Source organism: Pistacia vera, unplaced genomic scaffold, assembly GCF_008641045.1.
Source record: "Pistacia vera cultivar Batoury unplaced genomic scaffold, PisVer_v2 Contig829, whole genome shotgun sequence".
In the NCBI taxonomy this organism is placed as follows: Eukaryota; Viridiplantae; Streptophyta; class Magnoliopsida; order Sapindales; family Anacardiaceae; genus Pistacia; species Pistacia vera.
This window is the reverse complement of record NW_022196700.1, coordinates 104,294-176,382: the sequence shown is the minus strand read 5'-3', so window position 1 is coordinate 176,382 and position 72,089 is coordinate 104,294. Positions and strand designations below refer to the sequence as shown.

General features: G+C 36.0%; 4 protein-coding genes across 8 annotated transcripts in view; 2 read left to right on the top strand and 2 right to left on the bottom strand.

Annotated features, from left to right (window-relative positions):
• The window catches only part of LOC116118001 (tRNA threonylcarbamoyladenosine dehydratase), a 21,847-nt gene extending 15,663 nt beyond the window's left edge, over positions 1 to 6,184 (top strand). For both annotated transcript variants that reach the window (XM_031403987.1, XM_031403986.1), the window contains exons 5-11: positions 46 to 258; positions 908 to 1,042; positions 2,700 to 2,834; positions 3,072 to 3,287; positions 4,297 to 4,421; positions 5,150 to 5,207; positions 6,034 to 6,184. In XM_031403987.1, coding sequence (XP_031259847.1) covers positions 46 to 258; positions 908 to 1,042; positions 2,700 to 2,834; positions 3,072 to 3,287; positions 4,297 to 4,421; positions 5,150 to 5,207; positions 6,034 to 6,144 — 993 coding nt within the window. In that variant the 3' untranslated portion in view covers positions 6,145 to 6,184. The remainder of the gene's footprint in view (positions 1 to 45; positions 259 to 907; positions 1,043 to 2,699; positions 2,835 to 3,071; positions 3,288 to 4,296; positions 4,422 to 5,149; positions 5,208 to 6,033) is intronic.
• A 36,168-nt stretch (positions 6,185 to 42,352) lies between these two features.
• Positions 42,353 to 46,887, top strand: LOC116118018 (zinc finger protein 4-like). 3 transcript variants are annotated; one of them, XM_031404007.1, is made up of 3 exons: positions 42,397 to 42,414; positions 45,583 to 45,671; positions 45,761 to 46,887. In XM_031404007.1, exon 3 carries the CDS (start codon positions 45,866 to 45,868, stop codon positions 46,640 to 46,642), a length of 777 nt encoding a protein of 258 aa, XP_031259867.1. In that variant the 5' UTR covers positions 42,397 to 42,414; positions 45,583 to 45,671; positions 45,761 to 45,865; the 3' UTR covers positions 46,643 to 46,887. The 3 variants fall into 3 exon arrangements, with proteins under 3 accessions (XP_031259866.1, XP_031259867.1, XP_031259868.1); XM_031404006.1 differs by lacking the exon at positions 45,583 to 45,671 and having other exon boundaries at positions 42,353 to 42,414; XM_031404008.1 differs by lacking the exon at positions 42,397 to 42,414 and having other exon boundaries at positions 45,595 to 45,644.
• A 712-nt stretch (positions 46,888 to 47,599) lies between these two features.
• LOC116117997 (ribose-phosphate pyrophosphokinase 1-like) lies at positions 47,600 to 52,546 on the bottom strand. Of its 2 annotated transcripts, XM_031403981.1 has the most exons (9): positions 52,330 to 52,546; positions 52,067 to 52,234; positions 51,731 to 51,979; positions 51,448 to 51,591; positions 50,828 to 50,995; positions 50,254 to 50,323; positions 50,005 to 50,086; positions 48,385 to 48,544; positions 47,600 to 47,885 (listed from the first exon to the last, which is right to left on the bottom strand). In XM_031403981.1, the coding sequence occupies exons 1-9, from the start codon at positions 52,420 to 52,422 to the stop codon at positions 47,847 to 47,849; spliced, it is 1,173 nt and encodes a 390-aa protein (XP_031259841.1). In that variant the 5' UTR covers positions 52,423 to 52,546; the 3' UTR covers positions 47,600 to 47,846. The 2 variants fall into 2 exon arrangements, with proteins under 2 accessions (XP_031259841.1, XP_031259842.1); XM_031403982.1 differs by lacking the exons at positions 47,600 to 47,885; positions 48,385 to 48,544 and adding an exon at positions 49,756 to 49,890.
• Positions 52,547 to 69,384: 16,838 nt separating this feature from the next.
• Positions 69,385 to 72,089, bottom strand: part of LOC116117974 (homeobox-leucine zipper protein ROC8-like) — a 5,271-nt gene continuing 2,566 nt past the window's right edge. Inside the window, exons 7-10 of the mRNA XM_031403953.1 lie at positions 70,607 to 70,787; positions 70,242 to 70,510; positions 69,876 to 69,965; positions 69,385 to 69,774 (exon numbers count right to left, since the gene is read on the bottom strand). Of these exons, the coding sequence (XP_031259813.1) occupies positions 69,385 to 69,774; positions 69,876 to 69,965; positions 70,242 to 70,510; positions 70,607 to 70,787 (930 nt within the window). The remainder of the gene's footprint in view (positions 69,775 to 69,875; positions 69,966 to 70,241; positions 70,511 to 70,606; positions 70,788 to 72,089) is intronic.

Sequence of the window (72,089 nt, the reverse complement as noted above, 5' to 3'; positions counted from 1 at the left end):
TTTTTATTTGCAATAGTTATGTATAATTTTTTATCATGTGAGAAGGTATCAGTTTCATCATTAAATCGACATGCTGTTGCAACCCGAGTGGACGTTGGTACTCCAAAAGCCCAGTGCCTCAAAAAGTATTTCTCATTGATCTTCCCAGAATGCCATGTAGAGGCAAAAGTGCTACTATATGATGCATCATCCGAAGAAGAAATTCTTTCAGGCCACCCTGATTTTGTTCTGGATTGCATTGATAACATTGATACAAAGGTACCTTTTCTTGCTTATGAGTATGGTTCACTTGGAAACTAACTTTGATTAGCAGTGAAATTATTTCTTTAATATGGGGAAAAGTCAATACTAGTTATCTACTGTACTTTTTATATATGAATTACATTTGAAGATTGTGATATAGGGTAAAAGAAAATCCTTAAATATGCTTATTTAGCATCTTATACATGACTAGATAAGGCCACATGATCATCTAAAGTTGCCATACTTAATGAGTTTTGTCTTGTTATGATTTAGATACTATCTTTTGGCCTTTCATACATATTTAAGTTTTTTAAATTATGGTTTTTAAACATTGTACCTGAGCTTATTCAATTTAGAAGTCTTTTGTTGGAATCTGGAAAAACCTTCCGTTTTATTAATTAAACTATGTCATAGTGTTTGATGGGTTTGTCTTTCTATTTTTTGGGCAAGCTTGTTGAATAAATTAGGCCACACTTTGAATGGCACGTAAGGTATAAGCTTAAACTTCTGAAATTATAGTTTTTCAACAAGGCTAAAATAAAAAGTATTGACAGGGCAATAGTATTTCATTTCAGGCACTCCATAGTCCTTTTAAATATCGTTTTTATATATGATTTTGATATTGGATAGATGATATAACATACTCAATTTTCATATATCATAGGTGGCACTTCTTGCTGCATGTGTACGTAGGGGTTTGAAGGTTCTATCTGCAACAGGAGCTGGTGCTAGAGCTGACCCAACAAGAATTCGCGTGGCTGATTTGAAAGAGTCAACAAATGATCCACTATCTCGATCTGTAATGCTTCTGGCTTTTTTTAATGCTGTCTCTTCAACTGCTAACTGATTTATAAATGCCTATCTTCTTTATCATCTGTTAAGTAGAGCTGCGTTGCATAGACAATTCATTTTATGAATAGTGGATGCTAATTCTTATATATTTGGCTCTCAAATGTAAGTATTTTGTGTTTCAGATGGGAAAAAATCAGTAACGCCCACCTCCTCTGGAATTTTAGAAAGTGCTGGGCGAATGAATAGTATATGTTATTTTAAACCAAGTTACACCCTAGATGACTATAATGCCGTCCAATTCATCATTAACTGCTGACCCTGGAATCAGTAAAGGATTATTATACCCCTGATCTGTTCTTATTCAATATTTAGAATTTTTAGAATTTTTCCTTAAACTCCTTAAGATTTGCCTTAAATACAATTTAAACTCTAGTTTTTTATAATTAATAATAATTAATGAAATATAAAAAAATAATACCCAAAGCCCACCCAAAAATACGCACCAACTTCGCACCCTCCCCTCTAAACACTCTTTTTGTTTGCTGCATTTTCCCCCTAAAATGCTGTACAGGACCAAGGAGAATAGCCTTTTCTGATTAAACATTTCTTTAAGAGTTCTTGAATTTCCTTATGCATAGCTCCAATTGTCCATCATTCATTTGGACTGGCCTTGCCTTCTTAGATACTTGTCTTTCAGTAGACTCCTCATAGGGAAGCTCCACCGCCTGCATTTTTTTTCCTATTCTAGAATGTTTTTGAGATCTCAAAACACACTTCCTTTTTTATTATTTCTTGAACGTTTTTGATTTTTTCTATAATTTCCTGATTGACTTTGTGTAAATGAAAGAGAAATCTTTTTTTTTTTTTTTATTTATTTATTTTCAGTTTGCTTCTTTAGGCATTTAATTTCTTGCTTTTTTGGCTCTTCTAGAAAATCAATGGGAATTTTGTGTCCGCGATTTTGGATTCTTAACCTGTCTCATCTATCTGATTAAGATACAACATGTTCAGAAGAGGGGATCCCAAAATAACTTGGGTGAGATTTTTTACTGATATCAATGGAGTTTCTAGATGGTCCCTTGAGAACAGACCATTGCCCCCTGAAAGCTTATAGTCTGCTAAAAGCTTACTACCATCTGCTCTGTTTAAAATTTGAGTTGTTTTTGAATTGTATTTCAGAAATCTGCTCCTGAATTAACTAATGCCACTGCTTCCAGAGATCCTCTGCTACATGGGTTGACCTGTTGGATGACTTAATACTATGTTGGAAGGCATGGTTTAAATTTTTGGGTCTAATGATTTTTAACAACTTCAAGCTCTGGATATTAAGCCTGTATCTGCTACTGCAATTCAGCGTTGCCACTATTTAAATCTTACAGTTTTATGCATCAGTTGCCTATGTGTCGATCACTTCGAATGTTGTCTATGAAAAGGAAAAAAAAGTAGAAAAACCTTGGAGGTGAATCATAAATACATGAGTCATAGTTTCTGACTGATAAATGCATGTATCTTGGAAATAATTTTGTCTTATGTTGGTGCACAGTTTTAATGATGGTGTATTTTATTTTCCATTTGTTTAAGTTATTGTAGCAAGTAAATATGCAGTAGTAGTTATTCCTCCTTGTGTTAATATTAGGGTCCTCATGGTATTTGCTTTTTTTCAGGTAAGGCACCGTTTGAAGAAAGATTATGGCATCGAAGGTGGTATTCCTGTTGTTTTTTCCTTGGAGAAACCTAAGGTAAAGCTGCTTCCGTTTAAGGGGCCAAGTGGAGCTGAGGAAAATCCTTTAGATTATCAAGTAAGGGTTTTATACTATTAGTTTGAATTAGTTGTTAACTTTTTTTTTATAATAATATGGATTGTTTAACCTTCTGATAATGGAGCTGATGTATCTAATATATTAAGGATGAATGATCAAAATCTTCTTGTTGCTTTGCATCAATTTCGAGTTATCTTAATCTTAGCTTGCAATTACCAGATTTTAACATAAATTCTCTTTGTGATTTAACATTTAAACCTCTTACTGCATTATCAGATGGTACCTGGGTTCAGGGTTCGCATCATACCTGTTCTAGGTAGCATCCCTGCAATTTTTGGACAGGTCATGGCCTCCTATGTTGTGACACAGCTTTCTGGGTTGAACGTTCAAACAGAGCCCATAGTAAACTTAGATAGTGACCATTATCAGGTGCTTCACCAACGCCTTATTGAGCATGAGGAATCATTGTATGGCACAGCCGCGGAAGTCCAGGTTAGAAAATTTTCTTTTAATCTATCTTTACTGAAAGATGTACTTCTGATATTAGTTTTATGTTTATTGTTTGAGCCAAATGTTTAGCACTTTGAGTTTCTTTTAAGAGCTTTTTTAACCAAATATGATAAGTTGATTTGTTCATTTATGCTTTGCATGTACTGGTTTACTGGGCATTTGGTGGATTTTAATAATCTTCTTCATGAGAAAGGCTGCACTTGTTCTCAGGATGAACATTAAAATTGAAAGCTCTAGAATTGAGAGCAGAAATTGAAAAAGTTTTTCCTTTATATGAATGGGAAAGTCTTGCTACCATGTGCTATCTTATGAAACTTGTAATTAGAAGATTTGAGAAGTTTATGTCACTTTCTTATATATATATATATATATAGGTAACTGACAAGCCTGGATTGTTGCAACCCTTACTTTTATCATCCCAGGAGAACCATTTAGTTTCTTGAGATGCTCAATGGAATTTAAACATCAGATCCCTCAATGTAAATACTATTAGTGTCCATTGACTCTGGAATTGGTGATTGTGGTTTTGTATGCCAGAAGACTTATAAAAGTTTTTTGACGGGTCATATTACTCTTATTTTCAAACTGAAAGCATTCAGCAAATTTTTCGTAATAACTGACCATATTATTTTTCTAGTTTATACCTAATTGCTTTGCTTTGAATGGGTGATCTCATTGCAGTATAGTGTGACTTTACACAGTTTTCTTGCACTTGTTAATTACTATAGCAGTTAACAGGTTAAGTATTCTTATATTGTTCTTCTTTGGATAGTGTGATTGTTTGATGTTTCCATTTGTAATTAATTTATGTGTTGCTATATGTTTAATTTGTTAGGGAAGAGAAGAATTTTCAGTATGCTGATATGTTAAATTCATTTGTGTTATACCAGAGCTTTTAGCTTTTGGCTCATTGATGGTTCATATTTTCTCAAATTACTGTCCTAGCTTTCTGATATAACATGCTTTCTGTTACTCCTACCATCTGTTACAGGTAGATCTTGAGGAAGTTATGTATGTTGCAAAGGAGCTGTGGCATGGACGAAGTGCAAGGGAGCAGTCTGCAAAAGATGTAGGGCGTGGAATGTGGCGATCAGTTAATGAGTTAATGCTTGTGAGGTGTGGTTTGTGTATACTGAATTTAGCATTGTTTTCCTTGGGCAAAAACTCATAATTAACAATATCTGTTGCTGACGTTTTAGTACTGTAGTTTAATATGTTTGATCTTCTCTTTTTTAACGAAGGACAGATGTATAGTTTAAAAGTGTGCATTATGTGTAATGTTTTATAAGAAGGAACGTCCTTTCCTTGTTGATCTCTGTTTACATGGAATAACCTAATTTAGTTGGTTGTTAGACTGTGAAATACAGTATCAAGCACCAAATAAAACATTTTTTTATATTTGTTTTTATGATAAATTGTTACTGAAATTTTATTCTTTTGCATAACTGAGCTTGGATAGTTGCATCTGTCCTTTTGCTGTTTGGTATTTTCCAGGGTTTTATCTGTTACATCATTGCTGATCATTCCATTCATCGATAGCTCGAGCAACAAGTTCCTTGTGTTGCTTGAATTTGACTTAAACAGCAGCTTTTACTCATCATTTTGCTTTATTAAAAGTTTAAGCAATATTTTGCTGTGGCATTACTGCAGATCTATGCATTTCAGAATTCGATTAGACTTGTATTAATCTATGACGTCATTTGACAAGTTTTGTGATTACTATGGCTATATGTAACAGTTAGTCACACAATTATTTGTACCTGTTATTGGATTATAGTTGTCTTCTTAAATTGTATAGTTGATTCATTCTCATTTTTGTGCTGTTATCCATCATTGCTTTTCAGGTGGGACAGAATGAAGCCAGCATGCGTATCAAACTTGATTCTTTTGAAATTTAAAGAGGTATATTTGTCGGATTTAATTATTTAACAAACAAATGGAGCTTCAAGCACTACAAAGCAATAATAAAATTATAAAAGACATCATTAACTTGTTCTTTTAAATTTTTCCAAAAGCCTTTTAATTAATGCATCCGAATCAATTTTAGTATCAGATGTTTGATTCTACGTTTGTCACTAATGTTTAACTGAATTGCCATAATACTGTCCTTGTAGTGCCAAAATTATTTTTGAAGGCTGCTAAAATCCCTAGTGGGAAGGAGGTAAAAGCAATCAAAATGTTTGACTGATACTAGCATATGCCCATATAGGAGTGGATTTATTATTTTTGGAGACTTTCTTAAAAATCCATTGCTACATAACCATTCAAACTTTTTTCTATAGCCATAGCTTCATGGTTTTTTTGTCATTTTTGTTCGTTCCATTCTCTCATTTAGCAAGTATTCCTGCATAAGAAAAATTGTTGATGCTGTGTTTAAGTTTTTGGAAGAGCTTGGCCTATCTTTTTTCTGTATAACCAATGTCAAGGAGACCCAGTGTATACACAATTATGCATAAATCATCTAGTCTTTTATTTTTGGTCATTTATTGGAATCTCTGAATTGCATTTCAATTTGGAGAGCAAGGGAATAATATAGTTGATGGAAGAGATTTATCTTTATTATTGACTTGCCAAAACCCTAATGCAGTTTGTTATAGCTATGATTAGAGTGTCATCCAATTAGGTGTCAGGTGAACTACTGGATGAAATCATTTCATGCTGTTGAAGATCTGATTGCATTTCTTTTTCGTTTTAATTACAAATAACATTTTTTCATCATTCTTTATAGGCAGATGAACATGAATCAAGGACTCTTGACGATATCAAGGAAAAGGAACCTGAATTTTTTAAGAGGGTGACATCTTTGCTGAAGCGAGCTGAACTGGACTTTGGCTTGTAATTGTTGTGGACTTTGTATGCACACAGATTCTTTATGACAGGTCTGTTTCTCACTCCCTTTCTTTGATGTCGTTTGGTTGAACTTTGTCAAATCACTAAACTCGTGCGTGGTACCAGAAAATATAATCCGTCTAGTTGGTTTTCCCTTTTTTTTTTCTTTGTGTGCGTGTTTGAGTTAGTATTTGTTATTCTATTGAGTCTCTTCGACGTGTACATTATCCATAATGGATAGTCAAAAGCTTTAACTACTTAATGGTTACTTCGTACATATTTAATTAAGTCTGAAGCATTTCTTGCTGCAGAAAATATGATTACATATTTCTTCAAGCTAATATAGCATGCTTTTTGTCCTTTAGAAAAATGAATCAGACTTTAGTAACCTCACAATTATGAGGAAAAGAACCAGAAATCTTTTCGAGGGGTATTCGTGATGATGTGAGCCGAGCTGGATTTTGATAATTATCACGGAATGGACCTGCGTTCACACTTAAGAAGAGTGTCAGGCTTGTACACGCTTTTGCTGCGATGTTCTATAGTGAAGATATTCTTGTCTGTAGCTGCGTTTTTTGGACCCTTGTATATCTGGCAATTGGCCCAGAAAAATAATGGATTCAATGTAATGCCTTCGGCTTTCTTTATCATCCCAACCACCTTTCGGTGAATTTTGACAAAAGCAGGGATGCTATTGTGAAACCCACAGATACCTTGGAAGGTGTTGCTGTGCAGAGATTTTATGTATGGTAGAAATATAGAAGTTTTCAGTTTATAATTATGGTAGATTCCAACAAATATATATAGAGTAATACTAACCTTACAAATAGGCATACAAAAAGACAAATCCAACCCTTTAAGAGAGAGAGAAAGAGATAATCATGAATTTCAAGGGTTGGATTTATCTCTTTGTATGGCTAGTATTACTCGTGTGTATATATATATATATTTTTTTTTTGTTTTGTTTTGTTTGTGGGAATAGAGTATCCAATTGCTCCAGTAACATCTCTTTCATCACTCTGATAACATGGCTGGGATAAGTTCAACATTTATCAAATATGTTTGTTGTTTCAAATGGTGACAAATTTTGCCTGGCCTTAGCCTAGTTGTGTATATTGAAGAAAAAGTGTTTCTGCTAGATGAGAAGAACTTCTCCACATTGAGGCAACCAAACTTGGAGGACGTGCAGATTCTAATGTAATTATATAATTGGTTGAGTGTAGATATGTCTCGTTTACATAAGGAAATTCCCGGGTAAGGTGTAATGAATAAACTTTTGAGCTATTTTGGATGTAGGATTCTTGCTAGGCAAGTAGGAGAATTGTTTAATTAACAAATATAGGAGTGGAAGATGCCAATCATATAAAAAATAAGAAAGTTGAGTGGTGGAGGACCAATTGTTGAATAAAGTCGATCGGCGTCTGGGGAAGTGCGTTCAGCGGCGGAACTCTTAAGCTGTCTCCAATTAACCATCTGAAACAGTTAAATAAACCATTCAAATATAATATAACGTAAATTTCCTTAACAAAATGAATTCTTTAGTAAGTCGATATAAATTAATGTCATTAACTCTGATTTGAAACTAATATCTCTATTTTTCCTATTATTTGAGTTTATTTTATTTCAAATAAAAAATTTGAGTTGCCATCATTAATTTGAGAAATATAATCTTGCGAATCATTCACTTGCTTTTTGTAAGGGGCAAATTAAATAAGACAAAGCTAAAGGTGGTGTGGATTGGAATTGAATGTCAAAATTGTATTGGTTTAAAGTGTATATATGACTCCTTGCATGCCAGCTTGATTCTTATTATATTATATCAATGGCCTAACTCCTACATGGTAGGCATCACATGAGGCTACCTATAGTTATTCAATATTAACTACTTATAAGTGCCTATACTTTATACTTTAATAATCAAATATATTCATCATCATCCTCCTCCACTTAGTTTTATTCTTATAATATGTATGATTTATATTTTAATTAAATTAATTAACTATACCATTGGTGCTTCTTTATTATGTGTACAATAACCAACATTTTCAGGTATTAGGGCACTAAGAGTGAAGACAATTTTTTTATTGGAGCTCCCAATTATGTGGTTTCATTGTCACCAATGAAATGATACATGTCACTGCCCATGAAAATGCTGCCAAATAGGATATTGACTCTTCATCGAGAGCTTTAAGATCACAAAAACTTCTTGTGCGGGACAAGTATGTGAGCACACAAAAGGGCGACAACTAAGGGGACTATTATCTCCAACCCCCTCTCCATAATCAATGAAACCTCGGGGTAGAATCAAATAAATAACATACTTTAAATTTTTAACATAATAACTTTGAAAAGCCAGTGCTAGAGAGCATATACATAATTTAAGTATCATAAAATCTATTACAGAAAAATTCTTCAAGATAATATTTAGCACCTCACAATAGTTTTAGTTTATTAAAATCAACAAATGAACATAGACAATTCAAACAAAGAAAGCAACTCAGTATTTGTCTTATTGAACTCTTGAAATAGCACATCTAGAATAACATAAAATAACTCAATGCATGTTTGTGAGCTCCAGCTTGTATCACTAGGACACATCAAATTAGTTTCTTAATTGAGACCTTGTCTACTTGAAAGCTCACCACTTTGTAATGCTTTAATAACTACAAGTGCATGTTTTTCTTAAACAATATCACAATGCTTAGATGAGATTCCAACCACCATGGTAACTAAATTAAAGAGAGAAATAACTTCATCATGCTTCATTGACATAGAAACGAGAACCAAATAAGCAAAATAATGAATATCATAAGTATAGGTATTCTTCTTCAAAATAAGTGGTTTAAAACCATTGAACTTACCTGCATATTACTAGCTTTATCATAACCTCGTCCACGCAATCCATGCTTAAAAGAATAATTTATCAAGTGATGTCTTAAGTGAGACAGTCGTGGTACTTATAACATATTCCCTATTTTGATATGCATCAATGCCATTTGAGTTTGACATTTTTACCTATTATCTATTGCCCACGAGCAAATTATTGTAATTTCTTGTGTTTGATAGGGAAATTATTTAGGGTTTGTCTCTGTCATTGAAGATTGTAATTTCGGGTAATTTCTGCTTATTAATTTGCTTGGTTTGAAGTATCAGCTTTGGCCAAATATATTGGCTTGGGTAGTTACATGAAAAGTGCTAATTGCACAGATGCATGGTGTTGACAATCATAAGAAATAAAGCGTTGACAGACATTTCTATTTAGTAGGGTTGTGTAAATATGTTTGGTCCTAACACTAACTTCGGAATTGAGAGATTACAATTAAATCTCGTTGATTTTAAAAATACTGAAGAATAATAAAAATAATGTTGTATAATAATTACGATTAGAACAATTATAAGGACTAATGCATAACTAATGAAAGATAAGAGACTACTGCAAATTGAAGAACAATATAGGGGGTGAAATTTATCATCTTCTCATTTTAATACACTAGAATTACAAAGGAGGGAAAGGTTTATATAGTATTTCTTGCCACCCCCAAACTAATCAAATCTTGCCATTTAGCCACTAGGTGCCACAAATTGTTACCATCTTTTGCCATGTGTCAAGAGGTGGCAATAGTATGATGAAATGTGTCAAATGGTGGTAGATCCATATTTCTTTACAACACTCCCTCTTGGATCTCTACAAAAAAAAAAATCCACCACTTACAAACAATTATAGTTGACTTTACTTAGGAAAAACCCAATGGGACAAAAACCTTGAGCAAAGAAACAAAATTCATGATGAATTGTATAATGGTGTTGGACGTGCGGAATACTGCCTCGTTAAAAACCTTGTCAGGGAAACCCAGTGGGACAAAACTTGATCAAAGAAAAACGAGTACAGTGCACATATGTCTAGTATAATAAACCTTTCTAAAAGCTCCCCCTAATTGATGGTCCTCTTGATCAGTGCTCCTCTCCACACCACACCCCCCCCACACCCCCCCCCCATAATGGTAGAATTAATTTAGTAACTTATTGAGCCGCCGCATGCCAATGCCATACTCTAACTTTTCAAATGTTGATGTCGGTAAGGCCGTAGTGAATAAATCTGCAAGATTATCACTAGAGCGTATTTGTTTGACATCAATCTCTCGATTTTGCTGGAGTTCGTGAGTGTAAAAGAACTTCAGTGAAATATGTTTGATTTTGTCTCCTTTGGTATATCCTCCCCTGACTTGGGCAATACATGTCGCATTGTCTTCATTTATAATTGTGGGAACATCTATGGTACGTGGCAATTTGCATGTACTTTCAATATGATGGATGACAGATTTTAACCATATGCATTCTCGATTGGCTTCATGAAGCACAAGAATCTCAGAGTGATTGGAGGAAGTGGCAACTAATGTTTGTTTTGTAGAGCGCCATGATATTACAGTACCATTATGAGGACGTTTGGATCATATAATATTTTATTATAGGGGGATATTATATTAACAGAATAAAAGATCACCTTACAGATTACTGGGAATGTTTAGAAAATCTGTTTAGTTGGTTCGAATATATTGATGAATAATATGTTTGGTTGGAAGGATAAATGGGTGGGTATGTTCTATAGATTACTAAATTACCCTCCTTTTTAAATATTAATTTAACAATATTTTCATTATTATTGTTTGAATAATTTCTTTTAACCCCCTACTTTTCAGATTGAGCAAAAACACCCTAGCAACCAAAAATGTTTTAAACTTAACAAAAACACCCCTACCCACCCCAAGCCACTGTCGGCAGCAAGCCACCATTGTTGGCAGTGAAATGGCCAGGTCTTTAGCCGTGAAACGTTTCACGGCCAAAGACCTGGCTATTTCATGGCCAGATCAATCGCCGTTTCACGGCCACATGCTTGGCCGTGAAACGGCCATAGATCTGGTTGTGAAACAGCCAGATCTGGCTTTTTTCGACCATGGATTTGTGATCCATGGTCGGAAAAAGCCTCACCGATGCACGGTCGGCCATATACAACCGATAGTATGCCATTATGGTGACTTTGGCAACCTCCGATGGTGATCAACGGTGGTTGCCGGTGGTGAATAGTTCTGGGTATAAAGGCATTTCTGTGAATAATGATAATAATAAGGGCAATGTCGTCCGAAAAATTTAAAAAGCGAGGACAAAAGTGTCTGCATGAGTGATTGGGTGTTTTGTAAATATTAGCAAATATAAGGTTAATTTAGACCAAATGCTCAACTGTTTAGGGGCAATATGGGAAAAAAAATTGTAATACCAAGGTAAGTTTTAATAATAGCCCCCCCTTAGGTATTAAGATTACTGGAAATTTACCCCCCAAATGCTACTGTTTGTCATAAAATATTTTGGGAATAATTTTTTACAAACCAACCAAACATCGTCATCTGCTCAATTTGAAAAATATTACCCTAATTATCTAATATTAACCTGATCCAAACGACCCCTATAAGTGAAAAATATCCCATCTAGGAGCAGACTTTGTGAGGATCAGAAAGGTACCTAGCATCTATATAGCCAACTAATTTAGGATCACTGATAGATTTCCTTGAATAAAATATTCCTAGGTCTTTTGTTCCACTAAGGTAACGAAAGACATGTTTGATCCCATTCCAATGTCGGCGAGTTGGTGCAAAGCTAAATCTTGCCAATAGATTCATTGCAAATGCTATGTCTGGTCTCGTATATTGTATCAAATATAATAATGCACCTATTGCATTTAGATACGGTACTTCAGGACGAAGTATCTTTTCATTGTTTTCTTTAGGATGAAATGGATCCTTTTTAGGATCAAGAGACCGAGCTACCATTGGGATACTCAAGGGGTGAGATTTATCGATATTAAATCATATAAGGATCTTTTTAGTATAATTTGATTGATGGAGCAAAATCCCATTTGAACAATGCTCGACTTGCAGGCCGAGACAATACTTTGTTTTCTCTAGATCCTTCATTTCAAATTCTCTTTTTAAGTACTTAGCATCTTTTGTGAGCTCTTCAGGAGTCCCTATTAAGTTCATGTCATCTACATATACTTCCAACATTGCAAATCGTGATTTTGACCTTTTTATAAAGACACTCGGGCATACAGGATCATTAATGTATCCTTCCTTTATAAGATACACAATGACAACGTCCATGAGACGCATATCAAGTCTTTTTGAGACTGATAAACTAATCAAGTATCGAAATGTGATAACATCTATCATTGGTGAATACATCTCATCAAAGTCAATTCTAGGTCTCTATAGGAAACCTTGAGCCACTAGTTTGGCCTTATACCTAGCAATCTCATTTTTCTCAATTCGTTTCCTTATGAATACCCACTTGTATCCTACAGGTTTCACGTTTTCAAGCGTTTGGACTACAGGTCCAAACACATTACGTTTTGTTAGTGAGGTTAATTCTATTGGAATTGCCTCTTCCCATTTTGGCTAATCATGTCGCTTTCGACATTCATCAGTAAAACGTGGCTCAAACTCATCATTCATAATTTCAGTAGCTACTATGTATGAGAATATTTTTTCGACAATAGTTGTTTCACAATTCCACATTTCTTTACTATAAGCATAGTTTATAGAAATTTCTTCATTTATATGTTCTTGAATTCCTTTAGGGATTTGTTCCTTTTTAGGGGTTTGTGTCCTTTTAGGGACTTTTAACTTTCCTGGAGTTAGTTTAGAATATGTGGAATTATCTATTATTCTAGTATTGTCAACATTGGCACCTATTTGGTTCTATGCCTTTTGTTTCCTAAGAACAGTATCCTTGGCTTCAACTGGCCTGCCACGCTTCTAGAGTGTAACAGATGAATCGATCGCTACCCGTATGGATTGTTCATTGGTAACATCAATCCTTGCTGGTGTATTGACAACAAGAATGTATGATCTTGTTATTTTTGCTGCATTTGTAAATGCATCAGGCATGTGGTTGGCAATATTTTGCAAATGTGTTGCTCTTTGCACTTCAATTTTAGATTGAGATGTGCGAGGATCTAAATGAGATATAGAATTTACTTTCCAAGAAATTTTAGGCTTTACTTCAGGAGACTTTACCCTTTTCCCTAAGGGAGGAAATATTGTCTCATCAAAATGGTAATCCGCAAAAAGTGCGATAAACAGATCACCTGTTAGGGACTCAAGATATCTAATTATGGATGGTGAGTCATAACCAACATATATTCCCAAAAGACGTTGGGGTCTCATTTTGGTGCGTTGTGGGGGTGCAATTGGCACTTGTACAGTACAACCAAAAGTTCTTAAATGGGATATATTAGGCTGATGTCCAAATACAAGCTGTATTGGAGAGTATTGATGATATGCAGTGGGTCTTAGGTGAATTAACACCGCAACATGTAAAATAGCATGAGCCTTGGCAGAAGTCGGTAATTGCGTACGTAATAACAAAGTTCTTGCAATTAATTGGATAAGCTTTATAAATGACTTCGCCATATCATTTTGGGTATGTACATGTGATACTGGGTGCTCAACATCAATGTCATTGTTGTACAATAATCATCAAATGTCTTTGAGGTAAACTCACTAACATTGTCCAAACGAATTGCTTTAATTGGATAGTTTGGAAAGTGTGCCCGCAATCTGATAATTTGTGCCAGCAATCTAGCAAAGATAACATTATAGGCTGATAGTAGACAAACATGTGACCATCGTGCCAATGTGTCAATCAGTACCATGCGAAAATGTCCACTTGGTGGATGAATAGGTCTACATATGTTCCCTTGAATTCTTTGTAAAAATGATGGGGATTCTACACCAACTTTAGTGATGGATGACTTACGTGCCAATTTGTCTTGTGAGCAAGCAATACAAGCACTCTCATTAGGTGACATAATCTTTAGGTTCTTTAATGGGTGCCCATGTGAGTTTTCTATGATCCTACGCATCATAGTAGATCCTGGGTGACCAAGACGGTCATGCCAAATTTTAAAAAGTTCAGGATCAGTGAACTTTTGGTTTATAACCGCATAGACTTCAACATTCTTCAAGAATGTGTAATATAACCCTGATGAGAAAGCATATAATTTCTCTAGTACATGCTTCTAGCATGAAATATTAGTAGTGATGCATAGAAACTCTCCATCATTTTCACTTAAAGTTTTAATGTGATATCCATTGAGTCGTATATCTTTGAAACTAAGCAAAATTCTTCTGGATTTGCTAGAATATAAAGTATCATGGATACTTAATTTAGTTCCGCTTGGTAATAAGAGTGTTGCTCTTCTGGAGCCCTCAATTATGTCTGTAGACCCTGCTATGGTATTTATTTTAGCCTCAGTAAAGGTCAAAACTGAGAAATATTTTCTATCCCAAAGGATGGTGTGCGTTGTTGCATTGTCTACTATACAAATGTCTCCATTATTATTGGATATTGATGTTTCAGTTTCGAAGTCCATTCTTAAAAAAAAATTTACATTAGTAAGGATATCTATAGAACTTCATCTTCATGATGTGGAACCTCAGGTCCATTTTTTGTCTCTGTTTTACAAACTTCAAGTTCTAAAACAATATTTATTTATGGAACTTCAAGTTCATTTATCATATATAAGATGGAAGGACAATTACTAACATTGGTTATCGAAAATATAATAAAAGTAGATCCAACCATAAAGGTTGTATTCAACAAGAATAAACAAATCCGACCATGAAGGCAATATTCAACAATAATAAATAGATCCAACCATAGAGACGAAATTTAACAATAATAAATAGATCCGACCATAGAGGTAAAATTTAACAATAATAAATAAATCTGACCATAGAGGTGGAATTTAATAATAATAAATAAATCAAGCCATAAAGGCGGAAGCAGAGATTAAAGAACACATGTATGATTGAAGTACATACTTTCAACATGTCACTTGTTAAACTCTTCGTGCTGATAACGTGTTGGATAATAATTATGAAATATAAAACAATTATAAGGACTAACGCATAACTAATGAAAGGTAAGAGACTCTTGGAAATAGAAGAACAATAAAGGGGGCTGAAATTTATTATCTTATTATTTTAGTACGCTAGAATTACAAAGGGAGGAAGGGTTTATATAGTAATTCTTGCCACCCCCCAAACTAATCAAATCTTGCCATTTAGCCACTATGTGCCACAAATTGTTACCACCTTTTGCCATGTGTCAAGAGGTGGCAATAATATGATGAAATGTGTCAAATGGTGGTAGATCCATATTTCTTTACAACAAATAACCCAAAATTGTACTTTAATTGAATCAAAGGTTTTAAAAGATCCCAATTCGTAATACGGCTACTTAGAATTATTAGGAAACAAATATACCATTTAATGGTAACAAACCTAAAAAACAACCAATTTTTTTAGAATTATTATTTGTAAATATATTAATTAGTAATTACTATGTAACGAGGAAGTTATTTAGTTTATTTTATGGATTGTTTTAAGTTTTTCTTTTGCTTAATTACCTATAAGATGTAAACTAGTCTCAAGGAATAAGACGTAGTTGAAGTGATAAATTGTTTTCTCTCCAACTACAATTATTAGTGTCTTAATAATATACACATGTAATTATAATTGCCATATGTATGTGTTTTATAGTAAATTCAATCTTCATTATAGTTTTAATTATTAACGCATTTTTAGTAACTGTGATAAAAGTCATTTCATCAAATGTGACAGCTTCACACATCAAAGTAGGCACACTACATGAAATTAATTAGAGTAATACTACACATATAACATTTTTCATACAACATGATGTGGCAAAAAATAATTGGGAGAAAGCTTATTTTTAATTTAAAATCAGTCAACTATCTTTTGCCACATCATATTGTATAAAAATGTTATATATGTAGTATTATGCAATTAATTATATCTCGACGCAAACTAGAAGTTAATTATATCTCAACACAAATAATGCATTAGGATACTGAGGTACCATATCATTGTACACTTCACATGACGCGGAAAAAATCATAATTGATTTGTTGCTTAGTGTGCGTTATATCACTAGCGTCTCGACATGAATATATTGCACCATTACAAAGAAACATACTAGGACTCTGATTGCATCGTGAGATAGCTTCCAAATATCCTCCTGAGCCTTTGATACTACAACAACTAGCCATATTAGAGTAAGAGATTCAAAATTATGACATTGGAAAATGTTGGTATACCTTCATTTAAAGGCATTCAAGACATCGAGCTAGAATGACAAGAGTTTGCGCCATAGTAAAATTGTAGCGTTACTTCAAAATCTAGAAAATGCTTGAGTTTTGAGCATGCTTCAGTATTTCGACTATAACATGAGTTATAGACCTTGGATTTAGATGATTCTTAGATGGTTGGAAAGCAGACTTGAAACGATACAATTCTTATGTCTATGACTTCATCAGATTCTGATGTTATCATGATTAAATTTGAAGATCTTTCGGCATTGTGACACAAAAAAAATTGGTGTCGCGGCATTGTGACATTCAATCTTGGGTTTGGAAGGCTGGATTTTGGACAAAATATGCTGGGGCATGAAAAAATTCATGCCACAGTAGGCGTTGTGAACGAGGTTGATGCCAGGGCATGGGCTAGGAATTTGAGTTACATAAGGATTCTTTTAAAGACATCCAAATTTTATTCTCCTATTTTGTATAGGATTTTCCCAATCGCTTTCCCACAACCCTAGCACTATAAAATGACATCTTTAGGTATTTTTAAAGAGGATAAAAAATTGAGAGAAAAAAAATTGTACATTAATTTGGGAAGAAAGAAAGATTAAAGAATGCTTGGAGAGCAATTGGAGAGGATCTCATCAATTCCTTTGATCATCCGAGTGTTCCTAAGTTTTTCTTATCCTTCTTGTTATTTGGTTATCATGAATATAATATTTATTTTATTTCTTCTTATGAATAGCTAAACCTTTAGTGATTGAGGGTGACTTCAAAATCCTAGATATGTTTTGTGATTAATAGAACCTGTTACTCTTTTTCTTTTGATTCCTCTTGATTACGTGATTTATTCTCTATGAAAAGTGTTTAAATAGATTGTCTTTAATTGTTTAAGGGGCCCATTAAATAGTTAAGTTAATCTATTATTGCCAATTTAGATTGTCTAGTTTGTAATCGCTTTTCAACTCTAAATAATTACTGGTAAGTTGTATGCCTGCAAGCAATGGGAATAATCACTCAAGATAACCAAACCAGGCTTATGAGTTTAGCCTTGATTCAATATGTCTCTTGCTACTTGATGCTTTTATTATTTTGAATCTAGAAATCATATTCTAGGTTATTTAATAAATAGGGAATTGGGTTAAGACTGTGTCTAATCCAATGAACAGTAAGGAGAGATGGAATTTATCACCGTGTGATACCTTCTGAGCTGATATAATCAAGAGGGTAAGGAGTTAAATGGTACTTTTATTGATTTGCATTACATGTTTAGTGGTGGTGAATGATTCTTCAATCCAATTTACCTCATATTCTCTCATTCAGATAATTATGTTGATTATTTTTAATTAATTAGTTTTCAGTTTTCTTTTAATTCATTCAAAACCCTCCTGTTTAAGTAGATAATTAGTTAATTAGAAAAGTCTTCCCCCTTACTTTCTTTGTGCTACTACACGACATTGCTAGAGATTTTAAGTGAGGTTAAAATAGGTGTTGCTTTTGCATTCATCATAATGGGTCCCTTGGCTTTACTCGATTCTTTCACAAATTCGATATGGGTCCTTCCAATATTTTAACAAGATTCTCTGTAGCTATTCCATCAGTGATTTCTCGCAACTTTGCCTTGGTCTGGGGGGTTGCATGTACCATTTTGTCCATGTTAGAACAATATAAGCCATGAGGACTTATATGCGAGAATGCATGTCTGGAAGACTTGTATGCAAGAGATTGCTATAAGAAGAATAAGTCAAGGAAGACTTATATGGAAAAGACTATTACAATACAATTAAAACATGTCACAAAGCAATTAAAACATAATAAGTTAGGAAGACTTGTATAGTAAGAAGTATTATCTTTGAAGAAGAAAAGATACAAAATAGACAATGAAGGTATAATGTTGTGTTGGCTTATTTTGTAAATTAAAACATGGAAGCATGTTGGAGAAATACATATGCTCGTATTGAGAAAGCAGAACATTGAGTATGTTTAGAAGAATATATGCAAATGCTAGAGAAGTCTAACATGAGTATGTTTAAGAGAACAAATATCATAAATGTGCTATAAACAAGAAAAAACAGAGCATGAACATGTTTGAGGAATGTTGGATCTATGTTTCATTAAAGAGAAATGTGTCATGTGATGCATAGAATAGAAAGAAGTAGAATAGCATGAAGTAGAAGAACAATACATGATTCTTTTAGTGTAGGTGCCTTAGAGCCAATCCGTTTGTAGTTTTGACCAATATTTTAAAACCCGGCCCGACCAGACCGGTTGAACTGGGACTCGGGGGTTGAGCCAGCTTTTACATGATAAAAAACTGGAGAAGACAGTTCGCCCATGTTGACCCGTGGTTGGACCAGTGTTACTATAGCAAATCACCGGTCTAACTGGTTTTGGGCCAAAATCGGGTTTTTGTAATTTAATAAATCCCCTTTCAATTTTTCATTTGAATTCAATCCCTACTTCCATTCCACCACAATTTAACTTCGGTCTCCTTTAGATCTTTTTCTTTTTCTTTAGATCTTCATCTTCTTTTTCTTTGGATCTTCATCTTCTTCTTCTTTGGATCTTCATCTTCTTCAAATCCTCATCATCTTCTTCAGATCCTCATCTTCATCTTTTTCAGATCTTCATCTTCTTCGCTTCAAATCTTTATCTTCTTATTCTTCAGATCTTCATCATCTTCTTCTTCAGATCTTCTTTGTATTCTTCAGATCCTCATCTTCTTCTTCTTTCGGATCTTCATACTTCATCTTATTCTTCTTCTTTTTTAGATCTTCTTCTTCTTCTTCTCCTCTTTCTTCTTCTTTTTCAGATCTTCTTCTTCTTCTTGACAAAATTTTATTTATTATCGAAAGCAGAGAATATATATAACTGTGTGAAATTGAGGCTCCTTTGCATAATAATAATTATGGTGATTTATAAGTTTCGTGATGTTGATAAGTATATTGCTTGCTTATTTAATTGAAACATGGGATTGGAGATTAGTTCTACTGCAGGGTGAACTAATTTTAACTCACCATATTTTCTAAAGACTGCCCAGATGGAAAGAAAGATAATAATAAAGTTGTAATTTGCAAATAGTCAAATAAGAGTGTTGATCGGTTTGACCCACCATTTGACTCGCCGGTTTAACTGGTCAACCTGGGACTCCATCATCCAACCGATTCATTGATCGAGTCAATTATGAAAACATTGGTTGTGACTCTTTGTAAAATTCATGTTAATAATTATTAAAAGGCAAATTCTCTATATCAAATTGTTTAAATTATTTATTTTATTGATATATGCCCTTAGAGAGGTAGAATCATGACAAGGGAATCAAATATTTTAAGTCTTGATTGTGAGGACCAAGCAGGTGGTGAAGTTTTTGTGAGTAAGGGATTTAATAATTGGAAAGATAAAGCAAAAGTGAAAAACATGTTGGAGATCATTTTAGTACTCATAACCAATGTCATTCCAAGTGTGTTGATTTGATGAACCAAAGGCAAAACATTGACGTAAATCTTGCTTACGTATCGAAAAAGACCAAATTGGACTATCTCATTCGTTTGAATGCATAAATTGATTGAATTAGATTTCTTTTACATCAAGGGTTGGCATTTCGTGGTCATGACAAGTTGGTTGAATTTGAAAGTCAAGGTAACTTTATTGAACTATTGAAGTTTCTATCTAATTACAATGACGACATAAAGAAATTTGTGCAGGAAAATGCTTCGAAAAAAAATCAACTAATGGCCCCCAAAATCTAGAGGGAACTAACTAGTGTTTGTGCTTATTTGACGACTAAGAAAGTTATTGCGGAAATTGTGAGAGATAAACAACCATTCTCTTTAGTAGTTGATGAATCTCATGATGTGTTAGTGAAAGAATAAATAACTATTGTTTTTCGCTATGTGGACAAAATAGGTTGTGTTATTTATTGGGGTTGTGCATGTTAAGAATATTTCTATAAATTTTTTGAAAACTTCAGTAGATGCCTTTTTTGTAAAGCATGGATTGAGTTTGACAAGTTTACGGGGACAAGGCTATGGTGGAGCAAGCAATAGTTTGAAGACTTTGATATTGAGAGAAAATTAATCAGCTTTCTACATTTATTGTTTCTCTCATCAACTCCAACCGGTGCTAGTTAAAGTTGTAAGTAACCATTTGACATTGGGTCACCATAGCAACATTTTGCAAGTGTAGAGATCTTTTACGTGATAAATAGTATGAATATGTGATATCTTTGATTTTTTAGTAGTGATCTTTAGTCGGGACGAGGTTTGCATCAAGAATGCATTATTAAACGACCAGTAGATACATGCTGGGGTTCACACATAGGGACAATTTATAGTGTCATAAACTTATTTTCTTTTGTTGTTGATGTGCTTAAGGTGATTGAGATTCAAAGAGGCGATTGACAAAGCAAAAGTCAAGCAAGGAGTTTATTATGAATCATGGAGAATTTTGAATTCGTCATTTTGTTATTCTTAATGAAAAAAGTATTGGGAATCACAAATGAATTGTCACAAGCATTACAAAGAAAAGATCAGGATCTTCTTAATGCCATGTAGTTTATGCAAATTTCGAAGCTTCGATTGCATAAAATGAGAAATGAAGGCACTTGCTTCAATATATTGTTAAAAGAAGCTTCTAATATGTGCAAAGATAATGACATACCAATCCTGAAGGACATGGAAGATAACTTTGGGAGGACAAAACGAGGGATTGCACCAATTATAAATAAACATCATTTTTGTAGACGTAAAAATCTACTTGTACGGAATGGGGGTCTGATCCTGTGAGGTTGAGGCCACTAGAGATTCGCTGCACCTGCACACGTAGAGAAACAAACGCGTGAAGTGAACGGGAAACACCGGGGTGGTGTTTGCCATAGGTACTCCGACGCTCAAGTCAATAAGGCTGAAAGAGGCTTAGTATAGTAAGGGCTAGGGAGTAGAGAGGTTACCGGAAGTCTAGTTGGGGACTGTGACTACGGCGGTGATGTGAAGCTCTCAAGTAGGAGCTTCAGGTGTGAAGGTGTAATGTAATCTGTCCTTTGTGAGAGGGCTAGCCTCTATTTATATAGCGACTATCTGGTCTCCCAATCCTGGTGGGAGTAGGAGTCCTAGTGTGACTCTGATGCAAACCCTAGAAAAGTTAGGGCGGTGGTGAGCTGTCTTACCTGCGTCCGAATAGGAAAACCACTTCGAATAGGAGATTGATCAGGAACAGGAAAGTGATTAGTGAGGGCCGTGGGCTTTGAACTCACCTATAGGCCTAGGAAGTGAACTGGAACTGGGAGGCTCGTGCCAAGATGGTTTGGGCAGGCCGTATCTCGTATCGAATGAGACTAATCTGGCTTGGGCCTCTTTAGGATTGGGCCTGGTCTCTTCTTCACTAGTGGTCATGTTTTCCTATTTGGGTCAAGGAGGATTTTTGGCCCTAACAGTTTGTCCCCCACTCTCTGAGTTAAGAGTTTCTTAAGTCAAAGAGTAGATAGTGATCGAGGCGCGCTCGGTCTTCCTTCCTGGATGATCGATCGTCGGTATAGCAGAATAGTCTGATGTAGATAACTTCTTTCGTCAAAGGTCGCTCGGTATGCCCTGTCGGTGTAAAGGGCCGAAGGGGCAGGTAGTAGCATTTCCAGGGATCATGTGCTTGTTCGGTAAATCCTACCGACCTGAGGGGCGAGATATCGATCTATAGCCAAGGTGTTTGCTCGTTAAGCCGGGTCAAATGAGTTAGGAAGTTTATTAAACTAAAAGCTCCGCTCGGTCGGGATGCGTAGACGATCGAGTGGATAAGATACATGGACCTCGAACAAAGATTGTCCACTCGTCCGCTACGGAAGGATGAACGAGCGAGGCCTCCTACCTTGTTCTGAAGAGGGCTCGAACCGGGCCGTTTCAAGCTGATCGACCGATAGGCTAAGCCTTCTGGGCTAGCGAAGCATAGGACATTTAGAGTGCCTTTGGATGTCAAGGGCTGAGTCGGTAGGGATGATTGGGCGACAGAATGGAAGGGATATGCGAGTTTTAACATTGATTGCCCACTCGTCCGCTGCGGAAGAACGAATGGGTGAGGCCCCTGCTTTGTACATCTAGAGAGAGCTGGAGCCGGGCCGTTCCAAGCTGATCGACCAGTCGAGAGGGCCTCCTGAGCTTGTGAATCATGGGGGCATGTTGGGTCCACTGTCGGGCACGTGTTGACTCGGTCGGGAGGTCTGGCGGTCGATCCAGGCTTCTGTATGTCGCTGTAGTTTCCCAGGTGCCACGGATGCTTGCCACGTGTTCAACGGAGATCAAATCCTTATTTTTGAGGCGGGAAAATGAAAAGACGTTCTGACTCGTGGCCAATCGCGAGCCGCCACGTGTCTTCGCCTGTCAGTTTTCCCTTTAAAAACGAATGGGTGGACTGTTCATCTTCCAGTTCGCATTTTTCTCCCCTTTTCTCTTCAAAAAATTTTCTTTTCTTTTCGTTTCTTCAACTTCGTTCCAGTTTCTCTTTAACGACATTGGATTGTTATGGCAAACGGCAGCTTTCTTTCTGCAGTCTAGCGTTTTACGGTAAATATCCTTTTCTTGGGACTGATTTTGGTTTGTTTTCGTTGTTTGCTGAGTCTTTGGAATTTAGGGCGAAGTTCTTTGAATTTTTTGAGTAGTTTCGACTGGTTTTGGGGTGTTTAGAACACAAGTTTTTAGAATAGATGTGAATTTTGGTATTCCTGGTGGTTTTTCGGCGACTTGGCTGGTTGTTTTGGAGTTTTTCGAGTGTTTTGGATGGAACTAAGAAGACGAAACAGTTTAAGCGTGGCCTTGATTTGGCTCAATCGGTCTGCCTGATCGAATCGAGTGGCAGGTTGGATTGCAGTTGAACTGGGTAGGTAAGTCTTTCGGTCCATCTGACTGAGTGGTAAAAGAGAGTGCGAAGTTGATTGAAAAGGTGATCAGTCATCTAGACCGAGTGGGTGATTCGGCCGTGGAGGTGTTTGAGCTGGTGAGTTGGTGAGCAAGGGCGAACAGACTCATAGGGTCGAGCTTGAAGGCGAGTCGGTCGCCTGGGGCGAACGAGGGGAGACGGTTGGATAGTTCAGTCGGTTGTAGGGGTCTATTGGAGCTTGGGCTTGTAAGAGTTGGCAGGTAGTTGACGGTGATTGGTCAACCAGTGTTGGGGGGCGAGTGATAGCTGGGTGTTTGTGTCCTTATTCGGTCAGGTGTCCGGGGCGATCGGTCGCTTGACACTTGGGCTTCTTGAAGTTTTGAAATTTAGGTCGAGCCGGTCGATCGGTAGCGAGGGTCGACCGAGGTTTAGGAGTTGACGAGTTGTCGGGTAGGTCGCCCGATGCTGAAGGGCGAGCGAAGGCTAGATTTAGTATTTTCATTCGGTCGGTGGCTCAGGGCGAGTGGTTCTTTGACACTTAGTTTCTTTTTTGAGAGTTCAGAAGTTAGGACCGAGTTGGTCGATTGGGCTGGGCAATCGGGTCACTATGTCAGACACGAAATCAGCTAGCTCAAGTGAACTTGTGGTAGACGTTGATGATGAGTATGATCGTGCCCCCACCATAGTGATGATGCCCGAAGAGGGTGTTCCGATTGGGGTACCGACTGGAGTTAGTGTAGCTGCCCCAAGGACGAGTACTCCCGGCCCGAGTGGTTCGGGCAGGCATGGGAGAAGTGGGGAAGACTCCGAAGGAGTTGGTAGTTCGTTTTCTTCCAATAGCAGCTCTGAGGGAGAGTCGAGTCAATAGGGCAGCAGGATCTTGACTAGGGATTATCCGCCCATGCTTAAGGAAAGCGATGTGTGGCGCATCCGAACTTTGTACCATATTCCGAGTTCGGTTAATATTCGAATGCCACGGTCATACGAACGGGTTGACTGGGAGGCCCCAGGCTGGGTTAGTGTTTATGAGAAGTGGTTCCATGATGAATTGAGGCTTCCTGTTCCTTGCCTAGTCTGGGAGGTGTTGAACCACTTCATGATTGCTCATTCTCAGCTCATGCCGAACGGTTGGAGGTTACTTATGGCTCTTGAGGACCTCTGTACTCGGAACCAGGTGATGTTCGGGCTGTATGAGTTGTTATTCTTGTACTTTCTGAAAGAGAATGATAAAGAGAAGGGTCGCTATCTAATTAATCTGAGGCATGATTGGTCTCACCTGGGATCGACCTGCGGTCCAGTGACAAGAACTGGAAGGACCGATACCTTTTTGTGAGGGGTCAGGCTGTCTTCGGAGAGAGAGGACAGGGAGACATCTTGAGCAGCTGACGTAACGACCCAGAGGGTTCTACCTATTTCGAAGGATCATGGGGATTGACGGGTAGTGTTGGCAGAGTCTAACCTCAAGACCAGCCATCTTTGGGCCGGAGTAGAGGTGATTCAGCGAGGTATTCCCTTTCCTTCGTTGAAGCAGACCTAGGACGTGCTTCTGGCTCGGTACTGCAATCATATCATTTTTGGTGAGTCAAGGCTGAACCCACTAACCGTTGGAGAGTTTGCGCTTGCAGAGACTCTAATGAAGAAGTTGAGCGTCCCTAGCGCGAGCGAGTCCATTGCCCGGTGTCGGGAGAAGAGAAGGAGGGAGTCCTTAGCTAGGGAGGATAAGAGAATGGAAGATGTGTTGGCGACGCCGCCAAGTCAGCAACCCGTAACCGAAGTTGGAGCATCCTAGACCGCGATCATGGACGAGGAGGCTGAGACGATTACTTTCAAGATTCTGGCTACCGCGTTGACCTATTTTGACGTGACTTCCATGAGCAAGCTGGCCGACTCATTCTTATTCCCGACGGATATGGCACGCCTGAACCAGATGGGCGCAGTTGCTGCTGCTGCTGACTAGGGAGTGTCCCGCACCTTACAGGTATGACAGTAGTTTTGTTCTATTTAGCTCATTGATTTCGTACTGATGATAATACCTTGTTGTGCAGGCACTTACGAGCAGCCTTCATCTGAGGAAGTTTGTGGTGGCGTAGGAAAAGAGGATACAAGATGTGTCCAAGGCGAACACTAGCTTGCGCCAGAAAGAGGCAGCAGCCTGGAAGGCCGAGCAAGAGTTTCAGCAGCATCTGAGGGATAGCGAGCGTGAGTTGGAGAAGTTGAGGCGTGAGTTGGCCGAGAAGACTGCAGAAATTGAGTCTCTTAGGGAGCAGTATATTTCCATCGTTGATGACGCTATCATCAAGGCCCGGGGTGAACTCATGCTTGAGTTCAAGGAAGGGAAGACATCTCACTGGGATCCAGACGGAGACATCCAACTCATGTGAGAGATGCTGGAAAGGGGAGACAGACATCCAGGGGGGTAGGACGAGGAGTAGATGCCTGATTTTGCTAGTTAGCTGGGGCCGTCAGATGTTAGGGATGCGAGCGACTGGGCTGCTAGGACGGGTGCTGGCGATGCAGACGTGATGACCGAGTCGGAGATGGAGGAGGTTACTCATACTGAGGATAGTTAGCTTAGTTTTTCCTTTATGTATTTTGGGGCCTGCGATGCCTTTTTTCTTGGCTTGTGTGTCGTTTTTTGTATTCTGAACTGAGCCGTTTTAGGCTGTATGTATTATACTCGATTGTTCTAACTTCTGATGCTTTCTTCATGGATGAGTGAGTTGTTCATAGTTTCTTTACTTGTAGATGCACCAAGTTGTGTTTGTTACTTTAGTGTGGCCTAGTGGCTAAGGCATGTAAGCCTTATGTTGGGCTAGGTTGGTGCTTTGTTTATTGCAGGTGTAAAAATCATTCACTCGGTCTGGCCGACCGAGTACGAAGTCTTGGATTGACAAAAGTCAATCTGGAGGTGTGAGTTCTTGGGTCGGACAGGGTCGACTCGAAGGTGTGAATCGTAGATCGGGTTGAGCTAATTTGATGGTGTAATTTCGTGGATCGGGTGGGGCCGATCGAAGGTGATTTCGTGAACCAAGCGGGGTCGATTTGAAGGTATTTTCATGAATCGAGTAGGGTCGATTCGAAGGTGTTTTCGTGAATCGAGCGGGGTCGATTCGAAGGTGTTATTGGCAAATCAGGCAGGGCTGATCTGAAGGTGTTATTGTGAATCGATCAGGGCTGATTCGAAGGTCCGAAATCATGGATCGGGCAGGGCCGATCTGAATGTGTAATCGTGAATCGAGCAGGATCGATTCGAATGTGCAATTTCGTGGATCGGGCATAGCCGATCTGAAGGTGTAATCGTGAATCGAGCAGGGTCGATTCGAAGGTGCAATTTCATAGATCGGGCATGACCAAACTGAAGGTGTTACAAATAATTGATCGACCGGAGTCGATTTGTAGACAAAAAATTTCTGAATAATACTTCATTAATATTTGGCCATGAGGCAGACTGTCTAAGAGGAGGTGGATAGGCCTACTCATCCCTTTAAAATAAAAAAGAAAAACAGGAAAAAGATAAGTTCACCTAGAAATAGTAGCGTTTGAGGTGAACGACATTCTAACTGTTACTGATGTCTTTGCCCTCGGTGGTTTGGAGTTTGTAAGCACCTTTCCCTGCTTCTTTAGTTACCTTGTAGGGGCCTTCCCAAGTGGGACCAAGTTTGCCAGAGTTGATCTCCTTGGTGTTTTGGAAGACCTTGCGGAGGACCCAGTCGCCTATCTTGAAAGTGCGGATCCTCACGTTGCGGTTGTAGCGATGGGCGGCCTATTGCTGGTAGATTGCGTTGCGGATGCTCGCCCGTTCGCGCAGCTCGTCGGCAGTGTCCAGGTTCTGGCTGTTTGATTCTTCATCCGTCCATTGAAGCCTGGTGGACGGGACTGATACTTAGACTGGGATGACCGCTTTCAAACCGTATGTGAGGGAGAAGGGGGTCTCACCCGTTGATGAGCGGGCCGTGGTTCGGTATGACCAAAGGACTCTGGGTAGTTCATCGGCCCATGCACCCTTAGCTTTCTGTAATCGCTTTTTTAATGTCTAAATGATGGTCTTGTTTGACGACTCGGCCTGGCTGTTAGACTGGGGGTTGCGGGGGGTTGAGAAGCTCAGTTTTATTCCCCACATGTCACAGAAATCCCTGAAGCCTGAACTGATGAACTGGGATCCATTGTCGGTGACGATCTCCTTCAGTTTCTCGAACCTGCAGATAACATTCTTCCAGATGAAGGCTTTTACCTCTCGGTCTCTGACTTGTGCGAAGGCTTCGGCTTCAATCCACTTGGTAAAGTAGTCTGTCACAGTTAACATGAAGACTCGCTGTCCGGGTGCAGTCAGTAGTTTTCCCACGATGTCCATTCCCCACTTCATAAAGGGCCAGGGTGTGAGGATGGAATGGAGTCGCTCTAGTGGGAGGTGTGAGACATGAGCAAACCTCTGACAATTGTTGCATTTCTTCACATAAGCGGTCGAATCGGTGTGTATGGTCGGCCAGTAATATCTAGTAGTGATCACCCGGTGTGCAAGGCTGCGTCCCCCAGCATGGTTTCCACATTCGCCTTCATGTAGCTCGGCAAGGACACGTTGGGCCTCTTCTGGGCTTGTGCACTTGAGATAGGGGCCCGAGACTGATTTTCTAAGGAGTTGGCCTTCATGTATGGTGAATCTGGCGACTCTTGCTTTTAGTCGTCATGACTCGTTCTTGTCGGCTGGGAGTTTGTCGTGTTCCAAGTATCTCACTATGGGAGTCATCTAGCAATCAGCTTGTTCAACACCCATGGCTTCCTCGGGCGACTTGTTTGGTTGTTTTTCCTTCCAGTTGGCGAGCCACTGCATGAATAATAGAGGGATGGACAACTGGTAAGAACATTTAAGGGCTGAGCTGAGGTTGGCAAGGGCATCAACGTGGGAGTTCTTCACTCTGGGGATTTGGACGATGGAGAACTCATCGAATTGGGCCTGCAACTCCTTGACCATGCTCAAGTAGGATGTCATCTTTGAGTCGCGTGCTTGATATGTGCCTTGCAGTTGATTGACCACGAGCTGGGAATCAGACTTCACCTCTAGTCTCTTTGCTCCAATTTCTTTGGCTAAGGAAAGTCCAACTATGAGGGCCTTATATTCGGCTTCGTTGTTCGTGCACTTGAACCCACACTGTATTGCCCGCTGGATCATGTCCCCTTCTGGCGCAATCAGTACTAATCTGAGTCCGCTTCCATTTACGTTACTCGAGCCGTCCACTAAGAGAGTCCACTTGGAGGGTGGTCCGCTATTCATGCATAACAACTCACTCTCTGCTTGGGTGGTGGTATTCGGGGTGAAATCAGCAATGAAGTCAGCTAACACCTGAGACTTGATGGCGGTGCGAGCCTGGTATGATATCTTGAACTCACTGAGTTCTACTGTCCACTGTAGGAGTCGGCCTGATAGCTCTGGTTTGTGCAGTATCTTCTTGAGCGGGAAAAAGGTGAGTACAACTATTAAGTGACACTGAAAGTATGGCCTGAGCTTCCTGGATGCATGGATGAGGGTGAGGGCTAATTTTTCCAACTGACTATACCATTTTTCCGCGTCAAATAGTGACTTGCTTATATAGTAGACCGACAACTACTTCGTTTCTTCTTCTCGAACAAGTACTGCTAAGATAGCTGTCTCTGAGACCGCTATATAAGAGTAGAGCTTCTCCCTGTCCACAGGTTTGGAGAGGAGCGGAGGGGAGGTCAGGTACCTTTTCACCTGTTGCAAGGCTTCTTCGCAGGAGGCAGTTCACTCAAACTTCTTGGTCTTCTTGAGAGCATGGAAGAAGAGATGACACTTGTCAGCTGATCTGGAGATGAAGCGGCTCAAGGCGGCCACCCGTCCTACCAGGCGTTGGACGTTTTTGATACAAGTCGGAGACGGTATGCTAAGGATTGATCTGATTTGGTCGGGGTTGGCTTCTATCCCTCATTGAGTCACCATGTAGCCTAAGAACTTACCTGGCGAGACCCCGAATGAGCACTTGGCAGGATTTAGCTTCATGTTGTACTTCCTGAGGACGGCGAATGCTTAGCTGAGGTGCTGTTCGGCTATCAATGACTTGACGAGCATGTCGTCGATGTATACCTCCATGGTGTCTCCGAGGTACTCGATGAACATCTTGTTGACCAGCCGCTGGTAGGTAGCCCCGACGTTCTTGAGGCCGAATGGCATCACCTTATAGCAATAGGTCCCCCTTTCCGTGATGAAGGTTGTCTTCTCCTGGTCGTCCGGGTGCATCAAGATTTGGTTGTATCCTGAGAAGGCGTCCATGAAACTAAGGAGCTCATGACCTGCGGTCGCATCAACCATCATGTCGATATGTGGGAGCAGAAAGGAGTCCTTAGGATAAGCTTTGTTTGAGTTTGTGAAATCGATGCACACTTTCCACTTTTCGTTCCTTTTCTTTACAACCACGACATTCGCCAGCCATTCGAGGTAGTGGACCTCTTTGATCATACCATTACTCAGTAGCTTCTCGACCTCTTCATTGACAATTCGGTTACGCTCTGATGCAAATTTCCTTCTCTTCTGCTTCACTAGTGGGTGATCTGGGTCTACTTTGAGCTGGTGGACCATTGCTTCCGGACTGACTCTGGTCATATCGGCGTGAGACCAGGCGAAACAATCTTGGTTCTATTTAAGGAATTCTATCAGCTTCTCTCTTGTCTCGGGCTTGAGGCGAGACCCTATGTGTGTCTTTCTCTTGGGGTCGTCTGGATGTATCTGTACTTCATCCAACTCTTCCATAGATGGTTGATCCGGCTTGATCGGAGGGGTTGGATGAGACTGTAATTGCTATGAAGAGTTACCCTTGCCTTTGAAGGCGTTCTTGTAACAATCTCTGGAAGTTTTGGGGTCGCCCTTGACCTCTCGTACCCCCCACTTGGTTGGAAACCTGATCGTCTGGTGGAAGGTAGATGGGACTGCCCGCATGTCGTGGATCCAAGGTCGGCCCAAGATGACGTTGTAGGGTGAGGGGCAGTCGATTACCAGAAAAATGATCTGTTTGTTCACTCAGCCGACGTAGATAGATCTCCCCGATAGTATACTTCTGCTCATAGCTGAAACCAACTAGCAGTGTCGACCACCTGTTGATGTTTGCCTCTTCCAGTCCCATAGCCTTTACTGCTTCGAGAAATAGGATGTTTGCTGAAGAGCCTCTATCTATGAATACTCTTTTCACTAGGATGTTGGCGATCTGCAGGGAGACGACTAGAACATCGTGATGAGGAGCGGCCAAGGTGACCGGCTCGTCATCTTCAAATTGAATTACCTGATGGGTGTGTGACCGTGAGACCGGATGGATGGACTGGACTTCATGGTGGTGGTTGGTTCTGGCATATCGCTTGGTTGATGAATAACTTACCCCACTGATCTCTGTTGCTTCGGAGATGAGCGAACATAATCCTTTTGGTGTGGGTTCTCGTGGAGGTGGTGATGGTTCTTTTGAACTTTTGTGGCTAATGGTGTTCTTCCCCTTATCAGTTACCAAATCTCGGAGATGTCCCCTCTTTAGAAGTGCAGCGACCTCTAGCCGCAAGGCGATACAGTCTGCGGTGTTGTGCCCATGATCGTCATGGAACTCACACCATTTAGTCTTGTCTCTCCTTGTCTCGGGGTTGAGCTTGCCTGGCCACTTAACGGTGGATCTCATTCCTTTCATAATCGCGACGACTTGGGTTGGTTTGACATTGAGGCTATACTCTGGTATTTTATACCGGTTCGATCCAAACTGTCTGCTCTCGGTTCTCATTGGTTAGCGATCATAAGGTTTTCTGACTCTGCTCGAACTACGTGTTGGGGATTAGTAGCGGTGCTCTGCTGGCTTGTGCTCTGGCTTCCTATCATTTCACCTTGAATCGTATCTGGAGTGAATCGTCCGGTTTATCTCATCCTCCTCCCATCTTATTTGGATCACTGCCCGGGCTAGGGCGTCTTCCATTGTGGTGCAACCCAGCGTTGTAAGTTATTTGTATAGTTCTCCGTCCGACAGGAGATCTTTCCTGAAGGCATCTACGGCTGTCTCAAGGTTACATGCATGGATGAATATCTTCTCTTTGTTAAACCTGCTGACATACTCTCTCAGTGGCTCGCCCCTTCTCTGGTATACTCTGTATAGGTCGGCCGATAGCTTCTCGAGTTTCTTGCTGCTGGCGAACTATTCCACAAAGGTGTCGGTGAGTTGGGCGAATGAGTCGATAGATCCATTCGGGAGATTCGTGTACCATTAGAGTGCCGGGTCGGATAAGCTCGAACTGAAACTTTTGCACATGCAGGCTTCCCTCAGCGGTCGGGGTATTGAGACGGTGAACATTCGCTGCTTGTACGAGGCTATGTGATCGTCCTGGTCGGTTGTGCCGTCGTACAGTTTCATGTTGGGGATGGTAAACTTCTGAGGCATGTCGGCTAGGGCGATCTCATCCACGAAGGGTGAATCTGTATAACAGTGGGGCCTGATCTTCTTGGTTGGGACCGGTATTCCTGGGATGTGTCTCATCACTGCTTCCACATCGGCCAATCTCTTGGCTAGTACCTGTTCCATAGGAGAAGGGGACGCCACCAGGTCATCCCGCTTGATCGGGTCGGCCTTTGCAATTGTCTTTGGCACATTCCGTTGGACCATCCCGCGCGATGTGATTTGGTGATTCATTGCTTCGTGCACACCTTGGTAGCCTGGATCTTCGTTCATTCTTTCTGGTTGGATGACTCCCACGGTAACAGTTCTGGTGTTTTGCCCTACATGAATAGGCTCGAGTGCTGTGGTTTGTTGGGTTTGGCCGTTCAACCCGTGGGGGTGAGCCGAGCCGAATTGGGTTTGTGTTGGGAAGGTTGACTGGACGTAAGGTGGGACGGAAATGATGAGTTGGTCTTGCGGTTTCGGGCTTTCTGTCACTGGATTGTCTTGATCTTGAGGCTGGGATGGGTCGGCTGAATGGTGTTCTGTTGGTGTATCTTTATCTCCATGTGTCAGGACAAAATCGTCGACCGTCGATGAGTTTAACTTACGCGGCCTTTTGCTGGAGACCGAGAGTTTGTGCTCTGGTGTATGGAGAGGTTGCATGGATGAAATAGGGGCGCGGAACCGATTGGGGGGTGTCTGGCCAGGCAGAAACTCTAGATCATAGAATTGACTCACCTTCTCCTTAAGAGACTGGTTTTCTGCCCTGATAGATGCATTTTCGGTCCGGATTGCATTTTTCTCGGCTTCCAGTACAGCTACCTTATCCGAGTTCTGTTGCATGAGGGCGGTCAGAGCCTCTAGTTTGGCCTCGAGGCCGGGGTTAGCGTTGTCGAAGTTGTCAGCCATGGAAAGTTCCTCTACGTAGTAAGGTTCGTTGAGTCGAATGATTGCTAGAGGCCCCATGGTGGGCGCCAAACTGTAGACGTAAAAATCTACCTGTATGGAATGGAGGTCTGATCCCGTGAGGTTGAGGCCACTAGCGATCCGCTGCACCTGCACACGTAGAGAAACAAACGCGTGAAGCGAACGGGAAACACCAGGGTGGTGTTTGCCGTAGGCACTCCGACGCTCAAGTCAGCAAGGCTGAAAAAGGCTTAGTATAGTGAGGGCTGGGAGTAGAGAGGTTACCAGAAGTCTAATCGGGGACTGTGACTACGGCGGTGATGTGAAGCTCTCAAGTAGGAGCTTCGGGTGTGAAGGTGTAATGTAATATGTCCTTTGTGAGAGGGTTGGCCTCTGTTTATATAGCGACTGTCTGGTCTCCCAATCCTGGTGGGAGTAGGAGTCCTAGTGTGACTCTGATGCAAACCCTAGAAAGGTTAGGGCGGTGGTGAGCTGTCTTACCTGCGCCCGAATAGGAAGGTGATCCGAACAGGAAAACCACTTCGAATAGGAGATTGATCAGGAACAGGAAAGTGATCAGTGGGGCCGTGGGCTCTGAACTCGCCTATAGGCCCAGGAAGTGAACTGGAACTGGGAGGCCCATGCCAAGATGGTTTGGGCAGGCCGTATCTCGTATCGAATGGGACTAATTTGGCTTGGGCCTTTTTGGGATTGGGCCTGGTCTCTTCTTCACTGGTGGTCCTGTTTTCCTATTTGGGCCAAGGACGATTTTTGGCCCTAACAATTTTAAGGTGGAATTTGTGTATATAGTTTTAGATAACATTCAAGAAGAACTCAATAATCATTTTGATGAAATATATATGAGGTTGCTTCAGTGTATGACATCTCTTGATCCAAGAGACTTTTTTGCTGCATTTAACAAAGATAGATTACTTGAATTTGCATAGTTCTATTCTGCCGATTTTCCTCAAGACAATATTTCCTTCCAGAAGATAAGGGATTAAGAGTCTTAATATATGACTTTATTTGTAAGGGCAAAGTGAAATTTTTATTGTTACCTACATCAACAAGTCGATAAGTTTGGTCCTTTCACAATTTTATTTTCCTTAATTGGATAAAATAATTAGAGAAATATATTTTTCAATAAAAAAATCTTGTTAAATTGAAGAAATCCCTAATTTGCATTGAATAAAAAGAAAGATGAAAACAAATATCAACATAAAAATAAATACTTTCTTTTTATGTTGATGTATATAATGTACATGCCTTTCCACAACCACAAGTACATGTTTAAGGACACCTCAAACTGTAAAACGATTAAGCTCCTTTAAAATAATGTCAATTGATAATAGCTATTTAATATAGAATAAAGTAGTAAATTAAATTTAAATACAGTAAAACCTCTCTACAGTGATACTCTATATAGAAATAAACTCTACATAGTCATAAAAAATTCTAAGCCCAATTTGGGATAGTTATAAATAAGAACAAACTTCACATTGTAATAAGTTATAATTTTTCTAATTCTCATCTTAAGGAAAGTTGCCTCCACATAGTAATAATTATCTATATATTACCAAAAAAATATATGTTATGTTACATTAAAGGTTTAAGATGAAATAAAATATTTATCTAAAATTGTTTGGGACAATGATTTATATTTTAGAGTTGTTACCACATCTTTTACCTTGCTAGAATGTAATAACTTGCTAACATGGACAACTTCTTGTTGAAACCAAAATATTTTTAGCTTCTCAAGCATGTTTAGAGCTTCATGGCATGAAACTTTTTGTATTTCCGTACTATCATCCTTAGGATTATTTCCTTTATTTTCTTGTCTAATTGTAGCAATGATTTCTTCTTTGGTTAAAGCATACACGATTTGTTGCTTATTTAGATTATCGAGAAAGACATTAATATCTATTCAATTAGTGTAGTGAGATTATCGAATATGATCACTCAATTTTGCAATGACTCTTTTATTTTCCTCGTCCACTTCATTTGTAACTTGCAATTCATCGAAATCGGGAGTCCTAATTTTGCAATGCTTAAAACCATTGGCAATTGTATGTGGCTTCACATCAATTGACTATGCATCAACTGCATTTATGGTTCCATCAATGACACTTATCTTTGCTGGTTCCAAGACACGGTCTTCTATCCATTTCAAAAGTAGGCAATTGAAGCGGTGAATTGAAATTCTAATACTAATAAAATATGAATTGAAATCCTAATACTGTATTACTAAAACATGAATTAAAAAATAAGAAATCAAAACTATAATTTTTGTAACTACACTTCCATTAAGTTATAATCTCCTTATAGTAATAAAATTAGTTAGTCCCACCATTATGACTATAGAGAGGTTTTACTGTAATACTGTTTAACTGTCTTCCCAATGTAAGGAATTAAACACGAATACACAATGCAAATAATAATAAAATTTTATTTAATTCCTCATTCCCATGATCCGGGTACTGATTATATTGTCTTATGTTACATAATCAAAAAATAAAACCATACAAGGTTCTAAAATTCATACCAACGTTGGAGGCTCCTTCAATGTCTCTAAATGAATTTTGCTATTTGATTCAAGTGGAGAATCGTACTCACAATATCCACACGAGAGCAGGAACAAGAACACAAAATAATCAATTTGCTAGATTGATTATTTGCTTCAAGGAGGAACCTTTTAGGAGAAGAATTGAGAGAAGTTTTATTTCTCTCTTTTACTCGAAACGGCTAAGCTAATTAGGTTAGTAAAACATAATTTTAATTATACTTATAATCAATTTGCTAGATTGATTATTTGCTTCAAGGAAGAACCTTTTGCGAGAAGAATTGAGAAAAGTTTTATTTCTCTCTTTTACTCAAAACGGCTAAGCTAATTAGGTTAGTAAAACCTAATTTTAATTATGCTTATATATATATATATATATTTCTCCGTGGACAATGCCCTTAAATCGTTTTTTTAGTCTTCATCATTTACTACCCTTTATTTTAGTAGGCGCCAGTCTTCTTCATCCGGCCGCATTGCATCAATATGTATCAAATAATCCATTGGGTGTACATTCAGAGATGGATAAAATTTCTTTTTACCCTTATTTTTATGTAAAGGATCTAGTGGGTTGGGTAGCTTTTGCTATCTTTTTTTCCATTTGGATTTTTTATGCTCCTAATGTTTTGGGGCATCCCGACAATTATATACCTGCTAATCCGATGCCCACCCTGCCTCATATGGTGCCAGAATGGTATTTCCTATTGATCCCTGCCATTCTTCGTAGTATACCTAACAAATCGAGAGAACCTGCAATAGCACCAGTTTTTATACGTCTGTTGGCTTTACCTTTTTTTAAAAGTATGTATGTGCGTAGTTCAAGTTTCATTAATATTAATTCTAATAAATAAAATTACAATTTTGCTAAATTAATTCCAATACCAAAATTGAACACATGCTACAACCTTAGCAAATTTAATTGCACAGCAAAATTACCAAAATGCCCATCCATCTAAAAGACGAAAATACCCCAAAATATTATTTTCCTCAAACTGCCCTCTAAATGTGTGACCCATAAGCTCCCTCTCAAATTGGCATAAGCAGTATCATGATTAACACTAATTAATCGTTTCACTACACATAGACCAAGATTGGTCCTTAGCAAGACATTATGGCCACCCAACAGATAGAGATTCAGAGAAAAACCTATAAATGATATGGTTACTGTGCAATTGAATCTCTTCATCATCCGTTATTTCATCAAGACTGAGGTACAAAACTAGTGTCTACCTCAGATATCATCCTTGATATTTTGGTATTCGGTTATTGGACCAACGATCAGAATAATAAATTATTTATTGTCGTTGCTAATATAACCAATGTTTTAAAAACCGACCCGGGACAAAACCCAACAAGAGGGCCGGGTCGACCGGTTTAACCGGTTGAACCAATTGGTTCAACCGGTGAACAGTAATTTGATGACATCATCAAATTACTGTTCACACAATACATTTTTTCCCCAAATTTTACTCCAAAGTCCAAATCATAAACTCCAAAATAAAAAATCCATAGCAAAACATCATCAAACATCATTATATCAATAATACAAATCAAAATAACAAAATGAATGAAGAAAAATAACATAATAGTTGTTTCAAGTTTTCAACTTTCAAGTCAACGACTCAACATTTCAACATTCTAACAAAAATTGATCTTCACCAAATGGTCCTCAATCAATATATCCATCATTCCATACTCAATTAAAATTGACAATTCACACACCACCTGATGGATGATCGTCATCATTATTAACATCGGCGACATCATCTACAAAAAATTCTAGCAAAAAAGAAAAATCATGAGCCTACTCAAGTTCTTATTTACATAGATCCACATTATGCTCAACTATCATAGCATATTAGAGGCAGGTATACGTAAAAGCAAGCAGCCAAAATGTCTGCAACGAAATGTAAATTGCATAATATCAAGTAATCCTGAAAAAGACTTGATGATGCACAATATTTCTTTAAACCCAAACTATGACTATGAACTTGCTCCAATTATTTCCAAGCACCAGCCTAAGTCATTCTACTATCCTAGAAGATTCATAAAAGAGATAAAATCAATGAAATTCAAATCAATAATTTGATTAAAATTGATGACTTGATTAGTTAATAAAACTCCGGTGAATGCACAACAAATTCATCAACTAGTAAATGTTTTAAGCTGATATTCCTAGAGTCAGAGTTGGTTGATCCCTTATCTAGAGACAATATGTACAAAAGGTTACAAAATGAGAGAACGGTATCGTTCTAATGCAACAAAAATCAACATTCCGAGACCTCTTCTACAACCAAGATCCTAACATTTCAACCCTCACACCTCAGGAAGCACTCCAGGAACTGGTAGCTAATGAAGCCACAAACTACGAAGGCTTCCCATTTCGGTTCAGGCCTAATGCCTTGATCATGCACAAGACCTGAAGGCTGAAACAAAGACATGCCTGCATCGTGACAGTTACTTGCTGGTGAAGATGAGCTGCCATTCGTTGCCCGTCGGGGAGGTGGAGCTCGGCTGTGAACAGGGCAACTATAAAGAGTTGAGTCAGATTCAAGCAATGTGAAGGAGAGTGCGTGCAGCTCCGAGATCCAGATCGACTGTGCACTGTGCAGCTCCGAGAAGAATCAAGAATGAAGACGATGGATGACGGCGTAGATCGGCGGTGATGAAGAGTGGACGCCAGAGAAGATCGCAAAATGAGCAGCACCCTAGCTGACGACGAAGCAAACCAATGACGGTGAAGGCTGCAGCGACGAGTTTCGACGGTGAAGGGAAGACTCCAGCAGTAATTTTCAGAGTTCAGTGAGAGTGAAGCTTCAGAGTTCAGACTTTCAAAGCAAAGGGTGGGAAACGCATGAAAATTGGGGGGGGGGGGGGGGGGGGGGGGGGGGAATGATATTGGGGTTTACTGTTTAAGTTTTTTATTATTAAATTTAATTATTTTATATTATAAATGTTGACCCGGCTTTTTTAAAATGGACGGTTGGACCGGTGGGTGCTACAGTACACCGGTCCAACTGCGGGCGCCAACGGACAGACTAAAAACACCAGTTTTTAGGCTCACCCGGCCCGACTCACCAGCCGAGTCTCGATTCAACCGGTTCAACCGGCCTGGCCAGGTCGGGTTTTAAAACATTGAATATAACTTAATTGCGCGATGAGATAACTTCTCCCGTACCTGTGAGTGATGAATCCCATATTGATTCACCATAGCCTCAATACACTTCTTGATGCAGCCAATCACTGCCGTTCTGATAGCCCTGAATAGGATTACATTGGGCTAGTGTTAAACTACACCAATTGGTGTACAAGGCACTCCAGTGATCTCAAGTTTAAGGATAACATGCACCACCATCCGTTAAAGGATTTATTTCACAGACATTGAGGTTACCATCTATGTGGAATCCTCTAGTGGGTTAGTCCGGTGAACTTGCCTACAACAAGCACCCATGTGTTGTACTAGGTTGTCACTAAACAACATTGACAAGTGAGATTAGTCACTGTTTTTCGACAAGGTCGTTCAATACTATGATACCCTTATTGTATTACTTGTGCCCTTAGTCAGAACAATACTGGGGCTATGAACATTTCTAGAATAACCACCATATGTGATCATAGGGTTCTTACTATCGAGATTTGAAACACTTGATACTCTCATCATAGTTCTACCATTTTAATGACATATATCAAGACATACAATTATGAATTACATGATGTAGAAAAAAATGTCTTTTTATTGATAAATAAACATGATTTACAAATAGTCAATATTATAATAATTGATTGGCTCTAGAGCACCTATTCTAACACCATACACTATAAATTCACATCAGAATCCAACAACAATTGTATATGTTGGTAAAAAAAGAGGGATAAAACCATTCAATCCTCTAACAATCTGATCAGAAAGTAGTTAAACTTTTTTCTTCCTAATGATAAAAAGAAATTATACATAACCAAAAAGACATTAATATTGAGATCTAAAGTTTGTAATTCCTTTTATGTCTTATAAACCAAACAAAGGGCATCAAAATCACCCAATAAAGTCTTTCAATTTAAAATCGGCCATATCATTCAATCAGCTTCCCTTAAAAAGCACACATCCAACTTCACTAAAGCTTCTAATCAAAACAATTTCATCTACAAAATCATAATTTCCAAAAAAAAAAATCCTCACCTATTCTTCAACAAACAGACGTAGAAACCTAGTAAGAAACAACCAAAGCCAACAACTTTACAACACAAAACTAAAAACAAAGCAATACCTTACAACATTCAACATAAAAATAAATAAAATTTCCATAAGACATCAATAAATAAATTGGTAAGAGGAGAATACCTTTTTTTTTCTTCTCCCGATTTTCTTCTCTTCTTTTTTCTTTTTCTTCTCTTTCTTTTTTAATTCCTTTTGGTGGGCATGGGCTGCACTAGTTTGGATTTGAGTTGTTGTAGTTTGGGTTTCAGCTGTTGAGGGTAGGCCTGGTCAATGTTTCTTCAATTTTTTTCTTTTAATTCAAAGCCTACCCTCACAAGGCCTAAGTCCACCCCGGGCTACTACAACAGTTGAAAGGGTGTTCGCTGTAATGAATCTTGTGAAGAACAGTTTGCGTAATCAAATGTGAGAGTGGATGAACAATTGCTTGGTGGTTTACGTTAAAAAGGAAGTTTTTGCTACAATTCATAATGAAGTTATCATTGAACACTTTTAGAATATATCGAAGCGGAAAATCATGTTAAATTGAAGATCTTCAGGTATACCATTCTAACTTGTTTTTATCTTTAAATAATCAATATTCATATATTCAGATCTTCAAGTATACCATTCTAACTTTATTTTTTTATCAGTATGTAGAGGATGTGTGGATCTTTAATCTAGATGATTGAGTTTTGATTTTAACGGCTAGATTTGGAGTTACACAGCTTGAAGTTTGACTGCTTCTCTAGTGATTTTAATCAATCTCTTTGTAAACATTTATGTATTTTACTTTTGTTAGAGTTGTGATTGAGCTCTAAATTTATGTGAAATTTTTTTGGTGGATTGTGGTTGCTGTAAACTCTTTTGATTATATTGGATTTAAGTGGATCATTAGATTCCCGTGATTTTTTACTCTCTTCACATTGAAGAAGTTTTTCGACATAAAATTTTTATTGTGTTTCCTTGTGAATTGGATGTTATTTTTAATATATTTACTCAAGGTTTTGTTTCTCATAGATTTATTCAAGTAGGAAAGTATTGTTTTATTGCATTCTTTCTTTTCAGTTTCTTGATATTGTAATATTTATTTTCCTCAAGGTTTGGTGGTTTTTTAAAAGTTTTCACTAGTTGATTTACAAACAATGGCTGAGCTGTAGAGGGGCCCCCTCAGCAAAAATCCTGGGTCCACCACTAGCCTTCAAGGGAGGTAATTGATTAAATAGGAAACCTTAGAGAAGTTGTTTGAGGATTTATATAACAATTGGTGGGAGATTGGGTTTTTGTCAAACCTTATGGGAGTTAGCTGATAATAGGTCGTTATTTTATGTCTAGAGGGTTTGGGAAATTACTAGGGGTGCGTTTGGCTCCCTATTTTTATCCATATTCCCAATCCTATTCTCCAAATAATGTTTGGCACACTATTCCAGATATATTACCCTATTTTTTTAATTACTTTTAGACCCCATAAGGTTATTAATTTCACTAAATGCCCCCTGAATTTTTTTTAAAAAATTAACAAAACCCCCCCATCAACCCAACTTGTCAGATTCCGGCAACCACCACCGGTGATAGCCGGAATCTATACAACGGCCTAAATTCCGATCATAAATGGCCGGAATTACATCGATCTGGCCGTCAGCGACGGCCAAAGAAATGGCCGTCGTTTTGGCCTTTCCAGCCGTCGACGGCCATAACAGGCCCTTAGATCTGGCCGGAAAAGGCCATAATGATGCGTTATGGCACAGATCCGATCGGTCTGTGCCGTAACGAAATTTTTAGGCCAGATTCCGGCGGTGGCAGCCGGAATCTGACACTGCAGGTGGTGGAGGTGTTTTTGTCATTTTATATAGTAGGGTCTTTAATTAAATTAGTAAACCTAAGGGATTTTTCATAAATTTTTCAAATTTACCTCGTAATACTCTCATATCCAACAATCCAATACTATCCTCAAAATCCTATCCAAAATACTACACCAAACGCACCCTAGGTTATCCTTACAACACTGTTTCAAATGTTAAATTACTAAAATAGACATCAACTGTTAGTTTAAAATGGCTGCTACTATTAGTGGGGTGCTTTAATAGAGATGGGCAAGGCTTAGGCCCTACCTAGGCGGTGTTGGGCCTGGGCCTTCAAGCTTCAGTCCTAAATTGGGATCGGTCCTTGAGGGATCAGGCCCAAATCCTCAAGGACCAGTCTTGGGCCCATTAGTTTTCTTAAGGCCTAAACCGGTCCTATGGGCCTAGAAAATTTTATTTTATTTTTAATTTTTTTGTAAAATTACATTTAACCCCTAAATTTATTATGCATTTCTATATTATAGAGGCGTTTTTAATATTTGTCATAGGGTTTATGTGATTGGGTGGGGCTTTTAAAAATTAATGGGCTCGGGCCTTGGATCGATCCCTTCTTACTTGGGCTTGGTTTGGTCTCAAGACCGATCCTTTCCTCCCAAGGATCGGTCTTAGGACCGGGATTTGGGGTTGAGGCCCCATTTTTCCCACCTCTAGGTGCCTAGTATAAAATTTTTAAATAGTTATATGTCTAAATGCTCAATAGTATAATGATAGGTACACACCTATATTTATGGCAAACTTTGAGGGTACTTTGTAAGTAATCCGGTGTATTATTCATCCTATATTGAAATACAAGTTATATATATAAAGAAAGAAAGAAAGCGAATAGCTATATTTATAGATGTGCTAGGGACGTGCAGAGAAGGGTGATGAATGAAAGGCGACCCCATGCACTGTGAAGTTATCTTAATATTCATGGAGACTAATTTTGAAGTGGAAAGAGAGAGAAAGAGATAGAGAAAGATTCTTTTAAGTGACTATCAACTCCCTTCTTTCTATTCTATGTACTTATCCCCAAGTTGGACGCAGAGCAGTTTGTTTGATATCCAGAAAATTCATCATCCATTAAAGTAAAAGAATAGTACATTTTTAGTTGGACTTTAAGATAACCTTTTCCTTTGTTAATTTTATCCCAACACCAACACTTCTTCCTTTTTCTCTGACTTCTCTGACGTCCCACCACTGTCTCCTCTTCCCCTTCCTCTCTCTCTCTCTTTCTTTTCCTAACACGCTTCCCATTTATGGTGTTTTTGTTTTTTAATGATCACCCTTAACACTCCACTCAAATTCATTTCAACATTTCCATGACCACTACTTCAACTTCTTATGCTGATGGTATGACCCTCTGTTTCTTTCTCACTTCTTAATTTACTTATTGTTTTTTAAACACTCACCCTTCTCGTTCTTTTCTTTTCTGATTCTGGGGTTATCATGATGTAGATGCATGTTCTCCAAATGCTTTCTGGATTTTTATATCTTTGGAATGTCTGCCTTTTATACTATAAATTGTTCTAATGTCTTTTGAATTTTCATTAAACATCATATGTTGCTTATAATGGAACCTTAATTTTCTGTAAATATAGCTGGACTAAGATAAATGATGTGTTTTTGTGTATTACTTTGTGCTGAGTTCTTGAATTCTCTTACTTTGATGGATTGTTGTTTTCATTTTTCTGTCTTTCATGCCTATTGTTGAATTTCACTCTGCAAATCTTCTAAGCGAAATTATATTTAGCACCTTTGCTGCAACTTTTGTTTTTCTTGCTTTATTCTCTGGGATTCCTTTAATTCAAGTTCATTAACTGTCTAATTTCTGTTAGCTTGTTTTTAAACTTATGTAAAAATTTAACTTTAAAATCTTAAACTAGGGAATTGAAGTTTAGATTGATAATCTGTGAGATACTTGCTTTTCTCCTCCATCAATTTGATTTTTGTTTGGTGCTGCAGTACATTCTATACTGCATTTTCTTTTGTAAAATTAATTTCTGTGAACTTTGAAGAGTAGTCTTTCTTTTCTGTTGCTATTTCATAAGTTTTTGTCACATATTGTATATCATTCTCAAGAATCAAATATCCTCCACACTTTTACTGTTCTTTTAACACAAATTATAACTTTCCGAACCCTATGTACATCTTGATTGTGCAACACATAATGAGCATGTATCAATAATTTAAACTACCTAACTCTATTATGTATCAATAACAGATGAGATTGGATCTTTGGTCCTGTATTTTGAGGAGTTTTTTTTCTCTGATTAGACCATCACACGCAATAAGTTTTCAGACTTGGGACTTGTTTAGGTTAAAAAATTGTTAATTTTGAGTATTTTTTCATGCCACTTTAAGTAGTTTATGTGCTTCATATACTTGGTTTGCTGATTAAAGTAGAGTAGTTATAGCTTTGAACAAGTGACCTTATTTGTTGCGAGTATGAAGTTCCTTAGTTTCCAGGCTCTGTGTCTCGTTTATTCCTCAGTAGTAGCTTCCAATTTCTCTATCAGTCAATAACTATCAGCAGTTTTGGTCATTGAGCCTCCTCTACTGCTCATTCTGTTGGTATTAACTATTTTTCTTACATACTTTTGCTCATTTGCCATGTTATTGAAATTCTTGTATGTTAGGAGATTCGGAAATATTAAAAATTAGAGTTTATTTTCTACTGATTAATAAACAAAACAGAGGAATTGACTTTCTGTAGTTCTTCTAGCAACCTGCCATTTTTCTAGAGGAAGGGGAAATGTGGTGTTCATTGTATTGAAGCAACTTTATAAATTTCAGTCGTTGCTTTATGTCAAGCCACTAACTAGCACTTTGTGTGTGTGTGTGTTTTTTCTCTCTTTCATTATTGCGATATTATCCTGAGTGCAATATGTTCTGTGTTCCTTCCTTCAAATTTTTTTTCGCTTTTAGCGGGTGAGAAAATATTAGAGAATGAAATTTCAGTGTCCTAACAAACCAACAGAAACCACTGAAAATTTGTTCATGATAGATGGTTCATTTCCTCTAATAATTGGGAACTCGTATTATGAAGCTTCAACTTTCCTGCATCCCAATATTCTCACATATCAGACTAGAAGGATCCCCTTTCTCCCTACCAAAAGTATTCCTATTTCTCTTTTTTGCAAATAAGATGTATGACTGCCCAAATTCCAGCGCTCTCACCATGAATCAAACAGTTTCACATTCATTCGCTATGTAGCTCAAGATATCTCAATACCCATCCTACTTTATTATATTCCGACTAATTGAGTGTTTCCTCTAAATAGTAGAATACACCCTTCTATTTTACCACTGTTTAAATGATGGATTCTACCATGCTGTGGTATATTACAGTGTACTGTTTTTTGGAACACTTGATGATCTCAAAACTAACTAAACCACGGGATTCTAAATGTCTCTTGTTTATTGGTAACATGCCCGAGTATTGCCCTATCAAATGCCGTAAAAAGCTTGGCCTACATTACTGGACACCAAGTTGTTATCATTGAGACGATTAAGTCCAGTCCTAACAACTGCCATTAGACAACACAGATAGGATCAAAACTAAGGAAATTAGGGAAGTATTTCCATATCTCTCAGTTACCAAAAATTAATTGTTGGCATTTGCTTTACGATAGTTTTGTGTTGCTATAAGTTTCTCTAGATCCAGGAATACTCATCTAGAATTTAGATATCCATAAAGCTTCCGTTTTGCACTTGATGCTCTTGACGCAATTAAAGACTTGTTATAGCAACACTCTTAACATGCCTGTGCATTGCTGCAATATTCCCAGTCTCTCAAATATTTTGAATAAATGTTTGATGCATATGGACAGAGTGAGGGAGAATTCTCAAAGCACTTGTGTCACACCTTGAGGTCTTTCATTTGCTTAATGTATGGATATCATATTTTAAATAAAATATAAAAGTTCTTGTTAAAAAATCCTTTCATTGGTACTGCATCTGTCTGCTTTTGCTTTTCAATATTTTGAAAATATAGAAAAAGAAACGTAACAATAAGATATGTATGGTTTTCCCCACTTTCTCTTGCCCTTGTGAGCATTGGTTTCAAATGATTTAATAGAGTGGCATATAGTTCTTTTCTATTCTGGTTTCAGCAGGCAGGAACACAGTTTGTTTGATCACTGCACATACAATATATAATTCTGCTGAAAATTATCTGTTACATATATGTGGTTGAATATGAATTTGTCTACTTAATGAACTTATTCTCTGGAAAATATGTACCAGTAATTTTTCTTTCTGTTAGAATTCTTCTTTAACGATTAGAGAATGATATGTGGTGAAGACATTATTGTCGCCAAATAGAAATTATTTGAGGTTTCCTTTTTATTTTATGCTTTTTTGTTGTTTTTGTGTACAGCCTAATTTCCTTTTTTTAATTATAAAATTCAAAATGAAGTGTAAAATTGCTAGTCTTCCTCTGCAGTTGTTCTCTTCCTAAATCATTTTATTGATGTATCTTAAGTGTATGTAATAATCATCTATCTATTTTTCATGCAGTTGCAAGCATTAACGGTTTTGTTTCAAGTCCTTCTAAAACTCAATTCATTTCTATATCAAAGGTTGCATTGAGCGTTGATTTTCCAATTGTAATGTCCTGCTCGCAAGACGTTGCCTTCTATGTTAGTAATTTTAAATTGCAATGAACTAAGCATTCATCATATCTTGAAAAATGCAGATGAACATTATGTAAATGCAGCAAAAGATTATTCGGACTTCACCATTCTGGCATTGCATATCTAGAATGTAATCTAGCTCTTCGCCTCAAAATTTCAATTCAACCATGAACCCAGAAATTGACCTTGAAGTGGAAGCTTTCTCTGAAAATGATTCTGATGTTAGCAGCCAAGTAGCTTCCAACCTATCAAACCAAGAAAATTCTGCAACTCCCTCCAATGACAGCCTCACTAACTCATCCAATCTCACTAATCCTTTAGAGATTCAATCAAATTCAGATCCAGTTTTACTTGATTTAACTCTTTGCTTCAATAACAATGAGTCAGGAGCAAGGGATTCTGTAGGACTTTCATTGTCGAGCACAAGTGAGAGTAGCAATGAACCTGTCACTCAAACTACGGCAGCAGCCATTCCGCGAGTGTTTTCCTGCAATTACTGTCATCGAAAATTCTTCAGCTCCCAGGCACTTGGTGGCCATCAGAATGCACATAAGAGAGAAAGAACACTTGCAAAACGAGCTATGCGAATAGGGATATTTTCTGAGAGGTACTCCAGCTTAGCATCTCTGCCTCTTCATGGCTCTTCCTTCAGGTCTTTGGGGATCCAAGCTCATTCATCAGTGCATCAACACTATACACCACCCGTGCGATCACCAGATGTTAGGAGCAATGCAAGATTTGAACACAGGTATCCTGGTCTCCCAATATTCGTGGAGGATGATGAGGCAGAGTTGTTATGGCCAGGTAGTTTCCGTCAGGTAGCTGAGGCGGGCAATACTCATCCAAGTTTTACAGCAGCAGGAAGTTCAAGTATGAATTTTTTGGAAGTTGCTCCAGCAGTGAACTTGGATAATTCTGCACCTGATCTCACACTCAAACTTTGACCAGTTTGTGTATTCTTACTGGCTTTGGCAGCTCTTATATGTCATTCTCTCTTTGTACAAAGAGATGTGCATGTGCCAGGAAGAGCCTTTTTAGTACTTTTCATGTTGTAATACTTAAAGCTTGCTAGTGTATAAGGGCTTTGTAAGGGTTCTTCTAGAGCTCCTCTGCTTGTCATGATCCATGTAATTGACTGATACTTTTGCAGATTTGTCAAGTAGATTGAATAAAAGACCATAATTTCTTACTTCCGTTCAGTTCTTTATTTGCTTCAGTGATTGTGTACGCTGAAAAATCAGTTCTATTAACTTACTCCAATCTTTGTGTAGTGAACAAACTGTAGTTTTTCAGCCCTCATGGAATTTCATTGGTGTATAAATTCTCATAATGCAACCTTAATTCTTAACTTAAAAATAACATATAAGAAATACACAAGATGATACTTGATGATATTGGGAGCGAAACCAAAGTCTTAAGGGTTACATATTTTGTAACGTTTCTAAACAGTTGATCATGGATATCCTGTTATACATCTAGGAAATCAAAATCCCTGGGCCAACCACTTTCATGGTTTTCAAAAACAAATAAAAAGATAAAATTATCCAACAAAACTCACTTACTTTCTAATGAAACAAGTTAGGATCAATTTCACACACAATAAAGGGGCGATAGCGAGCTAATATGGTAGAAATCTCCACAATCAAATGATAACATTTCACTGAGAATTTGGTACACTTGTACCAATCACAATCGTCTTGGGGATGCCTAGGAGTAAGATCAAATCATACAGCAGATTAGAAAACTTTCATTCATGCAGAAAATGCTCATTTAATATACTACATAAGCATAAGCAAATTGCAGTAAGTTCACAAAATATTAATGATATCCAAAAATTGAAAATTTATCATACAAAAAAATTCGACATTCAACTCAAAAATAAAACAGAAATTATACATCTGTTTCCTTTCACTCTTTTAACATTTCCCGTAAACAAGAATCTCTAAGATTTGTACAGAATTCAATTGAAGTAACTAAAAACCTGCCTATTGAACCACATAGTAATAAAGCTTTGAACACAAACAACTAAAAGATTCAGCCCCTCTGATGAGAAAATTATGATTTTGCTATAGGTTCACAGTTATGTTATCAAGGAGATAGCAAAATTGCAATAGTGAAGCTGAATTTTAAACCACCGATGTAAATTGATCAGTCAATGCCCAAGCTCGAATAGGGTTCATAGCCACCCTGACAATCAGAAAAGATCCGAAATGAATCTACTCCCAGCACTACCATCTTCAAAGTGAATGATAAATCTATGTACAAATTATCGCAACTCCTCAAACTAAAGAAAATTCCAGCTAAAATATATATAGTAACATTATTATTGAGATTACCACTGGACAAGCCAGACAATGAGCAATTAACACATTCAATAAATCCTTCAAAAATTGGGCAGGATTACAAATTTACCAGGCTTTTTTTTAATTTTTTAATTTTTTTTATTTTGTTGCTCAAACTTTTTATTCTCTTCTATATCAAATGTAGGGTTCAGAAATTTCAGCTAATCAATATAGGCAATCCTTGTATTCCTCGCTAAAGAATGGAATGAAAGCAAACAACTGAGAGCACATCAACCAAATCATGAATGGAGAAAGAATGAATTAATTTCATTTTCTATTTTGGTGGCATGAACAAATTTCATAAGTTCTGTACTAATCCAATTTTACTGAAAAATGCTACTCACTGAGCAGTCATCATGAACACGCCATATGGTCTCCCCTAGAAGATTCGCAACTGATAGGATAGTCAGCTGAGGAAAATAGTTCTGCTCCAACACAGGAATGGTATTTGTGATGATAACTTCTTGAAACAGGCCGCTTGACAACCTCTCTATTGCAGGAGGACTGTAGATAAGCAATAAATAAATACAATTTTTGGTACAAACAATTACAATGACTTTTTTATTATGCGAAGTCCAAGTCTTGTCATTCAATAAAATCATAATCAAATTTATAGAGGAAACTAGCAGTGTTTTCATATATATATATAATGAAAATCATATTTGAAGCATTTAAATAAAATAAAAAATTCGTTGTTGTATTCTAGTAGTCAGCTAATCTCCCAAGTAAATTTGTAGTTTTCACCTACTCCAAAAAGATGGTAAAGCGACTTTAACCCCCCATGCATTAAAAAATTTAACTAACAGCATAATTTCAAAACTACTGTAGTTGGTTGACTAATTTACTAACCGAGCATCAAAATTACTAAAAGAAGCATCAATAAATAGATATATAAATTTTAGCATTTTATGAGGACCATAACTTAACACATAATTTTACATCAAATTTAAACCTTTGGAGTAAAACACAAAATGAAGGGTGAAGAATTATTATCATGTCATAGTAATTTCTTTTTGTCTATCCAAATTATAAATTTTAGCATTTTATGAGGGACAAGATCAACCCCATAACTTTACAAATATATTTACATCAAAATTAAGACTTTGGATTAAAAAATAATGAAGGGTGAAGATTTATTATCATTATCTCATAATTATCTCTTTTTCTCTTATCCTAGTTATTTCTTCAATATCTCTTTCATATATCTTCTCTTTCCTATTTAATTCACCTATATTCTCTCTCCTATTTATTTTTTTCATTATTTTCTCCTTTCCTATTATCATCAACCTGAAGAAATATAATCATTCTTCTTTTGTTTCTTTACATTTTTATATTTAAACTAGTTAGCAATATTACTATAGTGTTTATTTGCAATAATTCATTCTCATAAATATATGCTTTTAAAGAATAGTAAGGTATATGATAAATTATTTATTTTAATTGCTAGACCAAGGAATTCATTTTATTTTATTTTTTTACTTTATCTCTATTAGCTTAGATAAGGAAAATAATATAATGATGAAAAAGATAATCAAATAATCACTATCTATCTTGGTTCGACTTACAGTAAAAACCTAGCATCAAATTTGTATTAACGAAGGCTAAAAATATTTTGATATCATAAAAAAGTATTTTATAATTATGAAGTGTATTCAGCATCAATGAAAAGGAAAAAAAAAATGTTTTAGTTAAGAAAGAGTTGTGAGGTTTAAGGAGAGCGGAGAGAGAAGTGAAAAGGAAGGAAAGATCAGAGAAAAAGAAGAAAAACATTAAATGCAATCATAAGTAGTTGTGCGTATTTACTGTTCCGATGTCATTAAATTTCTTCTATATCTGAGCCATAGATCATTCTGTAATCCAAAAGATTAAATTTGATGTAACAATATCTGTAACCTAAGGGGCTATTTATCTTGCCCCTTCTATAAAGGAACAAAAGATGATCTTAGACTTAAGGATCCAGGTACCTGAAAACAGCATGGGTAGTGCAAGCATAGACTTCCCTGGCCCCCTCTTGATGTAACAGAGCTGCACCTTTGGCAATTGTTCCTGTAACCCAAAAACCAATTAGTCACTTAGAAAAAGAACAAATAGCAGTGATCAGGATGATAACATTAGAAAATAAAAGGAAAGATACTATTTAAAATAAATCATCTGTTGCATGCTTTTCCTATTTAATGAAAACGGAAAGCAATTAGATTTTGTGCGAAGCTGACCAGCTGTGTCAATCATGTCATCCACCATAACTGCCACCTTTCCCCGCACGTCACCAATCAAATTCATCACCTGCAAAACAAGATCAAGCACATGATAGGAACTTCAATAGAAATCAATCAACAAAGCAATTCCAACAATTCCTGAACACACCAAAATAACAACAGAAACAATTATATGTATATATTGATCTGAAATGAGAAACAAAGATGCAAGAATATCCAAAAAGAACAATAATAAGCAGTAAAATAGGTACTAGCAATTCGAGGAGCTAGTCGCCTCCCCCCAACATTCCCAAAAGTGATAACATGCCCTGTTCATGGTTTTCCCCCCCTTATATACACAAGTGGAGTCACATAATATCCCTTCTTGGGTCCATGTGGACTATTCCCCTAACTAACTCTTATTTGTCCCTATTGTCCCTTTCCTTCTTCTTCTTGTAAATCTTGGTTATAGGTGGTCTATCAGCACATATAGGTATAGAAATATTAAAAACACTACTTTTTATCATGGGAAATCAGGATATTGTATTAACCCATTTGAGGCACAAGAAACTGCATATGAAGAGAATCTGACCTCCGCAACATTATGCCCATGGCGCCTTTTATCAACAATGGCTAGAGGTGCATCAGATAGTTTTTTGGCAAAAGCACGTGCTCTCGCAACACCCCCAACATCAGGTGAGACCACTACCAAATCATCAGAACATATAGTCTTGCTGGCCAGGTAGTCAAGTATCACTGGCTAAAGTTCACAAAGAGATAAAGAAGGACAATCATTAGCCACTGTCAACATTACAAGAGGAAATGAAAGAAACATAAGAGTATCATTTATTTTGATTGTTCATACATGTGAGAATGCATTAAGTATTTTCACACACTAAATTATGCCATGAAAGCAACAAATTTAGCTTTGGCAGTAACAACTTAATAAGTTAACAGCTAAATAAACCCAATTATAATAAACTGACATACATAAGAAAGAAGTCATATCATTTATACTATAGCCTTTTCTGAAGGAGCAAACTTATCTATATTCAATTCTGTACCATATTTTTTAGGTCCTCAACACTCCCCACCATTTAACACTTGAGATAATGCCCAAGTATTTTGAAATTGTCTTCATTTTCTAGCATCAACCCCTATGAATACTGAGGACTAAAACCCAAACAGAAAAACAAGAAAACTGATTATTACCTGACCATAGACATGATCCACAGGAATATCAAAGTAACCCATTGACTGCCCAGAATGAAGATCACACGCAAGAACACGGTTTGCACCGGCCTCTGTTATTAAGTTTGCAACAAGTTTGGCGGCTATAGATTCACGCCCTTGAGTCTGAAAACAGTAGCACACCAATATATGAAACAAATATTGAATTTGAGATTATAAAATCTCCCTAAAATGACTTCCACAACATGGATCATATAATGCAAATTGCCACTCACTCGGTGGATGTAATATAACCCTTTTATACCTTTCTATCAGCACGAGCATACCCAAAATACGGAATAACAGCAGTAATATTTTTGGCGGAAGCCCTACGACAAGCATCTATCATTATAAGAAGCTCCATAAGATTCTCATTAGCGGGAGGACAAGTGGGTTGTACAAGAAACACATCACAACCTCTAACACTTTCTTGTAACTGAACATAAATTTCCCCATCAGCAAAACGTTTTATCTTAATCTTTCCAAGCTCCAGACCCATGTAACAAGCGATTTCCTATTCAATACAAAAATCAAAATAACCCATTACGTATCACCAAATTAACACAAATAAATTTGTCAACCAATTTGAGTTAATATAAACCTGAGAGAGAGCGGGATTAGCGGTGCCAGAGAATATACGAAGCCTAGTATCGTTGGTGTTTGACGAAATGTCTAAATGAGATTTTGAAGCCAAAACATCGTTATTACTGAACATGGGGGTGCATGGCTTTCCATTCTCGAACTTCAAAGATTCAGCAACATTACATCTCTAACAAGAGAAAAATAGATATGTAAACAAACAAAATCAAAGGTAGAGAAAGAGGATAAGAAATTAAGTGGGAAGGGAAATTGAAAGCTACTCACGACGCGATGTTGAAAAGGGATGCGAAAGCCAGTCTTGTTGCGGAGGAAACTCAGGCCGGTTGGGGAAGTGGAAAAGTGAAGAAGAGAAGTCATTTTTTATGAGGATTTTTTAAGAGAAGAAAGGAGAATCAAAAAGGGTTTTTGGTCATGGCTTCAGACTTCTTAGCTGTAGGGTAAGGAAGACAATTGAAGAATCGGTTCAAGCGGGCCCTTTTGTTTTCTTTCAAAATCAGAACAAGTTGTGCATATATCTTCTATCACCTTTTTTTGGCTATTCACTAATTTGCAATTTATTTATTTATTTATTTATTTTTAAGATTTAAGAGAATTTTGAAAACTAAACACCAGATTTTGAATTTTAAAAATAAGGGCAGTTTGGGAATGCTGACCAACTTTGAAAATGATTTTCGATGTGTTTGCTAAATACTATTTTTATAATGGGAGAATGACTTACACGTACCCAAGGTTTGTCGTAACAATAAGTTGGTACCTAAAAGGTTTTAAAATGACAAATAGGTACTTTCCGCCATGTTCTGTTAGTGATTTCTGTTTATTAATAGTGAAAAGACTAAAATGCCCTTAAAAGTTTGAATTTTAGTTTTTTATAAATTTAAAAATTTCTGAAAACCCCCTAAGTTTACAAATTTAACTAAATACCCCAATATATAAAAATTTTGTAAAATAACAAAAACACCCCCATTACCCGCAGTGCCAGATTCCGGCCACCACCGCCGGAATCTGGCCGGAAAGTTGCGTTACGACATAGACCCGTCGGATCTGTGTCGTAACGCGTCGATCTGGCCTTTTCCGACCAGATCCGTGGCTGATCTGGCCGGAAAAGGCCAGATCTACAGTAGATCTGGCCGTCGACGCCGCAAAACTCCATCTGCGGCGTCGACGGCTAGATCTGGCAGTAGATCTGGCCTTTTTCGGCCAGATCAGCCACGGATCTGGTCGGAAAAGGCCAGATCTGGCTGCTGCTTCGACGGCCAGATCTTGCCTTTTCCGGCCAGATCCGTGGCGGATCTGACCGGAAAAGGCCAGATCGGCACGTTACGACACAGATCCGACGGATCTGTGTCGTAATGCAGTTTTCCGGCCAGATTCCGGCGATGGTGGAAGGTACCTATTTGTCGTTTCAAAACCTTTTGGATACCAACTTGCCGTTACGGTAAACCTTGGGTATGCACAAGTCGTTCGGCCTTTTATAATTATTGTGATTTTTAAAATCTATGATTGTGTTTGGTGAATTAGATTTTGAAATTATTGTTAGATGTATAATGATAAAAAAAGAGACATTTTATTTCTTAAAGTACTTTTATTTTATATTCAAAATTAGTATTTTGATAAGTATTTAATAAATATTTAAAATATTTTAGCTCTAAAATTGTTTTATTTTGGAGCTCTAGAATTGGTCTCTCTTGCCACGTTGGATGTATGGTTTAATGAGATATTTTTAGCTCTAAGATTCATGAATACCCATACTGGTTGTTCGCCATAAATACCCATGCGAATTGTTCACCATGTGGCACATTTTGGAAGCTCTAGAATTGCTCCATTTTGACATATTGGATTGATAAACCAATGAAATTGCTCTATCTTGACACGTTGGATTGATATTTATTACTCCATCTATAATTATTAATTAATTAAAAAATTGGGAACAATTCTAATTATATAGGTGCATTGCATTAGCATTCTAAAGGTCTAACCATAATGACACCTTATATTTGTGATTGTCATGTGGTTAAATTTTATTGGTGATGATGTAGACAATATTAATTGTTGCATTGATATTTCAAAGTCTAAATAAATAGACATAAATAGGACTGTTTAACGAATCGAGCCGCTCGCGAGCCGGCTTGACTCGACTCGAGTCTGGCTCGTTAACGGCTCGACTCGACTGTATTCGAGCTGGCTTAGCTTGATTCATGAGAGGAAACGAGCCGAGTTCGAGCCGCATTCGGCTCGAAATTCGTAGGGGCATATTAGGGGTTTTTTACAGTATGGAGGATTAAACTAAAATTTTCAAAGAAAAAGGTTTGCAAAAATGACAAAGATCCCCCCATTTTGCAATCCCTAAAAACGCGACTCCACCACTGTTTACTGTAAAACCAAAACGAGTAAAGAATTTCAACCAACTTTTCAGCCGCTCTGGTGTCTTTCCTCATCGTCGTCAAACGACTCAAACCCATATGCTTCATTGTTGTGTTATCGCAGTGTTATCGCATACTTGTTGTATTTATCTCTTCAAATCTCGCCCATGTCTGGACGCTTCATGTTTTCCTTTTGTTTTGTCACTGTCAAACCCATCTCGTTGTCGCCGTCGCCATCGTCAAGGTTGCTGAAAGTGTTGGCTTGTAAAGGTATGTGTGCGATATTGCTCGCAGATCTAATAAGAGTTAGGGCTATTTTAGACTTTAGCTTAAAAGAAGTGACATTTCACATTTGTAAAGCTGCAGCCTGCATGAGTAATTTGCACGAAAAAGTTATTTGGAATGTGAGCCTGCGTGAGTTTCAAGCCAAATGGGACAATATAACAGATGCATTTTATTGACCATTGGTTTTTTTACTACATGCATACAAACAAACAAAGGGTATTTTGAATTCAAAAATATTGAAATCTGCTCTTAATATTTTTTTTTTAAATTATTTTTTATCGGCTTGCGAGCCGGCTTGAACTCAGCTCGTTAAGCTGGCTCGCGAACCAGGCTCGAATTCCCCTCCTTCCTTCACGAGCCGAACCGAGCCAGAAAATCAGAGGCTCGGCTCGACTCGGCTCGAACTCAATTTCTCCTCCCTACTCACGAGCCGAGCTCGTTAAGCCAAAAACTCGGCTCGGCTCGGCTCGATAACAGCCCTAGACATAAAGAATAGATTACATAGGTGCATTGCATTGGCATTCTAAAGGTCTAACCATAAGGACACCTTGGATTTGTGATTGTCATATGGTTGAATTTTATTGTTGATGATATAGACAATATTAATTGTTGCATTAGTATTCCAAAGTCCAAATAAATATACATAAATATTGTATTACATAGTTGCATTGCATTGGTAGTAAAAGCATACCTGTTTATTAATAATTATATGAAAAATGCTATCCTTACAAAAACTCATACAAAGAGGGCTACAAAGTGACATCATCAAGAAGAAAAAAACAAAGAAAAAAGGGAAAAAGAGAGAGAGAGAGAAATCATGAAAATCAAGGGTGGTGATTGTCTTTGTATGTGTCTTTGTAAAACTAGCATTGCTCTAATTATATAGATGCATTGTATTGATAGTGCAAACATTTATTTGTATTCAATTCGTATTTAATTATGTTGGTATTTGAAAGGTCTAAATAAAGGGTTATAAAAGGGGCGTATGTTCAGTTGTGTATTATTGCAATATGTTAGTTGGTGTCAACAATATGTCTGGTCTTTTGTTAATTGTTTATAGGTCATGTTAATTTGTGTCAATAATATGTCTGTTCTTCATGATATTATTAATCGACGATTTTTTATTTATTTATGCTTTTGTTATTGTTTACAGGTCAAAGATTCATGAATTGGCATGGAATAAAGGCAGGATGTCCGATTAACATTATCAAATGAGTTATTATTTTGATTCGTTCTTCTAAAGTGTAAGCATATCTTCTAACTATTTTAATACGAAATTGTAAGTATATCTCCTAACTATTTTAACGGTTATTATATTATTGAATGATTGTTTTTGTTCGATCAATCTATTTGAATGATTAATTGTGTTAGTCTTGCTGAACGGTAAGTGTATTTATTAACAATTTTAATATGAAGATTAATTAACTTTTGTTGATTTCTTTTTAAGGTAACAGTTGTTATACAAATGAATAATTGTTCCTTAACAAATCTTAACATGAAGATCGATTAAATTTTGTTATGTTTGTTTTCAAGGAAATGTTCATGTACTTTACTAAGATCAAATAGAGGATGATCATATTGTCAGTCGAACTGTGAGTACATGTCATATTTATATTAGGAGAAACAATTCAATTGTGTTGAATATGTTTTCTGCAAAAACATTCGTGTATTTTAATTTGTTATATGAATGATTTATTGTTTATGTCCTGTTGATGTGCAAGTATATATGTTAAATGAATTAATTTTGGCTGATTCCATTTTCCAAATAATAGGTGTTATTAAAATATTTCTTATCAGTCCTAATATGATAATCCCTTAAATTTGGGTTGAGTAAACCATTCATTTTATCATCACACGCATTTCGATTTCCATTGAACAATCAATAGTAAATTGACCATAACTTGCTCAATAAAAATCCAATTGATGAAGGATTGAATCTTTAGAAACTAGATAGACAAAGCTTTAATTTTATATATTATATACTTAATTTGGATAACTGTAGCCCCCACTGCCGAACTATTCCTTTCATCATCACACACATTTCAGCTTCCACTGAACAGTTAGTAGTAAATTGATCATAACTTACTCAATAAAAATCCAATTGATGAGAGGTTTAAATCTTTAGAAACTAGATAAATAGGATTTAATTTGATAAATTATACGCTTAATTTGGATAACTGTAGCCCCACTGTTGGACCATTCATTTTATCATCACACACATTTTGGTTTCTCTTGTTTCTCGATTTCCACTGAACAATCAGTAGTAAATTAGTCATAACTTGCTTAATAAAAATCCAATTGATGAGCGGTTTGAATATTTGAAAACTAGACAGATAGGGATTTAATTAGATATATTATACATTTAATTTGGATAACTGTAGCCCCCCTGCCGAACCATTTCTTTTATCATCACACACATTTCGGTTTCCACTGAATAGTCAGTAGTAAATTGACCATAACTTGCCCAATAAAACTCCAATTGATGAGAGGTTTGAATCTTTAGAAACTAGAATATAGGGCTTTAATTTGGTATATTACACGCTCAATTTGGATAAATTTAGCCCCACTTCCGAACCATTCCTTTTATCATCACACACATTTTGGTTTCCCCTATTTCTCGATTTTCATTGAACAATCAGTAGTAAATTGGCCATAACTTACTCAATAAAAATCTAATTGATGAGCAGTTTGAATCTTTGGAAACTAGAAAGATAGAGCTTTAATTTGATATATTACACAATGAATTTGGATAACTATAGACCTGCAGAAGAACCATTCATTTTATCATGACACATATAAAATCAATATATATGAAGCTGAATACCCATGCGGGTTGTTGGCCATGTGGCACATTTTGGAAGCTCTAGAATTGCTCCATTTTGACACATTGGATTGACAAGCCAATCAAATTGCTCTATCTTGACACGTTGGATTGGTATTTATTGCTTCATCTGTAATTATTAATTAATTAAAAAAATTGGAATAATTCTAATTATATAGGTGCATTGCATTGGCATTCTAAAGGTCTGACTATAATGACACTTTATATTTGTGTTTGTCATGTGGTTGAATTTTATTGGTGATGATGTATACAATATTAATTGTTGCATTGGTATTCCAAAGTCTAAATAAATAGACATAAAGATTGGATAACATAGGTGCATTGTATTGTTGTATTACTAATTAATAATAATACTAATTATATAGGTGCATTGCATTGAAATTCTAAAGGTCTAACCATAAGGACACCTTGGATTTGTGATTGTCATGTGGTTGAATTTTATTGGTGATGATGTATACAATATTAATTGCTGTATTAGTATTCCAAAGTCTAAATAAATAGACATGAATACTGGATTACATAAGTGTATTGCATTGATAATAAGAGCATACCTGTTTATTAATAATTATATAGGTGCATTATATTGACATTGCAAACCTTTTTTCGTATTCAATTCATATTTACGAAAGGTCTAAATAAGGGGTTATTAAAGGGGCGTATGTTCAATTGTGTATTATCGCAATTATTAGTTGGTGTCAATAATACGTCTGGTCTTTTGTTAATTATTTATAGGTCATATTAATTTGTGTCAATAATACGTTTGTTCTTCATGATTTTATTAATCAATGATTTTTTATTTATTAATGTTTTTGTTGTTGTTTACAGGTCAAAGATTCATGAATTGACATAGAATAAAGGCAAGATGTCCGATTGACATTGTCAAATGAGTTGTTATTTTGATTCGTTCTTCTAAAGTGTAAGCATATCTTCTAACTATTTTAATACAAAATTGTAAGTATATCTCCTAACTATTTTAATGGTTATTATTTAATTGAATGATTGTTTTTGTTCGGTCAATCTATTTGAATGATTAATTGTGTTAGTCATGAAAAAAGGTAAATGTATTTCTTAACAATTTTAATATGAAGATTAATTAACTTTTGTTGATTTCATTAGTCATGAAAAAAGGTAAATGTATTTCTTAACAATTTTAATATGAAGATTAATTAACTTTTGTTGATTTCGTTTTCAGGTAACAGTTGTTATACGAATGAATAATTGTTCCTCAACAAATCTTAACATGAAGAATTGAAGATCGATTAAATTTTGTTATATTTGTTTTCAAGGAAATGTTCATGTACTTTACTAAGACCAAATCGAGGATGATCTCATTGTCAGCCGAACTGTGAGAATGTATCATATTTATATTAGTAGAAATAATTCAATTGTGTTGAATATGTTTTCTACAAAAACATTCATGTATTTTAATTTGTTATATGAATGATTTAATGTTTATGTCCTATTGATGTGTGAATATATATGTTAAATGAATTAATTTTGGCTGATTTCATTTTCTAAATAATATGTGTTATTTGAAATATTTCTTATCATTCCTAATATGATAATCCCTTAAATTTGCTTTAAGTAAACTATTCATTTTATCATCACATGTATTTCGGTTTCTATTGAACAATCAATAGTAAATTGACCATAACTTGTTCAATAAAAATCCAATTGATGAGAGGACTGAATCTTTAGAAACTAGACAGACAGTGCTTTAATTTGATATACTATATGCTTAATTTGGATAACTGTAGGCCCCACTACCAAACCATTCCTTTCATCATCATACACATTTCAGCTTCCACGGAACAGTCAGTAGTAAATTAACCATAATTTGCTCAATAAAATTTCAATTGGTGAGAGGTTTGAATATTTAGAAATAGATAAACAAGGCTTTAATTTGATATATTATACACTTAATTTAGATAAATATAGCCCCACTTCCGAACCATTCATTTTATCATCACACACATTTTGGTTTCCTCTGTTTCTCGATTTTCACTGAACAATCAGTAATTAATTGACCATAACTTACTGAATAAAAATCCAATTGATGAGCAGTTTAAATATTTGGAACCTAAAAAGATAGATCATTAATTTGATATATTATACGATGAATTTGGATAACTATAGACCTGCGGTTGGGCCCGCAATCGAACCAAACACGAACGAATAGCCCCGTTCCGAAACTCGTTCGATAAGCAAGAAGGAGTGTTCGATTTCATGTTCGAACTTGAACGAACAAAGGACGATTGTTCGTGTTTATTAGATTAACAAAACGACTAGATCGTGATCGTTCGACTAACTCGTAAATACGGATTTGGATTTTGGGTTGGGTAAGGGAAAATGTGGAACTAGGTTTTGACTTCGGATTTTTGTTGTAAAATTTGGGCTGGGCCTGGTAAGGGAAAATGCGAAAATGGGTTTATATATATATGTGTGTGTGTGTGTGTGTGTGTGTGTGTGTGTGTGTAATTGTGTTTGTACAAAATTATTATCATATATATATTAATCATAGATTAAATATGTTTAATATGTTATGAAATTATATATATATATAATTTCATAACATATTAATGTGTAATTGTGTATGTATAAAATTATTATCATACATATATTAATCATAGATTAAATATGTTTAAAATGTTATGAAATTACCAAAATTATAGGTTATCATATATTTATTATCATTACATAAATTATCATAAATATTTTAAATGTTTACATATATATTTTGTATCAACACCTATAAATTCATAATGGAATGAATGTCTATTATAATATATGATCAATACATATGTGTGAGTAATTTTTTATCTCTATATATATAATTTCATAACATATTTAACATAATTAACCTATGATTAATATATGTATGTTAATAATTTTGTATATACACAACTACACATTATATATATATAACGTGTAATTGTGTATATACAAAATTATTAACATATATATATATATATTAATTATAGGTTAAATATGTTAAATATGTTATGAAATTACCAAAATTATAGGTTATCATATATTTATTATCATTACATAAATTATCATAAATATTTTAAACGTTTACATATATATTTTGTATCAACACCCATAAATTCATAGTGGAATGAGGGTCTATTGTAATATATGATCAATACATATGTGTGATTAATTTGTTATATATATATAATGTGTAATTGTGTATACACAAAATTATTATCATACATATATTAATCATAGGTTAAATATATTAAATATGTTATGAAATTACCAAAATTATAGGTTATCATATATTTATTATCATTACATATATTATTATAAATATTTTAAATGTTTACATATATATTTTGTATCAACACACATAAATTCATAATGGAATGAGAGTCTATTGTAATATATGATTAATACATATATGTAATTAATTTGTTATATATATATATATATAATCATTACTGTCTACATATATATTTTGTATCAACATCTATAAATTCATAGTGGTATGAGGGTTTATTGTAATATATGATCAATACAAATGTGTGATTAATTTAGGTTTAATTAAACTATTATGTTATTAAATTTGTCATATTATATATCACTTGATTATACAATATGTTATGTTCATAAATTTGTCATATTATATTTAATTAAGCTATTATATTATTAAATCTGTCATGCTATATGTCACTTAATTATACAATATGTTATGTTCATCAATTTATCATAATATATTTAACTAAGCTATTATATTATTAAATTTGTTATGCTATACATCAATTGATTATACAATATGTTATGTTTATCAATTTACCATGCTATATTTATTAATTGAAATGTTATCTTATAATATTTAATTATTGATTATATTTGGAAAAATATGAAACTATTATGTTATTGGATTTACTACATTATATATCACTTGATTATACAATCTATTATGTTATTAAATTTGTCATGCTATGTATCATAATAATTTATTACTTTTTAATTAAAATGCTATATACATATATATTTAATTATTGATGACATTTGGAAAAAAAAATCTAAACATATTATATATATAAGAAAAACAAAAGCATCATAATATTTTATTATTGATTACCATTAAAAAAAATTCATCCAAACTAAACCAAACATAATATAAAAATGAAAAAAAATATATATAAATTATAATAATGCATACAATGTTTTTCAAACATAAATGAACAAAAAATTGAACAGATTGTTCGCGAACGGATGGATCAATCGAACGTATAATGTTCGCGAACATAATCGAACGAACAGCCCATGTTCGAACTCGATCGAACATATTATCGAACGAACATCGAACTGTTTGCAAACAGTATCGAACGAACATCGAGTTGTTCGCGAACTGTTTGGTTTGTTTGCAGCCCTACCTGCGGCCGAACCATTCATTTTATCATCACACACATAAAACTAATTGAATTTTAGTGATGACAAAGGAAAACAAATATTGATATGTAGTTTTAATTGTATTTATTGTTGATTTTTTTTATGTTACATATATATATATCGAAAACAGGTTGTTGCTGATTATAACAAATTTTATTTGTATCACAAATATCATGTGATGTTTGTTGCCGAACCATGTAGCTTTAGTAAACCATTTATAATATGTTGAACCATTATTATTATCCTTAAGAGGGCGTTTGGATCATATAATGTTTTATTATAGGGGGATATTATATTAACGGAATAAAAGATCACCTTGAAGATTACTGGGAATATTTAGAAAATGTGTTTGGTTGGTTCGAATAAATTGGTGAATAATATGTTTGGTTGGAAGGATAAATAGGTAGGTATGTTATATAGATTACTAAATTGTACTCCTTTTTAAATATTAATATAACTGTATTTTTTATTATTATTATTTGAATAATTTCTTTTAACCCCTTACTCTTCAGATTTAGCAAAAATACCATAGCAACCAAAAACGTTTTAAACTTTATAAAAACACCCCTATCCACCCCAAGCCATTGTCGGCAACCAGCCACTACCGTTGGCGGCCGCTGGCAATGCCACAAATCTGGTCGTGATGCCGACAATGCCACAAATCTGGCTGTGATGCCAGCAGTGCCATAGATCTGGTCGTGAAACACTGTCGTTTCACGGCCAAAGATCTAGATGTTTCACGGCTAGATCAGTTTTCGTTTCACGACCACATCCTTGGCCGTGAAACGACCATAGATCTGGCCGTGAAACAGTCAGATCTGGCTTTTTCTGACCATAGATCATAGTCGAAAAAAGCCTCACCAGCGCACGACCGACCATATACGGTTGGTCGTACACCATTATGGCTACTTTTGGCAGCCTTCGATGGCGGTCAACGGTGGTTGCCGGTGGTGGCAATTGTGGGTATAATGACATTTCTGTAAATAATGACAATAACAAGGGCAATGTCATCCGAAAAATTTAAAAAGTGAGGACAAAAGTGTTTGCACGAGTAATTTGGTGTTTTGTAAATATTGTTGGAAACTATGTATACATAGTCAAAGGTATATATGTAATTTTAGTGTGTGTGTGTATATATTTGATAGGTCGTACTGTTGAGAGAATTAAGTCAAATAAAAGTTGAAAACAAAACATGGTATTAGAGCTTATCATCTTCCATGAGCCATTTTTTTCGAGTTTTATTATCACTTTCTGTTTCCTCAGGTGGATCCTCAATTAAATGGTCTCCCATGTCAATGTTGGACACATATCGTCGGATAATCCACTTCCATTGAATATAATTCATTTTTCCCAATAACTTTCGATCAATGATTTTGGTGGAGGAAGTGACAATTTTAGTCACCATCTTCTTACCGTCCTCTGCCATACTATCTACCAATTGACAATGTCAAATAACTCCTAACTCCACAGATTCACAACAACCTCAACACCAAACAACCTAAGCAAACACAAAAGCTTCCCAATCTCAAACAACCAGAAAGAGGCTAGCCAAAAGGATTCACAACAACTCCAAGCAAACACAAAAGGATTCACAACAATAGAGAAGAGACAAACCAGAGGAGAGATTGCAGCCTGCACCAAAAAACAAAGAACACAGAAGCCAGAGGAGAGATTGCTGGAACCGAACTAGTATTTGCTGGAAAAGGAGAAACCAAGAACATAAGTCGCCAGAAAGAGAGAAACAAAGGCCAGATGTCGCCGGAGATAACAGAGGAAGTCAAGGTTCGTCGAACAGGTTCAGACGTCGCTGGAAAGAGAGAAACTAAGGGCAGCCGTCGCCGGAAAGAGAGTAACTAAGGGCAGACGTCACCAGAGAGAGAGAAACTAAGGGTATACGTCGTCGGAGAGAGAGAAACCATGGACAAAGATGTTCAAACGTCGTTGGAGACCGCTGATCGCCCGAAAACAGAAACGAAGAAATGGGTTTAAGGGTTCACGTGTCCCACTCTGATACCATGTTTTGTTTTCCGACAGCCGGCAACGTCTGAACGTCTTTGTCCATGGTTTCTCTCTTTCCGGCAATGTCTACCCTTAGTTTCTCTCTTTTCGACGACGTATGCCCTTAGTTTCTCTCTTTCCGACGACGTCTAAACCTGTTCGACGAACCCCGACTTCCTCTGTTATCTCTGGCAATATCTGCCCTTAGTTTCTCTTTTTTCGACTACGTCTGAAGCTGTTTGACGAATCTCGACGTCCCTTGTTATCTCCGGTGACATCTGCCCTTAGTTTCTCTCTTTCCGACGACGTCTAAACCTGTTCGACGAACCCCGACTTCCTCTGTTATCTCTGGCGACATCTCATTGGGATGCAGTCTTCCATATTTTGAAGTATCTAAAAGGAGCCCCTGGACGTGGGATTCTTTACAGTGATCATGGTCATAATAAGGTAGAAGGTTTTTCAGATGCAGATTGGGCAGGATCCTCTGTGGATAGACAGTCTGTGACTGGGTTTTGTGTTTTTGTTGGAGGAAATCTTATTTATTGGAAAAGTAAGAAGCAACTGGTTATAGCTAGATCAAGCGTAGAGTCTGAGTATCGGGCTATGGCACAAGTTACTTGGGAGCTTATATGGACAAGACATCTTCTTAGAGAAATTGGGTTTTGTGATCCAAGGACTATGGACTTGTGGTGTGACAACCAAACATCCATACATATAGCGAACAATCTAGTCTTTCACAAGAGGACTAAGCATATAGAAGTGGATTGTTACTTTGTACGAGAGAAACTTGAACAAAAGCTAATTGCTACTAATCATGTTAGAACAGGGGAACAACCGAACAACTAGCTGACATCTTCACGAAGTCTCTAGTTGGTAAAAGGGTAACCTATATTTGTAACAAATTGGGCATGATAGATATATATGTTATAGCTTGAGGGGGAGTGTTGGAAACTATGTATATATAGTCAAGGGTATATATGTAATTGTAATGCGTGCATATATTTGTTAGGTCGTACTGTTGAGAGAATTAAGTAAATAAAAGTTGAAAAAAAAACAAATATTAACAAATATAAGGTTAATTTGGACCAAATGCTCAACTGTTTAGGGGCAATATGGGAAACAAATTGTAATACCAGGGTAAGTTTTAATAACAGCCCTCCTGGTAGTAAGACTACTGAAAATATACCCCCCAAATGCTACTGTTTGTCATAAAATATTCCGACAATAATTTTTTACAAACCAACCAAACATCGTCATTTGCTCAATTTAAAAAGAATTACCCCAGTTATCCAATATCAACTCGATCCAAACAGCCTTAAAGGAAAACAAATATTAATATGTAGTTTTAATTATAATTGTTCTATCTCTTTTTGATGATATCTTTTATTTACATACATATATCATGAAAAGAGTTTGTTGCTGAATATAACTAATTTCTTTTATTTAACAAATATCAACTGATGTTTGATGCTAAACCATGTAGCTTTAGTAGATCATTCATTTTATCATCATACACATTTAGGTTTCCACTGAACAATTAGTAGCAAATTAACTTGCTCAATAAAACTAAACTTTATGAGAGGTTTAAATCTTTAGAAACTAGATAGACAGGGCTTTAATTTGATATATTATATGCTTAATTTAGATAACTATAGCCCCACTGTCAAACAATTCATTTTATCATCATACACATTTTGGTTTCCACTGAACAGTTAGTAGTAAATTGACTATAACTTTCTCAATAAAAATTCAATTGATGAGAGGTTTGAATATTTAGAAACTAGATAGATAGAGATTTAATTTGATATATTATACACTTAATTTGGATAATTTTAGCTCCACTTCCGAATCATTCTTTTTATCATCACACACATTTCGGTTTTCACTAGATAGTCAATAGTAAATTGACCATAACTTGCTCAATAGAAATCCAATTGATGAAAGGTTTGAACCTTTAGAAACTAGACAGATAGAGATTTAATTTGATATATTATACCCTTCATTTGGATAACTATAGCCCCACTGTCAAACCATTCATTTTATCATCACACACATTTCGGTTTCCCTTGTTTCTCTATTTTCACTAAACAGTCAATAGTAAATTAGTCATAACTTGCTCAATAAAAATCCAATTGATGAGCGGTTTGAATCTTTGAAAACTAGAAAGATAGGGGTTTGATTTGATATATTATATGATGAATTAGGATAATTATAGACCTACTACCGAACCATTCATTTTATCATCATACACATAAAACAAATTTAATTTTAGTGATGATAAAGGAAAACAAATATTAATATGTAGTTTTAATTGTATTTATTCTATCTCTTTTTGTTGATTTTTGGATTGATTTTGTTGATTTTTGGATTGATTTTGTTGTTTGATTTGTAGGTTTTACAATTATTGTCTTTCTTTAGAATGCTATCATCAAATGTTTTTTTTGCTATAGGTGGTGGTCAATTCTAATTGCAGCAAATGGATTTGTGTCACTGGACCTTTATCTTCATGGCTTCTTCAATGCTTCAATTAAGTTGCCTTTAGATTATAATGTTGGAGTTGTTGTTGCTTTCTATGTGAGTATCTTCTCAACATTCTTAATTTTTTTATTTCTAAAATAATAATAATAAAAATAATTCATTTTCTCTTTTCAACAATCAAAATCAATTTTTTCCTTTGGCTCTACAAGTCTCTTGCTTAAAAGTTCACATTTTTCAATAAGATTTTTTTTCGTTGATTAATTTATAGACTTATCAATAATACCTAGTGGGTTATTCTACAATTTTTTTTGCTTTTCTTGACAAAGTTTTAAACTTTGGTAGCAAATGTCAAATGGTAACATATTTGAGAAGAACCATGATGATATAAACTTTGAGTTCAATTTGTGGATATTTTATTTATTGATTTTTCAATTATCAATTCAATATAAAATGAACTTCAATATAGAAAATATATATTTAAAACACAAAAAAACCAATAATAATGTAAAAATATATATATATTAAATATACCCGCGCAACGCAACTTGAAAATGAATATAAGTTACAGATATTGCAGAAGGTTAATATAAATTTTGAGTTTAAATAGTTGATCTTGATAATATTCAGGTGATATTAAATATCATACACGATTCACAACAAAATACTAACATCGAATATCAAAGACATGTATGTAAAGATAATATCAATTGTACAAGGTACTGATCCTGAAAATATAATTAGACCATATAATATTCAGGTGATATTCTCAAGTTGGATGAATGATTTAATAACATCTATCTATAATTGATATTAATAATTATACAGGTACAATTATTAATTTTATCTTAACACAACTTTGTCTATATATACAATTTAGATTTACTTTAAAATTTGTATAATTTAACATTTATTATGTCTTAATCTAATTAGGTTACAATATATTTCAAAAACATTGAATAAATATACCCGCGCAACGCGCGGGGCACATGTCTAGTTATAGGCCAATTAATTGTATTTTTGAATGTTTTAAGTAATAATAATAATAATAAGTAATAATATTCTAAAAGATTATTTATTATTTATTTGATAGTTTTGTTATTTAAATAATTGGAACTTTTTTAATAATTAATTATATATTTAATACCGTGTTGAACCAAATAAATGACAATATTAAAGGCTCCGTTTGGCTTATTATTTCAACCCATATTCCAAATCCTATTCCTAAAATAGTTGTTTGGCTTATTATTTGAGAAATATTAGTATTTTTTTAATTAATTTTAGACCCCTTAAGTTTATTAATTTCATTAAATACCCCCAGAAAAAAAGTTTAAAAATGAACAAAAACACCCCCACCCACGCATACTTGCAAGATTCCGGCAACCATTGTCGGTGGCAGCCAGAATCTATCACAAAGGCCTACAAACAACCGGAACTGGCTGGCAATTCACCGATTTGGCTTTTTCCAGCTAAATCCACTGTGGATCTAGCCGAAAATGGCCAGATCTGGTTGTCAACAATGGCCAAAGAAATGGTTGTCGTTGACGGTCAACGATGGCCATATCTTTGGCCATCGCTGATGGCCAGATCTGGACTTTTGCAGCTGTCGACAGCCAGATCTGGCCGTAGATCTGGCTTTTTCCAGCCAGATCTGTGGTGGATCTGGTCGGAAAAGGCCATATCAACGCCCTACCCACCAGATCTGACTGGTCTGTGTCGTAATGCCATTTTTCGACTAGATTCCGACAGTGGTGGCCGGAATTTGGCATTGTGGGTGGGTAGGAGTGTTTTTATCATTTTATAAAATTTTTATATATTGGGGTGTTTAGTTAAATTAGCAAACCTAAGGGGTTTTTTTTGTAAATTTTTAAATTTTATCTCGTAATACTCTCCTATTTATCTATCCAATATTATTCCTAAAACCTTATCTAAAATAATAAAACAAACAGGGCAAAAATGAATCCAATCCAATTATACCTGATTTACAAAAATCTGGCGGGAAAAACAATCCACTCCAATGCATTATGTTGCGCCACAGGGGCACCCACAATGATTAAATGTTTTACTTGAGAATGGTCCCAATAATATCAATAATTCTATTACAGTTAATTCCTTAAAGGCTGAATTTTGGAGGCAGGATTATCATATTTATCTTAATAATTAATTAATTAATTATAATAACTTGAATTACAAATATTTTAGTTCTTAACACATTAATATAAATGTTTTAAAATTTTAAATAACTACTCTTATGATATAAATAAGAATATTATATATTATTCCATATAATAATTTGTGATTTTAGATAATAAACCTAAATTAAGAACAATCTAATCAAATGTAATTATAAAATATTACCTAAAATATTTTAATATTTATTATTATTTATACATATAAAAATTATTTAAAATACATCATATTATCATTTTATAAGAAATAATTACTAACATATCGTTAATATTAACGATAAATTAGAAATAAATTTAATAAATAGATTTATAATTAATAAGAAAAAGTCAGTGCCTAACTTGGGTAAGGAATTCCATGACTCATGAGATTCCTTATCCCAATCATTTAGGATAAATAATGGAGACTAGGGTTGGACATAATCCAATCTCATTCTCCTACAAATAGACCCAAACATGGGATTGGATTAATTTTTTTGAAAATAGTTGAATCCCTCTCCCAAGACATACGTTAAACCACAAGATTAGGACATACCATAGACATACCATATGATCAATACAATAACCTATTAAAAAACAAAGACCAAAAGACAATATAATTAATCAAACACTGCAAATTCTGAAAGAGCATTCAAATTCTTACAACTCACATAAAAAAGCAGTTGTAAACCATAAATTAAGTTTTCAAAATCCCAGATAAATAAGCAGACTGCATAATTATATTAAATTTTTCCCTGAGAGACAAGTTTAAATGGAGCAAGCAGCAGCTAGGTCAATCCAAATTACAGCAATTCAAAGTGGCCTTTATCCTCTGAACAGTGGAGCTGATAAGGGTGTTGACGGTGGCCACAGATTCCACGTTGACCTCCTTTGAAGATGAAACCAATATCTGAAGAGCCACTGTGAGAAGTGAACCACCAGCACTGGAACCAGCGGGGCTTCCAGAGTTTGAACTAGTTGAAGCTCCATTGTTGTTATCTGGACGCCCATCACCAGAGATTATAAAACCAGATGGAAGTATTGCAATATCTGAAGAATCCTTTCCGCTTATAGCAAGGTTCACTGATGGTATGTCTATCGGAGCATACACAATCATCGACCCTAACACATCTATGTAACTCTCTTGAAGCATTAACATGTTGTTCTCAGTTGGGACGAACGGCTGCTTCAATCAACCAACAAACAAGTAATTGAAATTTACAAAAAATAAATAAATAAATACATAAAAGGGTAATTTAAATAGTGAATAATTTAAGTAATTACCCTTATAATGGAAGTATAGTTCCCCGGGTGAGCACCATTTGAGATATGTGCAATCTCATTTGCAGGATTTCCATTTGAAAGAGTGTCCCACTGTTATACAATGAAACTAGAGGTTAATTAATATTGAACTAATATAGTGTCGAGCCTTTATCTACTAGTTTAAGTTTGTAGGTGAAATGATAACTTAATATGGTATCAAAACCAAAGATCTAAAGTTTGAAGTCCCTTATTCAACTAGGTTAAACAAAAAAAAAAAAAAAGAACTTAGTTTCATGTGAAGAGGCCTATTGAACTAATATAATATTGAACATTCACCTAGTAGTTTAAGGTTATATATGAAAATCTTTAAATTCATATATTACTTACATGAACTCGCATTTTAGGATCTTTGAAAAAATTGAAGATATTCTGAGTAGGGAGTGGAAGCCAGAGAGAGGTAGCCGCGCTGACAACGGTTCCACTGGGCTGGCCTTCTTGTATGTTTTGGCGAACAGCCACTCTAACGCCACTATTGTTTACTTCAGATAACTGAGGGAAATCTAGTTTGCTTGACATGTTTAAAATTCCACAAAAATTCTTCACCATTCTGTGCCCTAGCTTCATTATGCTCTTTCTACCTTCAGGCGAGTTTATCACTGAGAAACAAAAGAAAGGAGAAATAAAATTGTAGAAGATTGAGATTTATTTCAGAATAAAAATGATTTTGGAGGAACTAATGAACAAGAAAGTACCTCCTCCAAGTTCATGAGTAGGTAAGGTTTCATCCATGGAGAAAGATAGTCTTTCACATATCCTCTGAAGAGTAACAACCCACCTTTCTGCTCCATAGGCAGAACTACTGCAAATGAGATCTCTATAAAGCCGATGAGTTTGGCTTTTATCATCAACTTCCACATGTTCTACCCAAGTTACCTTTGTTATACATAGTAATGTCAGAAATTAAAAACAATTTAAATGACAAAATAGTTACAGATATAGTTAATATTCATTTGTTATAAAATTCTTGAAAGCTCTAAAGAAGTCAAATAAAAGATCTTAATTCCTACAATGGTTGTGTATCTAATAAGTGCTCTTAAAACCTATTTCTGGGTATACATACCATACATATCCTTGTAATTTGAACACACAATCAATGCAGTACAGCTTAATTGAATGAAAAATGCTCTAAAAACCTAATTTTTTTTTTGAAAGTTAATAAGAAAAATTATCATTAAAAAAATTGTTAGGATTATAACTGGTTTTGTCCAATACAGAAACAATAAATATTGTGATCCATTACCTCAAATGCCCGGTATACTTTTGTTAGAGATTTTTAGTTACCCTTTCTGTGAGATTTTTATTTGTTAATTTAACTTAGGTTATTCTATTTGAGTTAAATCTATGTTTCTTACTTAAGGTTGATTCATTTTGGCATCTTGGTGTTGAATAATTATGAAAATAGAGAAATTTACTTCTCTAATTCTCCATTCTTCTCTCTCATCTCCTTCTAATAAGTATTATTTATCTCCACCCTCTATTGTAACCTTGTTCTAATTCTTTTTAACTTTCCAACTCTTTTCTTTATCTGTGATTTCTATTTTACTTTGTGCTTTCTCTCTGAATTCTATAGTCTTAATTTTTTTTTTTTTTTTTTCTCCCTCTTACATTTTATGTCATTAGCTTACCTTAATTGATATCTCATATACTTTTGAAGATCACAAGAAATAGTTCAATAATTGTATTGCCTTTCCTATACATATAATTTCATATTCTTTTGAACATCATGACAAATTGTTTCTTAATTGATATATTCTCTTTCTTGTCTTATATCATTTCATACACTTCAAAACATCACAACAAATCAACTAATTTCTTCTTATATGATGAAATTGCATGCATTTTTGTAAAATAAATACAATTTTTTGTATTAGAGTCTAGGGATTGCTGTTTTAGTGAGATTTCTGTTCATTAACTTGAGTTAAATTTGGCTATTGAGGTAGGTTTCTTTATTGGTGTTCAATACTTCCTAGTAGCAAAGAAACTTAGAGTTTTGTTTCAACCATTTCCATCTCTAATCCTCCATTCTTCTTTCTCATTCCCTCTAATATATATTTTTATTTTCTTTCTCCATCTTACTCTTGTTTTAAATCTTTTTACATCTTTCTATTTCTTTAATCCTTTGGTTTGTGATTTCTAACTTTTTCTTAATTACTCTCTCTGTTCTATACTTCATAC

What these genes read in the sequence shown, in the direction of transcription:
- LOC116118018 (XM_031404006.1), top strand. Translation starts at nt 45,866, where the DNA reads ATGAACCCAGAAATTGACCTTGAAGTGGAAGCTTTCTCTGAAAATGAT.
- LOC116117997 (XM_031403981.1), bottom strand. Translation starts at nt 52,422, where the DNA reads ATGACTTCTCTTCTTCACTTTTCCACTTCCCCAACCGGCCTGAGTTTC. An exon ending in TGGATCATGTCTATGGTCAG is followed by an intron (nt 50,996 to 51,447) that starts GTAATAATCAGT and finishes TGTGAACTTTAG; the next exon opens with CCAGTGATACTTGACTACCT. An exon ending in GTGTTCATGATGACTGCTCA is followed by an intron (nt 47,886 to 48,384) that starts GTGAGTAGCATT and finishes TCTGATTGTCAG; the next exon opens with GGTGGCTATGAACCCTATTC.